Source organism: Mercenaria mercenaria, chromosome 2 (genome assembly GCF_021730395.1).
Source record: "Mercenaria mercenaria strain notata chromosome 2, MADL_Memer_1, whole genome shotgun sequence".
In the NCBI taxonomy this organism is placed as follows: domain Eukaryota; kingdom Metazoa; phylum Mollusca; class Bivalvia; order Venerida; family Veneridae; genus Mercenaria; species Mercenaria mercenaria.
This window is the reverse complement of record NC_069362.1, coordinates 7,626,920-7,699,008: the sequence shown is the minus strand read 5'-3', so window position 1 is coordinate 7,699,008 and position 72,089 is coordinate 7,626,920. Positions and strand designations below refer to the sequence as shown.

At 35.0% G+C, this 72,089-nt stretch overlaps 4 protein-coding genes across 4 annotated transcripts in view; 2 read left to right on the top strand and 2 right to left on the bottom strand.

Annotated features, from left to right (window-relative positions):
* Window positions 1-3,316, bottom strand: part of LOC123562543 (neurotrypsin-like) — a 19,401-nt gene extending 16,085 nt beyond the window's left edge. The window contains exon 1 of the mRNA XM_045355171.2: window positions 2,849-3,316. Within this exon, the coding sequence (XP_045211106.2) occupies window positions 2,849-2,939 (91 nt within the window). The 5' untranslated portion in view covers window positions 2,940-3,316. The remainder of the gene's footprint in view (window positions 1-2,848) is intronic.
* Window positions 3,317-24,393: 21,077 nt separating this feature from the next.
* LOC123562542 (rhodopsin, GQ-coupled-like) lies at window positions 24,394-28,693 on the top strand. Its single transcript, XM_045355170.2, has 5 exons — window positions 24,394-24,439; window positions 24,789-24,848; window positions 25,140-25,441; window positions 26,149-26,285; window positions 26,574-28,693. The coding sequence occupies exons 2-5, from the start codon at window positions 24,825-24,827 to the stop codon at window positions 27,887-27,889; spliced, it is 1,779 nt and encodes a 592-aa protein (XP_045211105.2). The 5' UTR covers window positions 24,394-24,439; window positions 24,789-24,824; the 3' UTR covers window positions 27,890-28,693.
* A 7,557-nt stretch (window positions 28,694-36,250) lies between these two features.
* Window positions 36,251-41,150, bottom strand: LOC123562541 (uncharacterized). Its single transcript, XM_045355169.2, has 4 exons — window positions 40,242-41,150; window positions 39,699-39,834; window positions 39,199-39,328; window positions 36,251-38,626 (listed from the first exon to the last, which is right to left on the bottom strand). Exons 1-4 carry the CDS (start codon window positions 40,949-40,951, stop codon window positions 38,541-38,543), a joined length of 1,062 nt encoding a protein of 353 aa, XP_045211104.2. The 5' UTR covers window positions 40,952-41,150; the 3' UTR covers window positions 36,251-38,540.
* A 9,822-nt stretch (window positions 41,151-50,972) lies between these two features.
* LOC123558184 (DNA ligase 1-like) lies at window positions 50,973-53,150 on the top strand. Its single transcript, XM_053524313.1, has 2 exons — window positions 50,973-52,247; window positions 52,287-53,150. Exons 1-2 carry the CDS (start codon window positions 50,973-50,975, stop codon window positions 53,148-53,150), a joined length of 2,139 nt encoding a protein of 712 aa, XP_053380288.1.
* Window positions 53,151-72,089: the final 18,939 nt, after the last annotated feature.

Sequence of the window (72,089 nt, the reverse complement as noted above, 5' to 3'; positions counted from 1 at the left end):
AGGAAGTAGACTGTTAGTGCATAAAATCACTGCATTAATTAGGATGTTAAACAGAAAAGAAATAAAGCGAATATATGTCCATGAGGTAAAACGGTCTTGTCCTTGCGTCCAATCCTGGTGTTCCACACACTGATAACCAATAATTAAAACAGACACATTGCAACTAAAAGTTTACAAAATGATCATTATATTTATATAGATGTGCCCTAGAAGGAACTTTTCCTATGCTTTAACTTGTAATTCCCGTATTTGGCCATGGCATTGTGTTCTTGCATATTGTACAATTTATACTTTTTGTGCAAAAATATCCCGTTAATGCAATATTGCCAGTCTGGACATTGTAGATTCGGACAATGGGAGAGGGACATGTTCTCTGGAACAACTATCTGGAGAAAGGTCATTAGTCATAGGTCATTAATCCTTTTTCTGTTATTTCTTTCAACGGTCGCAATGACTTGTTGAAGACCGATCTTTACTGGTGACAGTTTTAGAAATATTCGTTAGTCTGACTGACCATAGTTGCTTATATTTATATTATTCTTTGATGTTAAAATAACTTTGTGTGTGGAAATCAGGACAGGAATGTCAGATTTGGACAATAGCCTGAATGAAAAAGTGCTCAATGAACAAAGGTTATTGTTAGTTATCATATGTTAAAGATTTGAACAAATATATTACTTGGCCAATCTTTAACACTATACATTTTATAATCGATATTGTTACATGAACATATACATGAAGATATTTGCTTGGTATTAAATCAAATTTCCGTCGTTTATAAGATTTGCAAAAGAACTATTTTCCAAGCGCTTTGCACATGCATATTGGCCTTTATTTTCTGTGTTTCTGATTGCATTGTAGAAAAATAAGTCATTCTAAATTCATATATACAAATTAGCGATAACAGTCCTTAAACTATTATTAAAATAAAACCTCTGAACTTTTGTTATATTTGTAAGTAAGCAAGTAAGTAAATAAGTTTTTATTGTGACATGTGTATATCGTATACCTACAGTAATATACATAAAGATATAATTACACCCGGCCCGACGGGCATATAAGTCATAAAGATTTCACAGTTTTCATTAACATGTAAACCAAGAATATTCACAAAAATGGAATTATTGACACAGGAAAAAGTAATTCTATTAGCAAAAGATATAAACATGTGTCAAATGATGATGTGATTTTAATTTAGTAACCCTGTAGGAGACTAATGTATACTGAAAATTAATATCAAAACACAGATATTAGGGAAAAAGTATAAGCTGTATACAATTTTACAGTTCAGACTATAATATTTTTTGCTTTATGTATACATTTTTGCAGTGCATAATTTATACCACAATTTTATGCTAATGTTTTACAAAAATTAGTAAAATATAGCAGAATGACGTTTCTTCAAGCTTTTACAATGTATTTTGCTACCTTTTTTGGATAGTCTTTGATAAGATTATAAATTTATTATTATCTGAAAGCTGCTTTACATCGGTATCAGGACATTCTAGTAAAAATGGTTTTCGTTTTTTAAATGAAATTTACAAACATTTGAGGTCTTTTTAAAACACATACAGATGCATGTATAAGTAGCCGTCGACAGTAGGCATTTTCACAAAGAATGTAAATTTTTGAGCGATAAAATAAAACAAATATTAAATTTGGTTTAGAAGTGGATGTTAATATATGTACACTGCATATAGAATAACCCATGATACGCCACGTTGTCTGTTGTTTTTTTTTTACTTTAAATTATGTAACAGGCTGGAAATATCAGCCATTTGAACATCTTTGACTATGGACATAAAAGTTCTGTCATGTTGGGGCAGTCTGATTTTTTAAATGCATTTTCCCTGAATTTAATCAATAATATATATGTTTTGATATTTATTTGTTCCGGACATTGCAGCTTTGCATTACAATGTAAGGAACTGATGTTGCTTACAAAGTTCTTTTTTTGTAATGTGAATTGTATGCTTCTCATCTTATGGTGGAATGAAAGATATAAATTATATCTCTCTCTATCGTTTGTTTATGTAAGACCGTACTAGTTATATCTATATTTATATTGTACCGTATCACTGAACATAATTGCAATTTGAATGCAAGAGATGGCCCATGATTGGTTTAATAATTCAAAATTGTTTGCCATTATAATTCTTTAATAATAATGTTATAGAAACTACATTCCGTAGAAGCACAGAAATATTCTAGCATACAGTGCTCAATAGAGTGACAGCGTTCAGAAAATCTTAAAATGTGATGACAATAAATGAACAAAAATAAATTAATAACAAACATGTTGAATGGCGAGTAAATAAAAAAATGAATGAATAAACAAATGACAGAGGTATTTAAAGTTTGCAGCCACCCTCTTTTTAACTGTAGAACTGTCGTTTGATTTCATGAGATTTGTGTTCTGCATGAAAATTTATATAGTTATATTTTTCACTTATATATTTTATCTGTATTATTGATAAATCATTATACTAAGGATGAAAAATCCCGGTCATATTTGTCTTTAGTTTTGTAACCGACAAACATATGCTTACTAAATGCCTTGCCGGTCAATAGTCAAAACTATTGGTTCTAGGTTTGAATTTCGGACATAGGGCAATAGTTTTGAATATTGGCAGACAATTCCAAAGTGTTTTATTACATGACATAAGAAATTAATTTTCATAATTATTTTCTTCAAGTTTTGACATAAGCCTAACACAAGTTAGTGTAGAACTATAAACAGGTCAATAGAATAAACTATGGACCGGTGATTTATATAAGGAGTCGTGTAATAATAGAGATTATTGTATTTTGCCAAGATACAACCAAAGGAACAAAAATTGTGACCTACCTTCATGTGACATAACAAATCCAAATATTTGGCAGATTTCAAACAATGTCAATACTGTTAAATGTAAAAATATCCCATATTTTTGTGTCATCTTTTCAAAATGTGTAGATATGCTTTGAGTTATATAGTTAAGCACCTAAGATGTTGTCCGTGCTGTTTGGTTAGTGCCAGATTCGCAGCTTTTGCATTTTATATACCAGTAAGTGACATACCACAAAAAAAACACAATTGCACTTAATTACTTGCCTGTATCGTATGTTAACATATTTTTGTCAAGCCCAAATCATTACTCAACCGAAGGGTCAGTTAAGTTCGTAAATCAGGCATCGCTTATCAGTCAGTTTTACTATTTACGTGAACACAAACAAAATTCAAGATAAATAAGGCATTAATCCTGCTGATATTTGAGAAATCGTGTCAACATGAATAAATAAGCAAAGAAAAAAATATCAAAAATTATCTTTGATTCATACCGACTCGCTTGCTAATTAATTGATACGATTTGACAATTTGGGTTTCATTGCGTCAAACCCCGTATCATAAATCCATAACTGACTGTTTGATACTAGTGTGTATAAGTTACATATTTATATCAACTTTTCAGATGCCCGCTGTGACATTGAAAGAGAGCTAGATGAACTTGAACTGCACAAAGGAAAGTAGATATTTCAGTTATTAGCATGGGCAATGAGTATGCTTTAAATGCTAATGGATAACTAAAAACAGAGGAAGCCTTTGGGCGTATTTTACAAAAATTAAGAAACCCTTTTTTATAGGATGTAAGAAAAAATCGTTCTGGTTAATCAAACAGCTATATTATTTGACTGGGAAGTATTAGACAATAAGGTGTATACTAAGCGCTGAAAGAGTGCCTATGGTCATATTATGGGTGTTATTGCATGACATACAGTGTAAGTTTGTCTTTTTTTCGGTCAAAGTTGTAAAAAAGTGTTGTTTCTTTTTTCAATAAATTTCATGGTTTCTCGGCCACTCACAAAATGTGTCGCAATCCATAATGCTATTTTTCCTGTATAATTTGCCTTGGACAAACAAAAACAAAAACAATACCCTGACATAAAATGTTGGTGTTATAATCAATTAAACAAATAATGCTTGCTTCTTTTAAAGTTTATATTTTCTATAGTTAAGGTACAGTATAAACTGAATTTTCTTCGAAAAGAAAATCTAAAAGTTAAACAAATTTCTGTAACACAATGTGTCAACGTATCAGTATTTGATGCATCCATGACTATTCGTGATATGACTAAAAATGTATACAATGTCTTTCTTTCCATGTTTTTTGTTTTGCTGGTTTAATTCTCCAGCTGCACCCTTTTCTATGTTTGAAAACGAATGGATAGATGTAAAGGCTAAAAATGTCAAAGAATAAATTGCCTAATCTGTGTGCAAAAAGATATCGCCCTAGCAAAGGGTATATCAACTAAACAAACCATTTAACATCTTATGCTCACAGTATCAATAAAGATATGTTAGTGAGGACCTTGTTGCTTTTTAACCACATTCCTGGACAGTAAACAGCTCATTTTTATTTTTCCTAGCCCAATGATGATGTAATAGATCGTTGTTCCCCGTAATTAAGTTTTCCTTTTCCGCCAACAACAAACAAGACTTCACAACGTGCGTGACATCAGGTGAAGTGTTTCGGAAGTGTTATCTCCCTTTCCCTTCCGCCCCCACCCATCTAATTGCCAATCAACACAAACAAATCTGTACAATGTGATAAAGTAGTGTCAACGCTCCCATTCTACGGCTAGTAAAGTTGACATTTGAATTTATTTGTATACTGGACAAAGCCGTAACATACAACTACCCAGGTCACAATTCTTTAGATATTTTGTAGTGAAATGACGATATAGATTTAAACAAATTTACTTGTGACTTACAGACATAGTGCGCAACTGAATTTTTTCTTTAAATGTTGACATTTATCTTGACGTATTGACTACTTAATTAAGATATCCAGCTCACTCTTTTTATTGTAGGGATAACGCATGTTTTTTGTATTATAACATCTGCAGAATCCCGAGCGATTGGTTGGTGCCCGAACCCGGTAGGGCGAGGGTACCAGCGTATCCAGAAGGATACTGAACATGTTATAACACGAAATGAACATGCGCTAACGCTATTCTAGCATAAAACGCGTAAAATCTGATAAATGATTACATTGTCACTCAACATCATTAAATTCGAGCTAATTCTTACAGGAAAACACAATTAGCTCACTCTATCGACAACTGCATGTTCTTTGTTCATTTTGTCACATTCACTCTGTGCAGTATTTTACTGTATTTTCTTTACGTTCCCTTACTGATTGCTGGCGACATCCATCCGAATCCAGGTCCTTCTGGCTTAGATACAACTTCCTCCTCAGAGATGTCTACCTCCTTTTCAAATGTAATAAATTCTGGTCTTAGTATCATGCACCTTAATGTGCAAAGTATTATTCCTAAAATAGACCTTCTCCAGACAGAATCTCAGCCTTATGAAATCTTGGTGTTTACTGAGACATGGCTTTCTCATACAACTTCAAACGAAGATATCCTCATTCAGAAATGATCGCGTCGGTAGTCTTGGAGGAGGCGTCGCGATTTAAGTAAGATCTGGTCTCTGTGCTACTCGACGGCTGGACTTGGAAATTCCTGGTCTAGAAGCTTTATGGATAGAACTTACATTACGTAACAAAAAACTCTTGGTTGGGGGCTTCTATCGACCTCCCGATTCTAACAACGAATATTGGACTCTCCTAGAAGAGAGCATAGATAGAGCCCATTTTCATTCTAATAATGTCGCTATCACAGGTAACTTTAATATTAATGTACTAAACGACCAGTCAAACAAAATATCAAGACTTATGAGTTCATATAGTTCTGTGCAACTAATTTCTGAGCCAACCCAACTTACTGGAAACTCCCAATCTCTTATCGATCTTGTATTTGTAAACAATCCGCAGCATGTCATATCAAGTTTCACCGCAGATCCCTTTATACCTGATCTCACAAGATTCCATTGTCCAACCGTTGTAGTTTTTAAATTTCAGAAACCAAAAATCACCGCTTTTAAAAGAAAAATATGGAAATACGACCAGGCCGACTTCGATAGTTATCGAGAAGAACTTGACCAAGTCGACTGGGATACCCTTTTAAATATCGATGACTTAGATTCCGTAGCCGAAGACTTGAGCAATACTATACTTGATGTTGCCTCTAAAACAACCCCTTCTAAAATTGTCACTATTCGACCTGCAGATATACCATGGTTTCATTCCGGAATTCGGAAACTAATCAGACAGAGAAACAGACTATTCAGAAAGGCAAAGTTGGTTAAAAGCGAATTAGCCTGGAATAAGTTCAAGCAAAAACGAAATGAAACCATAGAACTAAGAAAAGCCAAAAGCGACTTTAAAAATAAAATCATTGAGAAAATTAATCAAGAAAATTTTGATACTAAAACATGGTTCAAACTTTCTAATAAAATTACCAATAAATCCAAGTCAACTGTTTTACCTGTATTGTCTTACAATGGTAGGATAGCGTCTGAAGACACAGACAATGTCAATATTCTTAATTCGTATTTCTGCAAACAATCAAACATTAACGACAGCAACCACTCACTACCTGCTGGCCCAGAACAACCATCCCATATTCTTTCATCTATTCATATCTCACAACAAGATGTAACAGATGCAATATCGACTATTAATCCATCTAAATCCTGTGGTCCGGACATGGTCAGTCCAAGGCTTCTAAAAGAAGGCTCCTCCGTCCTAGCTGCACCGCTTGCTATATTTTTTAATAAACTAATTACCAAGTCGTACTTTTCCTCAGTCTGGAAGACAGCAAATGTTACTCCAATTTACAAAAAGTCTAATCCATCAGACCCTCAAAACTACCGACCAATATCTCTTCTTAGCTGTGTTGGGAAGCTTATGGAACGATGTATACACAAACATTTTTTCAATTGTCTTACACAAAATAACATACTCAGTAGTTATCAATCAGGATTAATACGTGGTGATTCCACAATTAATCAGCTTGTGTATATCTACAATGACATTTGCAAGGCTATGGATGACGATAAAGAAGTAAGAGTAGTATTTTGCGACATCTCCAAAGCCTTTGACCGAGTATGGCATAAAGGTCTTCTTTTCAAATTGTCCACAATTGGTATCTGTGGTAACCTACTTCAGTGGTTCAAATCGTATCTCACTCTTCGTAAGCAAAGAGTGGTATTTGCCAATACCTCGTCGGATTGGTCATCCATCAATGCTGGTGTCCCTCAAGGCTCAATCCTCGGACCTGCTCTATTTCTTGTCTACATAAACGACATTATTCTCAATTTACGTTCAAATGTGAGGTTGTTCGCTGACGACACTAGTATGTACATTATTGTTGATGATCCTGCTACGTCGGCAGCAACCTTAAACCAAGATCTCGAGACAGTTCGGAAATGGTCTAGGACTTGGCTGGTCACTTTTAATCCTTCCAAAACTGAGACTCTCACCTTCTCTAGAAAAACGACAAAACCTGTACATCCTGACCTATATTTTGATAATGTCTTGTTAAATCCTGTAAGTACACACAAACATCTAGGTCTAACATTGTCGGAAGACTGCAAGTGGAATGCACATATCACAAACACAGTCAGTAAAGCTTGGCAACGGCTTGCACTTCTACGTTCCTTTAAATACCTTTTAACTAGACAGAATCTTGAACGACTATATGTCTCGTTTATTCGTCCTCTACTTGAATACGGCGATGTCGTCTGGGACAACTGTTCCGACTACTTAAAATCAGAATTAGAGTCCGTTCAAATTGAAGCATTAAGAATAATAACGGGAGCAACTAAATATTGTAACTTAGATAAACTTTACAACGAATCCAGTATTGAGCCCTTAGTTAAGAGACGTAGAAAACATAAACTTTCCCTTTTATTTAAAATGAAAAATGAACTAGTGCCGAGCTACTTATGCAATTTGATTCCTCCCAGAGTTGATCATAGGTTTGAACTTAGACACTCTCAAAGGTTACCGTTGATACAATGTAGAACAGAGTTCTATAGAACATCTTTCTTACCCTCTGCTATACGGGAATAGAACAGTTTACCAGCTTCTATTACAGACCAAACGACCATCCATTCTTTCAAAAATGTTTTAAGGAGGTAGGTTACCTTGTTACCAGGGTAAATTCAAATTAGTTGAACCGCAGTGATTTTTTGTATTTCGTGTAATTTAATGTTTTAACTGCTACAATCTCAGTACCGTTTATCTCTGTCCCTTCAAGTACAATTTTTATCCAGGTTTGAAGTACATGACCCTCTTAAGGTATTTTATATAGAAAGAAGAAGGAAAATACGGATATTTAACACTTTTCAGTGTATTTTGGTTTCATTGTTATCCGTAGAAGTCTGCATAATTAATAGTTTTACTAGTATGCGCATTAGCTTTCTAATAAAAGCTTAAAATGTATATGTCGCAGGGCTAGTGTTTCCATGGTAACGCATTTTCTCTCATTTTTCAACAATTATGTATGAAAACGGGTTTTTCGACGGCTTCAGTGCCATTCTGTTATTGACCAACATGGAATATTTGGGTAATATGATTAGCAAAATACCAAGAACTTTACATGGTACTATGTTTTTCTTAAAGTTTAGAGTAACCATGGCAACAGAGATGTTTAAAATAGCTTATATGTTGCTTTTTATCGTAATTTCTTATAAAAAAATATTATATAAAATTATCTTTCTTGTTAATGTAGCTTTAAAACATCTTATTTCTAACGTTAGTAATATTTTCGTATGAATTGCAGTTAATTTAACAAATTTCACAGCTTAAAATACTTACAGCAGTGCCCGTCGTCTGACATTTTTATTGAAAAATCGTTCTGCATGCTGCTATTATTCTCATGGATATTGTTGAAATGAAAATAAAAAGCCGAAGCTGTGTTCCTTAAATAGACCAGTGTCAACGTTTTTGAATTTTACAATTAGACATATAGGTCACGGGCTTCGTTTCCATGGTAACATCAATTTAATTCAAGACACCACAATTTTATACTGAAATTTGAACAATTTTAGAGCTTAGTTTTAGTATTTAAGTAACAAATTATCAACGGAAACTGGGAATTAGGTATAACAAATCAAACTGCCCAATTTTTATTTGTAAATGACCGTAATAAGTTACCTTTCAGCCAACTATATTCCCAATCACATCAGTTACCATCATCCATTTTCTTACATTCCGCATAACATTTCAATATAATTACATAAAAGAAGCAAAATATTGATCATTTTTCAGACAAAAGACTAATAAAAAGTATTTCAGCAAATAATGGCTGTTTAAAAATCGTTCAAATAAAGAAAAAGCACAGAATAACGTACTTTCAAAATAAAAGCTATTAATTTTGCGCGGTAACTGACACGTAACGTCATGACGTCAATGACGTCATTTTAAGGCAACAATGTTTTGAAGCATTTCTGCGGCAATTCATTCATTATTTCTGCATTATTAAACCATTAAACATAAGATCGGAGGCAGGTTCAAGATTTATTTCCAGAAGAATGGATATACAAACACATTTAGTTTGTCGTAAACGTTGTCGTAAATCGTCACGTTAGCTTCCGGTTGGACATGCGCACTTACAAATATCAAGGTAACCTACTTCCTTAAATGATAGACGCAATCTGAAACCCAACGCTCTGTTTATAATTGGTCAGCGCAAGCTCCAGATGCTTCATACTCGCCTAAGACTGGGTTGTAGTTCATTAAACTTTGATCTTCATCGGCGTTCACTAATTGACTCTCCATTGTGTAGTTGTGGCTTAGTCGAAACAGTTAGTCATTTCTATTTATCCTGTCCCAACTACACCCAGCAAAGGCAAAATCTTTTGACTAACCTCCCTTGTCCCGCTGCGATTGACAACCTTCTGTTCGGCAACGAGCATCTGTCTTTTGAACAAAATAAGCATGTCATAATCAAAGCTCAGCAATTCATAGCAGCGACAGGTCGTTTAGATCCGAGTCACAACGGTTGATGAGTGGGGGTCCCCAAGTAGCTGAATATATATATATTTTACATTACTTTCTTCTATTTTCGTATTTTTTTCATCCGTCTACATTAGGTTGAAAAATACACAGTTTTTACCAGTTTCTACTTCAATTTTCTTCTAAGTTCATTTTTCTACGACGTTAATCATTTAACAGTATTAATCTTGTTGCAACCTGTCAGAACAAAAATTTATTTGTATGTATTAGGAAATGGATTCATTTAAGTTACCTTGTAACTTTTTTCCTAATCCTAACTATATTTGTTACAATGATGTTTATGTTATTTGTACCTGATTGATTGAAATAAATACTGTTTAAACTAACATCATTAAATTCCCACGAAATGCGCCGGAGTGTTTTTTTTCTTTTTACGTTGACGTCATTTCCATATCAATTATCCGTTATCGGGTCGAATGACGTGTACGCTTTGCCACGGAACGCGCATATATAAAAAGGCGTTTTAACAGCATTTCTCACACGTTTTCTCTCCTGTTAAATCACCCGCGAAAAGTGACAAGAACAGCAGTTTTATGCTAGATTCTAATATGCCTGTTTCTGTTGAAACACGCTTACGCTAAAATGACGTCACGTTAACGTGCGATGACGTCAATCAAGAAAGAGCGCTACTATATTTTATGTACTGTTTTAGATGAACGAAATAATGTAAAGCAAAATCGTGTTTTACCTAAATCAATACATTCAAAATCGGTTATACGTCGCCAGAATAATTCACTTGGGATATGCCCTCATGAAATTATTCCGCTGACGTATAACCTCTTTCCGTGTATTAATAACGTTAAAACACGTTTTTTATACATTATTTCTTAAATGAAATATAGTACCCATTTGTGAGACAAAAATGTTAAAAATAAACTTATTAGGACATATGTAAAAGAATAACATATATGATATTTTGAAATACAATTGAAATCCAATACAGTAGATTTGTTTGAATAACATTGAAAATGTGTTTTCAGATATTAATATTTATACTTTTGTATTGATGTAGTTTCATCTGTCATCATAATATACGTATAACCGGATGCGGCTGCTATAGGTATTATGCTACGCAACCCTTATCATCCATATAACTGTGTGTACTAAGTAGCACAAACGGGGACGATGAACATGTCTGTTTGAACAGACAATATGTTAGAGGTTTGTAGCGGAATGATTCGTAATTAAGCAGTATAGGTACCGACCAACAAGTATGCTCCTTTTCCAAGGTTCGGCGGATCACTGATCAATTGGCTGAATAGTTGATAAACCCTGTCCAAAATTCGAGAATTTCTGTTGCACGCTCGTCCTTACCACAATGATAGGTAAAAATTGAAGGCCAGTTGACCGCTAAGATTAGAATGCCGATCTGTTAACAACTTGGACTTTAGTAATACACCGCTGTATAAAACGCCATATAAAGGTATGCCTGTTTTGTGGACAATATTTAATAAAAACATCCGCTGTTACGCCCACAAAACGTTTACAGTTTAAGTTTAAACAGAATTACCAAAATAAAAAAATATTCTTGCACTTGTTAGACTGGAAGATCACGACACAGTAACGCTTTCTTTAGCCACAAAGGCTCTAGATATCAGCTCGGCAGTATGTGGCATGACCAGGTGTATGGTAATTCATAAAATTCCCAGAAGAGATGTGATGGGATATATCCGTCTTTTTTATCATTCTAAAAATTAGCTTAATTAAATAAAACGGATTTATAAGTTTCACTCGTCTGATTAAAACGTACAAAGTTTTGTCATCACTTGATCGCCGGCGTTGGCGTTGGTTCAGAATTTTGTTTAAATCCACTTTTGAGCCTTTTACACTATAGGACGATGAATTATGCCCAAGAATCAGGTCTGAGCTTTTATTGTTTAGGTCCACTTTCCTGAATACTGCATCAACAATTATATGTTCGACACTCTGAGCATGTATTGAGTAAAGGAGCCTTTGTTTTATTTATTAGCAAATATCCAGCGCAAATGGAAAGAGCGTTAGCACCGGGTAGAGATACTCTTTTCGATAATTGAGCCGTGCCATGAGAAAACCAACGTAGTGGGTTTGCGACCAGCAAGGATCCAGACCAGCCTGCGCATCCGCGCAGTCTGGTCAGGATCCATGCTGTTCGCTTACAGTTTCTCCAATTCCAGTAGGCTTTAAAAGCGAACAGCATGGAGCCTGACCAGACTGCGCGGATGCGCAGGCTGGTCTGGATCCATGCTGGTCGCATACCCACTATGTTGATTTTCTCATGGCACGGCTCAATTAAGGCATACACTTTGCTATTTTATTTTATGCAGTTTTGATGTTCTCATGTTATTGTGCCGTTTTATTAATCCCTGCCAAGAATTGAACATTTTTAATCGAAACTTCAAGAGGATAGTAATGCGATTTAGTTTTTTTTTCATTACTCGCCAAAGATACTTATAAAGGCGTAACAATGGTTTTATACTTATGTTTTAGCTTGTTAAAATCCTCAAAGCACTGACATTGACATTGAAAATAATAGTGCATTTAGAGAGAAAATTAGGTTCAAAACAGCTTCTAGATAATTAGGTTCAAATTACACGTGACTTGTATTCGAGTGAAATAATATTCTGTGATGATTTTTTATCTGTTATGTTTAGGTTGGTATTATTTGCGAAAATATACCGAAAGTTATTCTGCAGTGTTGTGGGAATGAATAGCTCTAACAACATGCACACACGTCTTCCTTATCGACAGCACTTAGTTCCGGACAACCCATTGGGTAAATTCCTAAATTCCTGTACAAGGTCTGCTCCAGATCACGGAGATTGCGTGGGGCTGCGGGCCGACTCCGTACTCGCCTTTTCAACTCGTCCCACAGGTGTTAAACAACATTGAGATCCGGTGACTTAGGCGGGAGAGGTAGCTGTCGCACGTTCTTTTGTTGCAGCAATATCAGTGTCGTACGAGCGGTATGGACCGGTGCTCCTTCTCGCAGCAATTGCATGCCACGTCCGCCGGCTCACAGGTGCGGAATTGCGACAGGGACCAAGATGGCCTGCTTGTACATAGCTGCATTAAGTTTCCCGCGAACAATTATCAAGTCTGTCTTTGTGTGTAGCCCTTCTGCTTGTTCATCATCAACTCCGCCTGTGCGCTGAAACTTCTGCCGAAGGCTAGCCGCGGTGGACACATGTCCGCCAAAGATTCGGGAAACCTGTAAAGAAAATATCATAATACATTGTATTAAAATTTTACTGATAAATGTACATTTGAGTATAAAATGCATTGGGATGTTTACAGTGAGCAGAGTCCCAATATTAACAACATTGTAATAGTATTTTAGTCCCTATAATTACAGTGCTCTTTTCTCTTTCCTTAACATTGATTAAAATCTTTTGTAATGAGAGTTTTTTCCATGTCCTAAACGATAACAATTCTTTAACACTGGGTATATCTGCCTCGAGGTTAAACAGGGTTATGTCGAGTTACAACATACTCGAGGGACGGATATACCCATCTGAACATAAACAGGTGATATATCTTTTTCTTACTAGCCATATCCAACAAATAATAGTAAAAATAAAATCAACGTGTGACTTTCTTTGAGCCTTTTTTTTCTTACAGTAACGTATTTTAACACATCTCGGAAGATTTACTTCCGAAAGCAACGTTGCAAAGGCAAACAACAACGTAAGAGTTAAGTTACGTTTTAAGTTTGGAAAATATCATTTTTGGAACCAAGAAATAAACTATAAGGAACAAAGAGGACATTTTTTTTATCTTTTTTATTAAAAATACTGCACGGATCTATAATATGGATTACGTTTCTTTTATTTTTTGTATGTTAGTCATCTTACACCCAGGAAAGCCCCATCCGGTATGCATGAATGATTTTTCTTTTATGCCGGACAGGATTTTTCCGTGATTTCGCTGGTTGTCAGATGACACACGTACTGTGATTTATGAAATGGATGTGTAAATTCATACGGTACTATTATGAAATATTGCTTAAAAGAAAAACATTACAAAATGTATTTAGTGAATAGGATAGGGAAGAAAACAATCTAACACTAGTTTTAGGTTTAGAAAGAAATATCCGACTCTAGGGTAACTGATTTTGCGGTAACCCCGCAAAATTTCGTTACTGCCTAAACAGTTACCCCCAAGTCGCACCTTCAACCAATGATCTCAGCCAGATAGTATTTATAGTCTAAATGCTTCTTCTGAGGTGAAGCTGTCTTCCATGCCGGATATGATCTTCCAGTGTTTGCCGGTGCTTGAAAAACTCGTCTTACTCACGGGGTGTAATATGACTTGCGTGCTGTAATTTATGAATGAATGCGTAAATTCATGAGCTACTGTAATAAAAAGGTGCTTAAAGAACTTAAAGAAAAGCATTCGTTTTGCTTTATTTCTTCTATTAATTTAAAAATTCTGGATGCAAGAAAAAGAATTTATCACCAGTTGAAGGCGTGGATGGAAACATCTGGCTCTCGGGTAACTGTTTTGCAGAAACAGGTCAGAGCCTCGTTACCGCCATAACAGTTACCATCGAGCCAGATTATAAGTATCTTTCACTTGTTGAAGGTGAAAATGGAAATATCTGGCTCGAGGGTAACTGTTTAGGCGGTAAGGAGGCTTAGCCGAATTACCGGAAAACAGTTACCCGAGAGCCAGATATTTCCATCCGCACCTTCGACTAGAGAAAGTTTCCTTTTCTTGCATACCGTATTTTTCTATTAATAAAAGTAATAAATAAAACATTTTTAAAACTATTTTAATATAGTAGCGTATGAGTTTACGCATTAATTCATTAATTTCAGCACTGGTATTTCCAATCTTTACAGCCTATATATGACCCCAAAAGGCGGATGATCTCAGAAGTTTACTCTCGTTACGAGAAATTCGTGCATTTTACTGGAAATGACCATATAGAAGACGTCCGTTGCACATATACATGTGATGATAGTTTGATATTCCAGCAGTCACCTTTAGCTGACGATTTCTTTGTTCAATCATAAAATGAGCCGCGCAATGAGAAAACCAACATAGTGCGTTTGCGACCAGCATGGATCCAGACCAGCCTGGGCATCCGCGCAGTCTTGTCAGGATCCATGCTGTTCGCTATCAATACCTATTGCAATTAGAGAAACTATTAGCGAACAGCATGGATCCTGACCAGACTGCGTGGATGCGCAGGCTGGTCTGGATCCATGCTGGTCGCAAACCCACTATGTTGGTTTTCTCGTGGCGCGGCTCATTTAATGTCTAATACCTTGTTTTGTAGTAAAAGGAAATGAAAAATATTTTATAAAAAAATGTTCCCAATAATAGAATTTCTTCAAACTTTGGATATTGAAGGACACTCGTCTAAGAAACAAAGATATTCAATAAAAGTCATAGGTCACCAGTATTGAAAGTATTGAGTTATCTGCCCTAGAAAACGGCATTTTCCCCAAAAATGTTTATGAAATAGTAAGATTAAACAGTTTTTTCCCACACACTTTGCTTAGGTTGATTTGAATTCATAAATGGTTATAACAAATTTGTTTATGAGAATAATATATAAAAGGAAATGATTAATATAAAATACTAAAAATATATGGCTTTAGGGGTGTTCGTATTTCATAATCTGTCATGAACAGACTCAATCAAACCGAGTCTGCTATTGCGTGCTTGCTTGCGTTCTAAGCTCCTAAATGACCTTCTTACAGATTCTTTTATTTATCAAAAAAAAAAAGTCTTTAACAATGACAGAATTCCGGATAAGCCGGTGCTGCGGAAATGGCGTGAGGAGTGTTACATATTTCATTTCCTCTCATTGAAACCGAATTTGCTATTATGTTGCTTGATTGCGTTCATTGCTCCCAAATGGATCTTTCACAGATGCTATTTATACTCAAACAAGGTTTTTATTTGGCAACGTCGTGTTTCATTGATAAAAGAAGTTTGAAAATACTCAAAATATATGCACAGCATCCGTTGAATGGCTTCTCGATAAAAGAAATCTAAACCCCAAACGAGGTCTCGAAATCACAGAGGTTAGGGCAACTGATTCAAAGTCACCGACCTTGACTACTCCAACACCCACTGAGATCCGACAACAATAAAAGATTTTATATCATTTAGGTGGCTTACATTTTCTATTTCTTTCTACTTTCCACATGAGTCATTTTTGCTTTTGATCTTGAATTGTTAACCTAACTATATTTCTTGCTGTCAATTAAAACATTGACTATAAATCAGCAAATTTTACTGTCTGCAAAAATTCCAGAACAATAAAATAAACACAATGATAACTTCCTAGTTAAAAGTGCAGTTGCTGATAATCAAGTTTTTGTACTTTACTACACTCACCACCTTCAAAAAACGCATCACGCAGAGTTTCGCAAACTTTATGGAATTACATCTATAGGGATCCACCACTGAGATCCGACAATAACAAAAGATTTTATATCATTTAGGTGGCTTACATTTTCTATTTCTTTCCATTTCATGAGTCATTTTTGCTGTTGATCTTGAATTGTTAACCTAACTTTATTTCTTGCTATCAGTTAAAACATTGACTTTAAATCAACAGATTTTCCTGTCTGTAATATTCCAGAACAATAAAATAAACACAATGACAATTTCCTAGTTAAAAGTGCAGTTGCTGATGTATGGTAAATAAATGTGATATTTGTTTTAGACCAGGCATTGAATTGTATAGTAAATGGTTAATGGTATTCTGTTAGAGGATATGTTGTTATCGAAGAATCTGAATGATGCCCAGCTGGCATCATTGAGCATTTTGTGAAATTCAAGATGGCGTCCAAGATGGCCGCCAAAATCAGAAAAATATATCAGTGGTGCAAGTAATAAGTTATAAGTTGCTATTTGTGGATTGATTGTGCTTTAAATGCTTCAAACGTATTTATTTATCTTTATTGATTTAGTCAATCTAAGACGGCATCCGGGTCATTCCGGGATGGCTGAAATTCAAAATGGCGATTTTAATCACTTGACTATTTAGCTAATCCAAAATGGCTTCCAAGACGGCCGCCAAACTTGAATGAAGTTGGAAACAATGTTGAATATTAGCCTTATTTCATTGGTCTGATAGTATATATAAACTAAATCAACATGAACATTCTAAAATACATGTTTTTGTTTATATCTGTCTATTTTACAAAATATATGTTGTACAATATGGCTGCTATTATTAAGTAACATTATACAATTATCGACTTTTTCATAGGTTGATATCAGGATTTATCAACCCGAAAAGAGTTATATTCACCGAGCCGAAGGCGAGGTGAATATAACTTTTTGAGGGTTGATAAATCCTGATATCAACCTATGAAAAAGTCAATAATTGTTTTATTACATGAATAAATGTATAGTCAGTCTTGTTAATACAATTGTGTCTTTAATAAAGAAATAAGAAAATAAATATTAATTTAGACCAAATCAGGTTGGTATTGGTTTTCCAAGCACCTACTTCGATCTATTTTTATTTTCGTACTATTTATAACCCAAGATAAGTTGATTTGATATGTACTCATTACTTTTCAAACCGTTTTCAGCCAATCAGAGAAACAATAGAATACAGTCATGTAATAATAAAAGTAAAATCAAATGTGTTTATATTCATAAAGATATGTTAAAATGCGCATTGCAATGAAAACGCCAGAATAATTATGTGAAGTTCTTTTCACCTAACTAACAAACGCAAGTTCGTTGTTTGTTCATTGTGGCATTGGTCATCAGTGTCATGTTGACATGTACTAAACATAGTAAATAGTACATAGAAGTCGAGCCTGATAACAGCTGCACCATTGTGTTGAACATGGGTTGTCACTCGCGCAACCGCATTTTATTATTTTCAGTACTTCTGGCGCTGCCTATGGTAAAGTAGGTGCTATTTATACAGAAACCAGTATCTTTATTACCTCGTTCATACGCCATCCATATTCACAGATTTGGCGGGTCTGCATCAAAGACATGCTTCCATGTACAGGCCTATAAACATGCATATTTTATATTTTCAATAAATGCTTCTTTTGTAGGAGCTAATTAAGCCAGCACTGGCATGGTTTTGCTGTACTTGCCAACTTTGGCTGCCCATAGCCTTTGTCTCGTTACGTACAGACATGTTGATTGAAGTTGGTTGGCCATAATAGGCTGCTCCAAAATTTTTGATTCAATTATTATGTCATTTATGTCAGCTGTTATATCACCCAAGGATTTTAAAAGGATAATCAGCTTGCAACATCTTGATCACATTTGATTTGCCGATGCCATAGTCGCCTGCCACAGTGTCACACCCAGAGACAGCATGGAACGCCAGTAAATCTTGCGTAATTCCATAATGCTTCTGTGCCGTCTGTTGCCTGTCAATAACAAATCTATCTCCTGTAATCGGTGTAGGTACTTAAATGTATATCATTTATTACAGAAAAGGTTGAAAAGATGTTTGAACGAAAAATACAACATCAACCTGAAATATTTCTTAAACTTGGTCTTCAACACATCCCGTATACCAATGGGATGTTGTTGATACAAAACTTAATGTATGTGTTTCTAACAAACATAAAAAATACTGTGTTAGAAAATTTATCAAAGGAGGATAGAATGCAAAAATGTAAAGCGTGGTGTATGTTTTTCCATTGAGCCTTCTAGTTAGTCAGTACCCTTTCCTATCTGACGCCGTGATGACTTTCTTATATGTGACACTCCGTGACGTTTTTCTCCAAAATCCTACTCATAACGGGCAAAGGGGTGGACTTTTGTATTTGAACTTGTCTAGTCGTACCCTTTAAAGCTGTGACCTCTGAATACTTATTACGTGCATTAGATGTACTGATACCTTGATCTGACCTTTTTCGGCGTGCCGTATTAAGCACGATTTTATGACCTCGTATGACCTTATGCCGCCTGAATAATGTACCAATCGGATTGCTTGGTAAGGTATTCTCGGTATTTTCAGCCATAATGAGAGATTTTGTAAGAGTGGCGCTGATTGGAGGAAAGGCTGAAAATGCTTCACCCTGAGTCATGTGTGACACTGAGTGAAATGACAACGCGTTCGTCATCTATAACCTCTATAAGTACAGCACCATCGGGTTATATGCGTACCACTAGAACAGGTGTGCGTAACCAAATATTCATCTGCTCCTGTTTTGTTAAGTTTTCTTGCTAAGTTATTTCTGTTTTGTTCAGTTTCCTTTCCTTAAGTTTTGTTTTTACAAAAAGGTTATTTGTTTTATACAGTCATTAACTCTTACCCTGCATTACAGCACCAATTTCTAACCAGCGCAAATCATTACTAACCTGCAACAACATGTCCGATACTGTTAAATTTTAGACTCTAAATTTTAAATTAATCTTTCCGGTGAAAACAGTACTGTACATATTTTGAATGATAGACAAATTTGATAAGCTGAAGTAGGGTAAGGGTTCATGTTGCTTCCAACAATTCAAGAAATAAAGTATAGAACGTATTTCAATATTGTTTGCTTACTGTTACCATCTTTTAAGCACCAAAGGCTCAAAATGAGGTTTTGTGATTGTTTGGTGTCCGTCGTGTGTCCCTCCACAATTTCTAAACACAGTCTTCTTCAGAACTACATTCCTCATTTATACAAAATTTTACAGAGACCCCTTTCAACATTGCCAAAAGATTCAAAATACAGGTTTCTGCCCATATATAACTTGTACTTCAGTTACATCACGCCGACCATCTTTTTTAAAGATATTTCTTGTTTTACTTTACACACACGAGCACTTTTTCACCTATTTTAGAGCTCATCTAGTGGGAAACTTTTAAATTTAAACTAAGTTTATGTTTTATAACAGGCTGAAAAAGGGGTAATTGCGAGGTTGGCACGCTTTAAACGCGTTTAAACCCTCTATTCCCTTTATATAGGTTACTGACCTGTTCCAAAATAATTCCCTTACTTTCATCTTGTTTTTACCCTTGCCGCAGCGCTTTTCAATGAAATGCTGAGATATATCTGTGAAACGGTATTTTTGCTGTTTCAAAGAAGTGAAGATAGCATGTTTTATATTTCACTGGTTCGAACGTATACTTGAATGCAAAAAAGGTATGAATGACGAATAATCAGAAATTCTCTGTAAAAAACACTTCAATAAAGATAAAGATGTGTATTGATACCTAACCGCCACAGTGGCATAGTGCTAGAGCTCCCGCTTCGAGTGCTGGAGGAAATGGGTCCGCTGCCTGGTCGCGTCATACCAAAGACACGATAAATGGTAGTAGTAGCTTCTACCCTTGGCGCGATAGTTCTAGCACTAGTCAGTCCGGTGCCATGGGTGTGAGTATAATGTGAATGGACGGAATATCATATCATAATTCATTGACGTGATATTCCAGTGAGCAGTACTATACAACTGGGCATTCTGCTCACTGCTACAAGTGGACGCCATCGTTTATATGACTGAAAACTTGTTGAAACTGAAACTGAAAAATACACGTTTCACTATTTTAAAACGTAAAACAAGATGCAGAAATATCAAAGAACTATTCAATATGAGCAGCCAAAGTTGGCAAGTCGAGCAAAACCATACCAGTGCTGGCTTAATTATCACCAACAAAAGAAGCATTTGTTGAAAATATAAAACTTGCACATTTATAGGCCTGTCCATGGAAGCATGTCCTTCATGCAGACCCACCAAAAATGTGAATATGGTTGACGTAGGAACGAGGTAATAAAGAAACTGGATCTTGTATCGGTTGACACCGCCAGAAGTTCTGTAGCTAATAAAGTGCGGCTGCGCGAGTGACAACCCATGTTCAACAAAGGTGCAGCTGTAATCAGGCTCGACTTCCATGTACGATTTTTTGTACATGTCAACAGGACAATGCTGATCAGTGCAACAATGAACAAACAAAAAACGTGCGTTAGGTAGTTGAAAAGAACATGTAATTATTCCGGCGTTTTCATTGCAATGCGTATTTTAACAAACCTTTATCATTATGAATACAAGCATACTCTTTCCAACTTCTTTCAAGTTTGATGGCCATCTTGGAAGTCATTTTGGATCAGCTAATTAGTCAAGTGATTAAAATAGTGGTTTTATTTGAATAATTTTTACATATTGCAACACTAATATCAACAAATTTTATTACCATAGTTGATTTGTTAATACAATACGCCAATTAGGCAATCGGGGCGGCCATTTTAGCCGCCATTTTGAATTCCAGCCGTCCTTGTTGTCATCTTAGATTGTCAAAATTAATAGAATAAAGACATATAAATATGTCTGAAGCAATTAAACTACAATTAATTCGCAAATAACAATTTGTAACTTAATATGAATTAAGACACTGCCTAGCATGGGGATTTATCTTTTATATATATCTACTTACGAAGAAATGTTCAACACTCAAAAGAAATAAAACTTCGCGCTAATCAGTTTACATTTAGTGTCATCATACCTCTTATAGCGAATATCATACTTTGCACAATCTACGGAAAGCAGCGACGGTGACGTCATGCACCGCGTTCTGGCACTGGCTTTAGGATTTTATTGTTTGTTTGCACTCCACGCAGAAACTTGACAGCCTTTACACTTCCTTACTGTTTTAAAAGTGTTTTTCAATTACATGTACAGTTTTCATTACATAAAAGAAGTAAAAAGAATCATGTTGGCGTGGTTTACGAATTTCTGTGACTGATTCGGGGCGCTCGGATGTTCTTGCAGACCAGTCTGCGTTTTGTACATAAACCGGAACTGGAAAACATCGAAAAAATTGCCTCAATATATGCAGACAACAAAAACGAATAACTATATACGGACGTTACCGTCTCGGGGATTTTCATCCCCTATTACTTGCACCACTGATATATTTTTCTGATTTTGGCGGCCATCTTGGACGCCATCTTGAATTTTTCAAAATGCTCAATGATGCCAACTGGGCAGATTCATTAATAACAACATATCCCCTAACAGAATACCATTAAACATTTACTATACAATCCAATGCCAGGTCATTTTTAGGATTGACAGGACTATAATCATTTTTTTTTTGTATTTCACTTATCTCTCCACCTTCAAAAACGCATTACGCAGAGTTTCACAAACTTTACGGAATTACAAATATAGAGGATATAAGAAAACATCTTTACACGATGTGTATTTCATATTTAAGCAATATGTAGTCGATAAAAAGAACCATGTGTACTAACCCAAAATTACAAATTTGCTGTGCAACAGAATCACGCTTAACAAAAATATCACATTTCAAAATATACATCTACAAATGTGCCGTTTTAAAAACGGTGCACGTCAAAATCACGGTTTATTCCTACCAAGATTGTATCAGATCGACAAAGAAACCTTGAATAGGATACAAGAGCGAAAATGGTAATGCGCTTAAGTTGTTCTTCAATTACTAGTTAAAAATACTTATTAAGGCGGTACAAAGGTTTAGGTCTTAAGTGAGCTTTCTGAAATCCTGAAAAATTGCTTTTGCCTGTCAGAACTGATTTGTTCTAGACCTTGAGATGTAAGTTTCAATAGGTTTACGCGTACTTTTAAAACACACGTGATGCTGCGTCTTCGTAAGATCTCGGAAAATACATGACACACTATTATTTAAATTTTACTATATTCTGATTATTTGATTACACGTATAAGAAATGATTTATTTTTCGAACATAGTCTAATTTCATTTTTCAGGGATGTGTACTTACTAGTTTGAACACAAGTTTATATATATGTGTACATGCGTCTAGGTTAGTCAAACAAGATGACACCGTCACGATCTGTCTATACTGCTGAAAAGTCGGTGCAAAAAAAGAATATCAACCGGTTTGATCATACCCCATACACAGTGTTTTCTCATTAGTTTACACAGAACTCCTTTCATCGGAGTACTCAGCAGAGAAATAAGGCTGCTGTAGCGCTAGTGAAGGTTGTCGCTATAGGAAATTTAACGACATATTTTACTAGTGAGGACATTTAGTGACAGGTTCTACTACTACAGGAACAAATCGATAAAAGAAGTTTAGCGACATGTTTTACTACAAAAAGTAATCGCTAAAGGAAGTAAGCGGCATGTTCTACTATGGGAACTAATCGCTTCAGGAAGTATAGTGGCATGTTCTACTACTGTACTACGGGAGGTAATCGCTACAGGAAGTTTAGCGACAAGTTCTACTACGGGAAGTAATCGCTACAAAAAGTTTTAACGACATGTTCTACTACGGGAACTGATCGCTAAAGGAAGTTTAGCGACATGTTTTAGTACGGGAACTAATCGCTACAGGAAGTTTAGCGACATGTTCTAACACAGGAAGAAATCGCAAAAGGAAGTTTAGCGACATATTCTGTTTTAGGAGGTAATCCCTGGTGCTGCATACGTATTTTGTATTGCTTAGGGAGGTCATTAATCCAGGGATATTGACATATAGCGACATGTATCTCCAGGGGTGGGAATAATTGCATGCATGCTTACTTTCACAATACGCATTTTAGCGAAATGCACTATTTTCAAGTACATGTTTGTATTTTTTTTTTAATTTCACTATTCATTTATAGGACTCATATTGGGCACTGCAATGAATTGTGGCAGATATTTAAAGAAATAATTAATCCTTTCTAAAACTACCCCAGTCACACATACGGCGCGGATAGCTACGTCTAGCCACGGATAGAAACGTAGTAATCCGTATCGATTCGTACCTGAGCCGTACGGATTGGTACGGATTGGTATGGATTACTACTTTAAGGTACGGTTCAGGTATGGATCGATACGGATTACTATGTTTCTTTCCGTAGCTAGACATAGCTATCCGCGCCGTATGTGTGACTGTGGTACGCAATTTCGCAACTGATAAAAAAAACACAAATTACTGTACAACTCATGTTAATGTTACTTTACTTTTTATAACTACAGTTAGAATTGAAAAACACAATATTTTATCTTGACATTTTTCGAAGTTCAGCCACAACGACGCACGATCACATTGACTACGCTATCTGTATTACATAGAAAATTCTATCAGAAGGTTACCGATTGCCAATGAAACAAAATGATTGATGAGAAATCAATATGCACATTAGTATAAGAACCACCATTATCCTGAAATGTCAGAAATCATTAAATAGTTCTAATTAAAACTTGTTGGTCTTTTCACTGATACTTTGATAACTGCACCTAAACCCCTTACGGAAAGTGCTTCTAAAATCAACAAAAAAAAAATCTTGCATATGAGCTGGAAAATGCATACACATGTAAGTCGGCAGTAAGTCAGAAGTAAGCCAAATGTAATTATTTCAGGACAACAAAAAAAAGAATCGATCTTCTCATGTGCTCCAAATTCCTGATCATACGCATGCCGTGGCCAGAAGAATAATTCTAATTAACTTATTTCATGTAATGCCAACACAAAGACGCTCATGGTACACGGAAAATTTAATTAATTTAAGGTGGAGTCCACAAAGCTTACTTTGCGAATCGCAATAAAAGATCTTTCCTCAGACATGGTTCTCTATATTCGCCGTTGGTTTTCACACTTTGAACGGGACTCTTTATGGAATAAAAATAAATTGTAAGTTGCATTTATTAAAAATATTATATTGATAATTTACGACTTTGAGTGTTTTCATATTAATAAAAGGGCTTTATAGCATGCATAAATTGCATTTTTTGAATTCATGCATAAAGAAGGTTTTATGGCTTTTATTTGCAAAATGCAGATCTTTGTATTTTCATTATAAATATTGCTTAGAAATGAAGCAGAATGGTGACAGGTAACAATGAAAAAGGAAGTGGCTTTAAAATGACTTCTGCGAAACTCTCCTGTAATATTTAATGTATATAAAACACTTATAAATATGTATATGAAATATAAATGTTGTTTTAAACAAAAGATAAAAGTGATTTTCGGTTTCTTGCAGGATGCTGTTGTTGGATACCGTTTGAAATAAAACAATATGAACGATTCATTTGAAACAACAGTATGTATGTAAAATACTTCTAAATTGAACACAAGTATTTGGAACATTCTGGCTCAATTCAGTTATTAACAAGAAGTGTGTCTATTTTTTTAAAACTTTTTCTAAAGCATGACGTGCCCTAAGTCTTGAAATATAGGAAAAGTATAATACTCTAAACAAAATGTACATGAAAATTAAACTAATACAATTTGTCAACATATTTATCTTTTAGCACATTCGTTTAACATCACTTTTCTACTGTTCAGTTCTGGGTATCTATTTGTCTTAAATTCATTTCTATACAACTTTCAGGCTTTTGATGTAATCTCTACATTGAGTGCGGCCACGAGTGATGCTGACACTACGTGGTCTACAAGCGCCGCATCGTCTGGAAGTGTTACAAGTGCTGTGACGGCCACTGCGACGGCGTTGACCACAAATATTGTAGAGACGACAACTCACTTATTCGACACCTATACGGTTTTTAGGCATCCACACTGGCGAAATTTCCCTCTTGTTTCAGACGAATGGCACTACCTGATAGGTGTTTGCATCACAATCGTTGGATTTACTGGAATCTTTGGAAACTCACTCGTTATTTGGATGTTTACAAGGTATATTTGTTTTAGTCACTCATGTTCTCTTTAAAATCCTTATTACTCTGTATTACATTCTATTTCATTGTATACAGCTGATTCTTTACAATACTTTCATAGCAAATTCAAATGTCAATTGCAAAACTCCGTCTATAGACGTCATGCAGTTTTTGAACAATTTTAAAAGTCACTGTACATCTAGGAGAAGGGTATCATATTGATTATATAATAAAGAACAGTGTGAATGGTCAACAGTATATTTTCAGTATTGAATTCAAATTTATTGTACGTACCAGTGTGTTATATTTTATAACAATCTTTCACTAGTTGTGGGTAAAGATGGGAATATCCGGCACGAGGGTAACTGTTTAGGCCGTAACGAGGCTCCTGCCGAGTTACCGCCTAAACAGTTACCCTCGTGCCGGATAATACCATCTTTAACCGCTGCCAGTGATTTATTCTTTTTCTTGCATGCCTTATTTTTCAACTTGTAGAAGATATAGAGAAAAACGAAGGTTTTTCTTTAAGGCGCTATTTTGTTATAGTAGCGTTCAATTACGCATTCATTCATAAATTACAGCACGTGAGTCATCTTACATCCTTTGGTGTAAGATGAGTTTTTCTAGCACCGGAAAAGCACGGGAAAATCCTGTCCGGCATGCAAGAATATTCATTCATGTTCCCCTCTCTTTGCTTTATTTTAAAAACTGTTTTGCTGAATGCAGGGAGAAGTCGTTACGGACATCATCAAACATGTTCATAGTCAACCTCGCTATCAGTGATCTTACATTCTCTATTGTGAATGGCTTTCCACTGTTCAGCATTTCTGCCTTCAACAAGAAGTGGATTTTTGGAAACGCTGGTTAGAAGTTAATTTATAAGTATCATCGCATATATATGAACATCCGCTTACTGTACAATTTATTAATTTTATCAACGCTGAATTAATATTACTTTCCTTTCCATCGGAAAACGAAGCTGAAACAAATGATAAGAGTTTACAAAATTTGTTCATGTACTTTACAAATTTAGAATTTTGACAGGTATTTTATAAATTTAGCTCATTTAGATAAAATTAACATTAACGCAGTCTGATTTTGCCGACCTTATACCGTCATACCCTAATATTATATCATTGATTTACTTTCAGCATGCGAATTCTACGGATTGATTGGTGGAATATTTGGCCTGATGTCTATCAATACAATGGTAGCAATTGCATTTGATCGGTACCAGGCCATAGCCCGACCCCTTCATGTGGCTAAATTCATGACACGGAAACGAGCATTTCTAATGATTGTGGTTGTATGGATATGGTCATTTGTTAGTGCAACTCCACCGATCTTTGGCTGGGGTCGATATATAACGGAAGGTTTTGGAACGTCATGCACGTTCGATTACCTAACAAGGACCGACAACAACCGATCATTCATATTTTTCCTGTACATTTTCGGCTTCGCAGTGCCGCTTGGAATTATTTTTGTCTGTTATGCAATGATAATCCGGGCAGTAAAACTGCATGAAATCGAAATGAAGAAAACTGCAAAGAAGCTAAATGCAGAAATGCGTACAAATCAAGATAAGAAAAATATGGAAATCAAAGTAGCGAAGATTGCCATGTCAATTTTAATTTTGTACCTTCTCTCCTGGTTGCCATATGCAACAGTGGCGCTGATAGGCATGTTCGGAGATGCATCATTTGTGACTCCATTTTGGGCAGAAATACCAGTATTGTTCGCAAAAGCATCTGCTATGCACAATCCTCTTGTGTATGCATTGAGCCACCCTAAATTTCGAACAGCTATACAGAATCGTCTGCCGTGGCTGGCGTGTTGTTGCAAACCAGAAACACAGACTCCAACGCCATCTGGAACATATAGAGATCGGAATGCAAGTAAACGGAGCGTCAGCAGCGTTACAGGTGCCGCTAGTGTCAGTAGCGAAATGAGTGAAATTGGCGAATCGATGTATACCGACATGGAATTTCGACTTCGAAAACTTGAAGAGGAACAGTCGGCTAAAAGAGATCCCAGAGTTATGTCGAAAAGAAAAGGAAACAAGGATAAAGTGGCTGACCAGGTAGTTGAACATGCCGACGATATTCCTGCCGGGAGAATAATACAAGACCTTGCACATGCCTTAGTTGAAGTTACGGCACGTGAAAGACCAACAAATCAAGCCGTACGACCTGTATACCTCCCTAGTAATATTCTTCAAGGTAAAACAGCAGATTCCAAAGAAGCCGCAGATGGAGTTTTCGTTCTTGATAGTAATACTTTACCTGAACTTGCAAAATACTTGGCAAAATTCTCAAATCTAAACAGTGGAAATCCTGCAGGTGTCGTTAATCAAGGGATGGAGATGTCACCAGAGACACCGACATACGAAATTGCGGGAGCTAGGCCAAAGACTTCAAATACGGAGGAAAATAATGAAGGCTTAAAAACTGATGAGGCTCAACTATGATACAACAGTAGTGTAAAAATCGACTTTTTATTCCTAAGTGCTCTTGTAGCTCTTGTAGCATTTTTTTTTCATCCGTATTGTATATTTTCATTATTCATGTGAATGTTGGATGGCACAAATTTGTTAGATTAACTGATCTTTTGATTCGATAGATTTGTTTAAATTTGTTTGATCAGTTTATTCAGTTAACATACACATCACCACAGTACTTTTAGTCTTCTGTAAGATCTTATCAAATATGCCTCCTCATTTTTTCATAGTATATTTTCATTCGCAGATAAAGAAAATCTTGTAAACAAATACTTTTCATAACACGGTAAGAAAATAGAGCACAATGATATGCTTACTTGACATCCTCTCCGTGTGATTGCGTGTGTCAGTGAAAAAGAAATATATCATAAACCTACTGAAGGGGCATAATCAATAATAATAATAATACTGTTGTTATTAAAAAAACAAATGAAAACAACAGAATAACACTATATGTGTAGTGCATGCATTATATGTGTAGTGCATGTGTTAAAGAATAATTAAAACATCAGACAATAGATGTGCTGACAAATAACAGCATAATAAACGTTGAAACCTTTTTAAGATGATAATAAGGTTGATCCTTCGAGACAAAAGGCGATTTGTTATTGCATAAGCTTTTCATTTTGATCTCAGTCTATAATGTTATAACGTTTATCCAACAAACGAGTGATTTGCATGACAAAAGTTGCTTTCTTCTGTATGTTATATCTTGCTAATAGATTAGTATATTTTGGGTCTGACTGCATTGTTCTATAGCAGTATGATATATGTTTTCTCATTAGACGATACTTCATTGTTCTTGTTAATCATCTTCTTTAATTGTTGTTAAAAGATGTTAAGAATAAATCGTTCATAAAGACAATCATATTTTTGTTGTAGTTATGTCCCTTAGTAATTAACGTATGCTTTTCTAATTTCCGTATTCACCTAATTCCTCAGAACAAGTCATGGAATTTTTTTTCTTCCGTGATTTTAAAACAGTTTCTTATTGCAATATCAATGTTTAAGTCGATTAAGACTTTTTTCCTTAATGAAATATTCTTGTCAGCCTATGTAAAACTAATTCATGCACAGAAGGAGGTTTTTAAACGTTGAATCCGTCAATCAATTCAACCAGTTGTGACAAATAGAAACTTCATTTATTGTGTCCTGTATGTTCGTTCTTATTTTAAAACTGTACTAGATGAGAACACAGGTCTCCTATCAACGACTCGTTGGTGCAAGAATACGAAAATTGTAACTCTTATTATCATATATTTTATAACAAGATTTTAGGGACTATACTGGAATAACTTTGTCTGTTAATCCGTCATTGTACATTTGATACTGGTGAAGGTATTTCAACATACTGATTATAAAGCAGTTTGTTTCTGTAAAATCGTAGAATAGGGTATAAATCATCCCCGGAACAGATAGACGAGAACAACAAAATGTGAAATCTTCGTTGTTGAATTCGTTCAACCAAGTCGGCATGTTGTAGTGCGACCTGAAATCTAACTAGCAGTGTGTAAACTAACATGTAATCAAGGCCGTTTCCGCTGCTCCGGTAGGTCCAGCCATGGCCGGACCACTTTTTGGCCAAGCATGATATCGGAGTCCTGAAGGCACGAAAGGGGAAGAGCACAAGTGGGAAGGCGTCCCCTCCCCCTAAATTAAGTAGGGTTTGGGGGACCTCTCACAAGAAAATGTTCCAAAATAATTACGATGCCCAGAGATGAGTTTTTATTCATCTAAAATCGATCGAAGTCAGAGTTTTTGAGTCTATGGAGTCTACTTTATATAATTCAATATACTTTTCATGTGCTATAAGGCCGTCATTTACATGCCTGATATCTACCACGCACATATGGCAACACACGAGGTCCTTACATTCGTCGGTATGTAGTTATGCCCTATTCTCGAACCACCAGGACTGAAAGCTTAACTGTTTTTTTCCTGACCAAAGGGACGAAACTAAACAGACTTTAGGTTGATTTGGAACCAATGGTACATCAATTTTGACACAGAAACTGGCGGAGTTCAGTAGATTAAAGGACAATCGGTCTTTGATACCTCATCCATTTGAAATAATCTTATAATAAAATAGGTAAATGTTTCATAATCAACTTATTTGACAAGAACAAGTGTAACAGCAGTTGTATTGACACCCCATGGCAGATATATAGATGACAGTGACTACTCAATTAAGCACGCATATGTTATTAATTATTGTCATAATTGCGTTAACAAATCGAGATGTCAGCGCTTTTTGATCGCAGAAACAGCGTTTTTGGCGAGAAGGAGCGAGAGAAAAGGTTATGGTCGGTAATACTTACATACAGTGAAAGAAATTATCAAAAATGTTAAAAATAATAATATAAACTCTTTAATGTCCTTTTGAGGCAAAGAATGCAACCAAGCACAATAATAGCAGACTGGGTTTGATTGAGTCTGTTCATTAGAGGTAATGGAAAGTACAATACCCCTCCGCCCTCTAGTACCGGCTTAAGTGGAATTCTATTACATAGATTTTGAATGGACTCCATGATTCCAAAGGACCAGAAAACAAATCACAGTTGTTTTGATAAAAATGGTCGACTTTCTGTATAAACTGAGCAAGGCAAAAAAAATTTGTCAGTATATTGATACTGAATGCTTTCAATATCTGGAGACAGTTGGGTAATTGATAAGAATTAGACTTGTGTGTTTTCTGTTACATTTTTTTTCTTGAAAGGTTGGAAATTTTATTTTCTAATGTTCTAATAATAAGCTTATTTGTGAGCACATGCATATTTTGTTTTGTAATTGATAAATGGTGCTTGACTGGATAATTGACATTTCTGAAAATGATAATAGGTAAACGTAGATTTCTCGGAAGCACAGAGCACCACAAACACAGCCTCAGAGCCACGCATCTGCAAAGTAGGCCCACAACAAAAAGAAGCTGCATCGGAAAAATATTACAGACGGGTTGCTTCAAAAATCTAACAAGTACATTTTAATTGTTTACAAAATATAAATAGAAGTGGGGGGGGGGGGGGGGGAGGGGTAGGGGTAGAAAGGGGATGGGGGAGGGGGTTGAAGGGGAAAGTAGAACAAGGATGAATATACAAACGGAATGCTACGTTCCTTAATCACAGTTACACTACAACGTAAACCACAGTAGCGCAGACACTCATGTACAAAAAAAAAACAAACACTCAACTAACTAACATAGATCAACATACAAGTAAGATATAACAACACTGTTAGGCACCGCCCAAGCCACACAGACGCACAAGCAAAAAACAACAATCGGGCACCGCCTTAGGATTCCGGCAGCCAAAATTAAGGTGGGCACGATAACTTACTCATAGTAAGGGTGGGGGGTGCCAAAGCAAGGGTGTGCAATTGCAAGGGGAAAGGATGGGGGCGATAGGGGGAGTGAGGAGAAAAAGGAAAGAAAGGCTAACAACAAACAAGACAACAGACGCAACACAAAATACAAGACAGAAAGAAAACAAGTTGAAAATAGGGGCATCGCCTTGGAACGGTCAGTAATCTGTATAAAGGAAACTGGGGGGTTAAACGCGTTAGGGCATGCCAACCTCGCACTTACCCTATTTTCAACAAGTTAGACAACACAATGTAAATAAAATCATTCCCGCTGAGAAACACTTCATAGCCAAAAACCTATCTGCTCATTTTTCAATTTTCTGTTCAGTGATTATTATTTCTTAAAAATGTCTCTAAAATGTATATGACTTAAATTAGCCTTTCCTTTTTCCTGGATAGTATTGAATAAAAATCGAAAGAACAATATTTGAGTTATGTTTAAGGGTTATGTCTGGTGTAAGAAAAATATTTTCAGTACCAGCATACAGCTCGAATATGCGATACCAGAATATGGGAGGTGTCTGACCTAAGTTTTCACGACAAATCTTTATCTTCTACACTTTGAAAATACTATCTAATTGTCAAACATAGATAATGTGATTTCAGCAATTAATTGCAATGAAAGTAAAAAGCAACAAGTAAAACGCAACAAGGGTGCCACATTTCACAAAACTGCCCGTTGAGAGCTTGTTAGAAGAAAAGTTTTTGTTACAAAACTGCACATATGATTCAAATATCATGACATTAGCTTCAAAAATACGAAAACAAGGGTTATCATTAAATACGATGGATGGTGCCCGAATTACATATTTGTCAGTGGATGTATAACACTTTAGTCTTAGTAGGTCTTTAGTCCAGGTACCCACACAACAAGTCTTGAGATCGTAGGTCAAAGCATAGGCGAGTTTTGAAAAAAAGTTGAAAAATCTTTTTTAATCCCTCCATGCATAAAGAAGAAATGCTCCGGACAAAGTTGTCATTCTTGTATCTGACCTTTGACTTCTAAGTTTGACATTGACCTTAGACATAGGGACCTGGTTCTTGTGCGTGACACTCTGTCTCATGATGGTGAACAATTTTGCCAGGTTACATCAAAATCCCTCCATGATCGAAAACGAAATGCTCCGCAAAATGTCATTCTTGTATATGAACTTTGGCCTCTAAGTGTGACCTTGACCTTAGACCTAGGGACCTGATTCTTGCGCATGACACTTCGTTTCATACTGGTAAACATTTAAATCCCTACATACATGAAGAAGAAATGCTTCCGACAAGGTTTGTGGACGCCAAATCGCCCGCTCGTACCCCCACCCCCAAACCCCACACTCCTGCAAAGGGTGTTCCCATAATACATCCCGTCAGACAGGCATATAAAAAAAAAACCAGGACTCTTATCTTTGAATCTGTCATTATGCGACAAGGTCATACATCTTTTGTATAGTATATCACCAACACTCTTGAATCTCTTTGTTTTAGCGTACTGTACTCGTGAAGTACTTGTTACATACATACTTTCCTCTAGCGTATTCACTAGCAAGTCGCACGAGATCCGAGATTACTTATAAGCTCATATCAGGTTTTTACACTTCTAGAATTGTGACTAATTTAATATATGGCATGGTAAGAAATACAAACAGTGTTTTGATCAGGACACGTGAATAATATGTCAATAAAAATCATGACATTTTGCCTTTAAATATTACTATGGTTATTGTGTGTTAAATTGGTATCATTTTTGTCATATATGCCTGATCATCGAATACAAATTTATGGTTAGCTTAAATCATATGCAGTCGACGTTGAACTTTTTATGTTTATGTTACCCTGTAAAGTTAAAAACTGGTACTTGTGTTATGAACTAGTTACAAGATTGAAGATAAAATAGTAGCTTACGGAAGAGAAACTGTTGTAGCTACATAGGAAACCCAATTACACAACTCGGATTCGGTTGGCAATGTGACCACAAATAGCAAGTCGAGGATCAATACAAAGTACATGAGACTGTGACGAGGCTATTCTGAAGAAGAAGATGGAAGAGCGTCCAACACTGATGTTTAGTAAACGACTTACTGAAATGGAAATAGCAAAGGATAAACCTATTCGGATAGTTGTTAGGGATGAAGGCCGCAGGCAAATCAAAACTTACGTACAAGATATAATTTAGGACTCGGCAAGAAAACAGTATATCCATGCTGTATGCTTGTAGAAATAAGAATTCGATGAACAACTTCAGAAACTTTACCACCTAATTATAAGTACCGATTCTCTTACACAAACGGTGTTATTCAAGAATTTTTTCTTTTTCTTTTTAATTTGATAATATTGTTAAATGTTAGCTTTTGCCACACATAAACAGAATAACACTCAACTTTGAATATAGAAAATCTTTAACATTAAACAAAATTTTATTTCAATCATGCAAAAAGAAAACAGATAATTGCTTAAGTGTTACATCATCGTTGTTTAGATCTATATCAAGCGGTTTGCTTATTAGAAGACACATTTGTCAAAGCATGTTTGTTTCATAGCTTTTGTTAAATATTGAACATGATAATACATATTTCTTTGCTCAAGTATATATTTTGCTAGAAAATTGGGACAATGTAAAGTTTTATGAACCTGTCTGTCTGTTTGGCGTGTTTAACGCTGTATGTATGTATATAATCAGATCAGATTACTTATTTTATTTTGCATTCATTACACATTTAATTTTTTTTACTTTTTTCTGGTTAAGACTAAGTCAGCGTATTCCCTTACAAGACACATGCGACACGTTTACGATAACTCTATTACATTTCTTGTGTTAATCTGTTCGAGTGTAGCAACATTTTCAACAATTTTAAAGTCATAAAAACGACAGTGCCTACTTGTAGCATTGAGCACAGTGCCCAGTTTCATAGTTCTACACCACTGAAATATCACGCCAAAGACACGTCACATGATCCCTACCTAGTCACATTATACTGACACCTTGAAAAGCTACTATTAATACCATTTTCACGTCTTTTGTATGACACGGCCAATAGCAAACTTACAACCCCCGCACTCGAATAGGGCCCACTACCACTAGGCTGTCGAGATTACAAAAAGGTAACGCTGTAAAGTTAGAAAATGATATTTTGTATTGTGATTAAAACGCACGATAATTTAAACGACAGCATGTTTATATTTATTGTTTGATTTTTATGGTAGTCATGCATCGTAGAACTCAAAAAGGTTGTCAGTGATAGATGATAAGTGCATGCTGTAATGCTATACAAAAATGTTTTCTGTATTGAAATGTTTTAATGAAGAAAAATCATAATTATCCAACATGTTATCGTTTGTGTTATCGTGCGGGATTTATTGTAGCTTACTGATTTGTCTGTTTTGCGTTTAACGCCGTTTTTCAACTGTAATTCAGTTATGTTACGGCGGAAGTAACTTACTGAAGAGAAATAGATGTTGTTGCTGTAGTTATGGAATAAGACATCTTATATCACATCTTTGAATACAAAAACTTCTGTTGTGATGCTGATACTCGTTGAATAAATTACATAAAATGAAAATAAACATAGATGTCGAGGTACGTATGAATCAATGTTTCAGAGCTAGTGTTCTTGTAGTATTCAAATAAAATTTTAACCAAGAAATTCAGGTTTTCTAAGTACGAAAAGGATCGCAGTTCTTAAAAAGATGCATGTTAGAGTTATGGCTCTTGGTCTACTTACTCATCTTATGATGATAAGCAAGTGTGAAAAGTTCCAAAGCTGTAGCTCGTTTTTGTTTCATAAATATTCAGGTGAAGTGGACCTAGAAAAAAATTAAATTTTCTAAGTACAAAAAGGGCATAATTCCGACAAAATGTTTATCAGAGTTATGGTACACTCATCTAATGATGATAAAGAAGTGTGCAAAGTTTCAAAGATATAGTTAATATAGTTTTTGAGAAAAAGTAGACCTAAACAAAAACTTAAACCGACGTCGACGCCTACGATCAAGTGACGACAATACCTCGTAGATGTTTTCATAAATCAAACGAGCTAAAAGGTTTTCAACCTTTAACATGAACAATTCGTGTTAGCGGAATATTAATTGAACATTGACATTGAACACTTACTGCAAAGAGATACGATCGCGGATGTAGACATTACAGTTCATGGTTTTATTTACCCGATGGGAAAGTATTTTGTATATATGTTAACATACAAGTGAAACATAATTTTGAACGATGATTTTATTTCGATCCAAAAGATATATTGAAAATAATGCCCTTTAAAGAAAAGAAACAGTATGTTGAGCTCTACTGTTATTAAAGATTTCAACTGAGACAACAATCGTACTACTTGTAAAGTAATATTTATTCCAATTATAATAAAACTATAAACATGCATGTCTGTAACATGATTCATATTTTAGTTTTGATATAAAAATATCAGTTTAATATCACATTGAAAAAATCATAACGTTTAACTCTCTTTAAAATGTTTTATTTTCAAATTAATTCCCTTTGAAATAAAACAAACTTGATGTACAGCAAAAACTGCAGCCTAAAATGGATGTTCTCTATCAAAACGTTCTTTTGTGGAAGTTTGATAATTATGAAGAAATGAGAACATCATTTTCAAATGCCTTATACATTTCATTAACTATGTTGATATTTTCAACATTAGACCATTTACCCCGACTGCAACTGCCGCTTCGTAATCAACCCGTGTAAAAGATACAACTTGATCTGGGAATGTCTAACAAAGTCCCCAATTTTCAGTAACCAACCATGGATTCATACGAATGTCGGAATATTTTTTCATAAAATATGCTGAATTTAGTTGTGTTGTGTTGACAGTGACTCATTTCTAAACGTATGATATTAATTATTCTATGCTATGAGATATTACACAGATGTGTAATACATCTGTGTATTGAAATGCACAATAACGTGTCTTTGGTTGGTGTCCTCTGTCAGAGTGTTTTAAGAAACCCGGCTCTGTGTTATTTGTAGCAAATAGAATTGAACACGATGTTTTCTTTATCAAGTCATTTTATTTGATTTAATCGTGAAGTTGTCAAGAAAGTTTCATTTAGATGAAATATAATAGCATCTACTACATTTAGCTATAACGCACTAGCTAGTATTTCTATTCCCATGAGAAGTATTGCAATAAAATGTCGTTTCCTGTCAGAGATGATTTTCAGGTAATTATTTAGCAACTCCATACATAAGAAACAATCCAAACACATCGCATGGTAAGTTTGAATGTGCAATGGGATTTGTTCTGCAATAAGACACATCTATAAATTATATACTATTTGACAAAAATTTAGACAATCATAATATTTCTACCTGGAAATACGAGGGACTTCTGGTTTGCTGGGGATAAGATTCAACAAGGAAAGCCAATTTCTAAACACTAACTTACACAAACCGCAAACCAAATTATGGCCGCGTACAAGACCATCATACGCACGCACACACACACACACGCACGTACGCAAAGCAAAAACACTAGGGCAACACAAATAAATAAAGGAACACATTGGGGCACCGCCTTGGAACGGTCAATGGCCAAAACGCCACTGAGGGGCCATCTTAGACCAGGTGAATCCCTAATACACGTAATGGCAACAAAAGGCATGGAATATAAATCACAGAAATGCACTTGTCAATTAAGAACTGAATCCGGTTCTGATTACGCTTGATGGTAGCTTTCATAGATAAGCTGTGAACCCTTCACTGATTTGATAATACTATGTGTATGATAAATAAAATAACTTGAAGAACCTTACCTCTACTTTCTTACTTCTTGAATCACCTCCATTTTGTAAAGTTACTTGAATTCTTTGCAAAGGAATTTATTTAAACTTTACGGGCATCTTAAAGAGAGTTAAGGAACTGCAGTCTGCATAATCCGTAACTTTTACATACATAATGATACAGTAGGTCTAGGTGGGGGTGAGAATGAAATTATATGCATTATAAAGCGGTTTAAACTCCTCTGGTTAGTTTGCAACTGACCATTCCATGTGTGTCCCACCATGTTCCTTTTTTCATTTTGTCCTCGTGTTTGCTTTGAAAGTGTTTTGGTCGTGTGTGTTTGTCGTATGCACGTAAGCATGCTGTGAATGGTCGTGTGTGTTTGTCGTATGCACGTAAGTATGCTGTGAATAGCGGATTGGGAAGGCTGTGTTTTTGGACCGTGGCTTTCCCTGTTGAATATTCATCACACAATATTCTTCTCTTATTGATGTGTATACAATTCATTATTTCAAAATATGTCATTTTCTAGGCCAATTTTTACACGAAATATTCGTTATGTCCAACATGACCCTTGTTACTGTTTTCGATGAAATTACTTACAATGTTATGTATTATATTTTCTCCTTTCAAAACACTTCTTGAACAACGTAAATTTGTTTTGAACAAATCTTTATTGAATTATATAAGTAGCCATTTGCTACTTGTAACTGTACCAAAGATGAATGAAACATATGGTCTAAGTTCATATACTGCTGACAAAAGTTTTGAAAATGAGACAAATTATTTGCAAATGAGTATACAGTAAAACGAAATGTGTTTCTCTTAATTCTCGGACGAAATTTAACATTCAGTAAAATAAAATAATTAAAGTAGCAATTGGATTTTGCCCCAAGGAAAACAACCTACCTAACTTGTAAGCTAACAAATGATTCGGAATAATGGTTCAGGTTATAATATATGATAAAAACGAAATTTCACAATCATTATAACGAACTTAAATCATCATCTTTTATGGTACGGGTCCAAACTTCTCGCGACAACACTAGTTATGATGTGTTCGATTCCTTAAAAGATGTTTCCATCATATTTTTGTTGCCTTTTGCAGTTACGGGTATACATGAGTGAGAGTTGTCATTATATATTCGAAAGCATAATGGCTTTGTATGTCTGATACACCTTGCAACAATGCAGCTCCGTATCTTGTCCGTGAAGATTTTACCAGTGACATTTATCTATTAACTGAAAATAGTTTCTTATCTGATGTTAATTTAAGTCATACAATGAGAGCTCAAAACTGCAGAGACAAGTCGTTAGGGCTATATCTTTCGCTTTTCTTCAGACACAAAACCGTTATTGAATATTTTTATAATGTCACAGAGATACCATACAAAGTAGAAAATTAAGACATGGTATAAAAAGGATTTTATTTCATTCTTCTAAGGACTGAAAACTTAAATTTTGACGTTCGAATAAACACAGTCAAAAATCAACCCGAGCTCATACTGACTCAAATTAATGTTTGTAGAATTAGTCATATTCTGAACCAATGGTGATACTAATGTCCCCAGGATGGATAAAAGTAGAGTGGTACCATACATTTGTGTCCACAACAACTGAAATGGATAAACAATACTTAACAGTCTGATTGCAAAGAAAAATACAAAATTCACAAAGTTTCTCTAGGTTTATTTCCGGCAAATATTGTTATGTCTACTATGAATATATGCCAACTGTTACATATTAGTTAAATATGTACATGTTTGTTACGTGCCATAGAGCTGCTCCTATGTATGGTATCTACGGATCGCGTGGTCGCGAGTTTGATCCCCGGGCGGGGTTTATGTTCTCCATGACGATTTGATAAAGGACATTGTGTCTGAAATCATTCGTCCTCGACCTCTGATTCATGTGGGGAAGTTGGCAGTTACTTGCGGAGGTTTGTACTATTACAGAATCCAGGAACACTGGTTAGGTTAACTGCCTTCCGTTACATAACTGAAGTACTGTTGAAAAAGCGTTAAACCCAAAACAAACCAATAAAAAATGTTGATGAAACAGATCATCCTAGTGCACTTACAACACAGAATAATACATGCAATCATTCAATATATTATTTTTATTTTTTCAAGAACTTGAAAGAAGAAAAATAGCAGAAAACAAACAGAATAAATACTGCATATCTTACATATATCTCCTTTGTGAACGGTAACATTGAAGGATTTGCATTCGGCCTCACATTCCGGAGAGGGAACGAGGGTCCACGTCTTCATACCAGATATTTGTGCTTGCCAAGACGGTCTAACAACATAGTCTAACTGAAATTGATGAAATAAATCAGGGACATAAAATTTTCCCTGTAAGATATTTCAGCACGAATGTTTTGAACTATGTTCATATTGAACATTTTCAAACATAAGTAAAAAGTCAGATCGAGTTATGCTATGTACTGTCGTCTGCGCAAACCAGTGATTTATATTTGTTTATGCCTCACTCCGTGGTCATATGGTCTTTCAAAAGCGTCGAAAGAGATTCAAATAAATACAATTTTCTTCCAACTCAAGTTATAATAAATTAGTATAAACTAAAAGCAATTATCAGCCGTAAACAAGTTAAAAAGGAAACTGTGGTTGAATTGGTTTCAATTTACATATAAAAATATACTTAAAACAGTTTATATGTACATACGTGTACAAGTGCCCCAGGTCCTGAACCACCCATGAAGATCCAATCAAGCGTGCTTGACTCTGAGTTGTTGGGTAGAAAGTAAGGTCGTTGGTAATGTTTTCGTAGTTTATTTCTCACTTCCTTGTGACAGTTGCTCCTGAAAAAATTAAAACTTCAATTGTAAATCGATTAAATAGGCGATTTCCGTTCAAGTAATGTTAGTTAGTAATGCACTTTTTGTATTACAGACTTTTTGCATTGCATTTATGCAGAAATCAATTTAAAATATCTAGGTACAATACGTTTGTAATTCAAAGATTTAGTTCAATTGATACACGTTCATCTGCAAGTTGACGGTCGATGTTTTCCATATTACATTTATATACTCCAAGCATGGCAAATTTGCCTCAGGTCAACTTGTCTAGGTATTATATTAAATGTTTCAACGATTTAGGCGGATTGCAGGGCTCTATTTTACTACATCAAAGGATCATGCGGCCAACAGTATCAGTTTGACCAAGGTTTAAAAATGTTTTAACTTAACCAATTGACATTTATACTTACCATCCTATATACCAAGGCATTTCCCCATCCACAAAGTTTGCACGAGCGTCAGACATATTGAAAACATCACTTAATGTCAAAAAGTCGGTATTATATGGGAAGAACTGACATTCTTCGTCCACAGTCCTCAATGCATCTTCTGTTCTGAAATATAGATCTTTGAAGAACTGAAAATTGAATTGTGTCATTGCGGACCACGTGTTTGTTGCATCTTTGATTAACACAGGAACAGATGTATATGCATATTTCCGTTTGAACTCTTCAGCAGAAATGCCGGACTCCACAGGAATGCTGTCTAGATTCCTACACATATTGCATTGGACCAGTGGTCTTGAAATTTCAGCTGCATAAACATTTTGGTCCATAAAACATTTCTCAGCTAACGCGTCAACAATGAAACCGTGAATGAAAATAGTTATTAATGTACTGATTATTCCAAAAACGTACATAAAAGCATACATAACGTATTTTGATTTTAACGGAGACAATTTTCTCTCATCTCTTTTCTCCTTTTCCTCATGTTCTTTGGTATACTCTGTATTCTCTATTCCTGTATTCTCCTTAGTTTTACTGTCAGTTTTCTTCACTTTATCTACAGTTGGATTAATTAAAATATTACGAACATCACTTCGCGAAACTCCATTTTTGTCTGCCTCTTCGATGACCTTGGTCAGTTTCTTTACTAAAAACTTTTTCTTTTCATTTTCCATTTTGTATAGCGATTAATTCAGATCTAGAATCCCTTTGTTTTAATGTACTTAAATCACGAACAAATTGTTTATGACTTTTTTTGTAATAAATCAAGCATGACTCTATCCAAAACAATTTTGACTACTCTTCCGTAAATATAAATTTATAGATTATCATAAAGATTCGGATGGGGAAATAAATCGACGTATTGTCAACCGATCCGGAACTGTAAGGTAAATCTTTTGACTTTGTCGTAAGCTTTAACAGGTTACTAATTTATAGTTTATAGTTTTCGCTGAATATAAAGAAGGCAAATTTCTAATTCGTTACATTTATTTCGTGTGAATTATAACCAGTTCATCAGTTGTCTTCACTATTCAGAACGAGTGAGCCATTGAGACAACATTTTGCTTCTTGTCCTGTTTATCTTTCCAAATGTCTGAGCTGTAGGCTTGTAAATTTCGGCTGTTCTAAGGAAAACTATCTTAATTTTTCAGTGCCTTGTGAATTTATTTTTTATGTAGTTAAGTTGATCCTTTGAGAGAAAATTAGTCAATGAATGTGAAAATAAAGAAAATAAAATGGTAAAGAAAAGGATAAAGTTAAATGTAAGCGTCAGGAGTGTTTGGAATACTTGCTACCGTTTTCGTTTAATGAACTCGTAGAACATATACGTAACTTGTACACATAAATGTTAAAATAGTAAGGTAAACATGTGAAGTGGAAACTGCGGCCTGACATGAATAGAAAAAGTCTTATATCTTTAGTCATAAAAAAAGGTAAGAAATGGCTTTATACTCGACAGCTTTCATTTAAACGAGCTAAATGTCATGACAATATAAGTGGTCATTCTAGTTTTAATTCGTTGAATATTATTTCACTGACCTTTAACGCGACAGACATTTCAATGAATCAATATGTTTTAAACGAAAATTGCGTGTAACCTTTGGCTAATGTCTTGTGTGACTTTAACAAGCGGACCGTAAGATAGAATACCTATTTCAGAGAGATACGATCGCGGATATAGACGTCACAGTAAATGGTTTTGTTTACCCGAGGGAGCAGTTTTTTGTGCATGATAAAATATGGTTATACGTACAAGAGAAACTATAACGTTGAGCGATGATTCACTGAAAACAACACCGTTTAAAGAAATCGTATGCCCACGTTTCATATTTGAAAAAAAAAACACACTCGCACACACACGCACACACACACGCGCACACACGCGACAAAGCAGGACCTACTACACAGCATGTCTGTTAACATGAAATAAACATGCATGAGTGTATAAACAAAATTGTATTAGGTTAGAAATAAATAAGTAACTCAACATGAATATATACAGGGAGGAAGCTGTCTTACACAATTTTAATTAAAATCTAGCCAAATTAAATATATTTTGCGGATTTTCTACATTTAAAGATAATTTCTAATGATAAAATATTTTACAGAAAGATGTACATAATGTATATTTTTAAGGAAAAGATACAGGTTACGATCTTTTAAAAATCAATTTTGAATAAAAAATAATATATTAAATCAGTTATTTATTAACGTAAACTTAATTTAACAATTTGCAGTCCAATTAAATTGAATAAATATCGTTAACATGTTAACATTTTGTCTTACTGTATTTAGTTATTTATATTTTCAATCCATTAAATAGCATATAATTATGTACAAGTATTCGATAACTGGTGATACCTCCTGTAATAGTCGCTGTACCGTATGCAGCAAATACTTAAAATTTAATACATCAATGGACGGTTGATACTATTTATTGTATGCAGTATCCCTAACTACAATTAATGCAAATACACATTCCCTGTTAAAGTCGGGTTTCTCTAGTGCTGCTTTAGGCAAAACAGAAAAAGTGTTATTTTGTAAAAGTTTGGTGTTTGACATTTAAACTGACGACCGTTTTGTTATTTTTGCTGCAAACAGCAAATCCTATATCTTTTGGAATGTTTCAATCTTTATTTTTTTTATATTTCAATAAATGGAATGATAAGGCTGACTATAGCTAAACAGTTTTAGTTAGCTTGCTTATTTCTTTACCATAATATCGTCACAGAGATTATATGAGTGTCAGGTAACATTTATGTGAAATAGAAAGTAAAGATAGTGCCGATCTTTCTGTAAATGTTATAAAATTTTAAACAGCGATGAATTTTTATAACAATTTTTCGTGAAGTTTTTGATATATCCTTAGTTAAATAGTTAAAGACGTTAACCAAGTATCTGTTAGTACATCTCTGATATCGGTTAACATTGAGGCGCATAATGCATATTTCGGTTAATATGTTAACGCCATTTTTAACATTTATTTAAGTTCATTATCATCAACGTCAGGAATTCCATACCAGCTCTAAACAAGTAACCGAAACATTCCAAGAAACAGTAAGGGCTTTTAACGCAAGACACCATGTCAGTTTTGTCTTGAGGAACCCGGTTAAATTCAGAATTTTTACAGACCTTTTTCTTGATCAAGTCAATTTATATGTTATGCCATCGCTTAGGTGTCATATAGAGACAGATAGGTTAAATTAGTTCAAACACGCTAACTAGCATTTCACGTCGCGTGTATGGCATTGTAATGAAATGTCATTTCCTGTCGAAGATGATTACCAGGTAATTATTTCGAATTTTGATGCATTGGAAACAATCCTAACAAATTACACGGATTATGGGTGACTTTAAAACCTATCCAACAATTGGTATATTCGCGTGTGCCGGGGGATTTGTACCTACTATGAAACCAATCTATAAATTAGTTTATAAATTGCCTTTTGACAGAAATCTGGAGGCGTGCTCCGTAATAAGCAGTTTTAATATTTTGTCTGGGAATAAAGGGATTCTAGTAAGAACTGAATGGGAATTTCGATTACGCCCTAGATCTACAGCAAACATAATAGTATGCGAACACGGCTCAATTGACCTTAAATAAATATTCTTTTTTAAAGCGACTAACCCACACTTTGTGATTTGTAATTTCTAAAATAATTTATCACCGAAAGGCAAAATGCCGCCACTGTTTCATATATTTACATGATGATGAAACATAATTGTTGACCAGTTTATAGTTTCCGGAATTACGGGAAGATTCGATTTTTTGCAGTTTTTCTCATGAATCTTTATAAATCGTTGCAACGCTTTTTGTAAACGTTGATAAATATAGAACGAGACGCGACAGTATTTTTAGACGCTATCAAACCAAAAAAAAATCGCATGTAGTTTGATGGTTCAGTTTATATACTCGCGATTAACGCAATGAATATTTTTAAAGAAATATGTGGTTATAAACATTCGAGGTTTGAACAAACTTGTCAAATATGAGAAGCACATTCTGTCTTGGAAAACCTTTCCTTTATGGTTAAATTAGGCCGTTTCCTATGTTACAACCATTGCTTACGGTCACAGAGTTACTTTGCACATGACAACATATCCAACATAAAGTAAAAAAAGTAGACAGAAAACCCTGATGATTTTCTCAATGAATGTGTGTTGAAAAAGAAACGTTGATACATCATAGTGGCATATTTTCCAGAATGTTTCCTTTCCCCTAAGTGTTGAATTTGATGTGATCTAATTTACAATCCCAGTACGTTTAACTTCCACATTACTTAACTCTGAGAAGAGAAATACCGAAAACTAATTTCATGTGAGGGGTTTACATCATCTGCCTTTGAATTCTAAATGTTAATAAATGGTCGAAATTCATTGCTCAGATATCGATATTTCCAAAATGCATTCAGTCAATTTATGCTAAACAACTGGAAAAGTTTTTGACTATCAATTTCCTTTTGTGATAAAAATGATAATTTTGTTTTTTGGCACTGTTTTCGAGTTTTGATGCCTAATGCAAGTTTTAAATTTACGCGTAATTTACATGGCGCTTATTCAGTGACCTCGTGACATTTATTTTTCCTGGAAATACCTTAAGATTTAATGATACAATGTATATTGTAAAAAAAGACTATGAAAGTAATTTTTGGGTTTTATATCGTTTGAATCACAAGGAAACTAGATTGCTGTTTTTATGTATGCTTAATTTATTATTATCTTAAGTAATTATTGGCATTTTATGTTTTTGTCGTCTCAAAAGAATATCGCAAATCCATCTTGAAATGTAGAAAAATAACACAGCGTGGTTTCAAACACATTACTGAAAAATTAAATGTCAAGCGCTTTTATAGCTTTGCTAACATTTTAATTGTGAGATTTAGATTATGCAAAACTGTAATTATTATTTCGTACGTCATAACATGAGAAACAATCCTAACAAATTACGATGATAATGAATGGAATTTGAATCCTTTCAGCAATAACATTAATGGTACATTCGCGTGTGCAAGGGGTTTGTTACCGCAGCTAATCTATCATTATTGCTAAATGTTTATTGCTAAATTATGTAAATGTCAAACAATTTACAACAAAAGTCGTGTGACTGATATTTTTCTTTTATATGGAACATGTTTTACTGACCTACTAAGTTCTATATTTTTCATTTAACTTATGTTCTATGGTTCTGTTTACTTCGGTACATAAATGCTACATAAGAAAGACATTGCCGATATACTAGTATGTGGTGATATGCCTAGTAATTATAAACGTCAGTGAGAAGTTAATTTGTTAATCTAACAGGGTTTTCTGCCTCAAGTTGTGAACATGTTTGAATTAACTTCTGTATTCAATATTGATTGTCGATCCGCCTATTTTTTAATCTGAAAAACAAAGACAAATATCAAACAGGGAATGCCACGTACCAACAACGCAGCCTCCCCAAAACGAAACCCACAGCACGCAGACCACAAACACAAACACACACACATACACGCACGCACACACAAAGCCAACACTCTAGGACAAAACGAACAAACAGAGGAACACAGTGGGGCACCGCCTTGGAACGGTCAGTGGCAAAAACACCACTGGGGAGCTTAAACCGGTTTATGGTGCGCACCCAACCTCACTCTTACCCCCATCATGTTCCAAAGACACGGGAGAGTGTAAATAAAAGTAATCCCCTCCAGGCGAATCTCTAACATACGTAATGGAAACAAAAAAGCATGGCATGTAAAACACAAAAATGCTCGTGTAAAAATATATAAAAAACAAACCCTTAGAACCAAAAACGTATGTACTCAATGCCTTTTCAGAAGACAGAGCAACAAGAGAAACACCCTTAAGGGCCCGACGAAACAGGCCAGAAGACAGATATCAAAACAGTTCAGTCCTGGTAGGATTTAAAAACTGCTTATCATAGAGTCCTCCCCCTCTTCCGTCAGACACAGTCAAAGAGGGAAGCGTAGTGTCCAACTGTAAACGGGTTGAACACTAAACATGCGGTATGTCTCAAAACAGCTGGGTCGTAACCTCTTTTAATAAAACGTTTTATAATTAGCCATGCTTTTTCTGACCGGGTCAGAAGAAATGTCATTCGTCAATTCGCCACTGCTTGTCAACAATGAGCAGGTTACTTTGGGATAGAATATCTCAGCTTTGTAAGATGCTTTACTGTGTGATTTTAAAGGTCAGAAGTAGGTACTATTACGAACCAGCGACTATTAACATTAACAAATGTTGTTATGAAAAGTAACAGTTCAAATACCTTAAAATGTTAACTAACCGAGAACAGTTTAAATTATGTCCTGGTCAAATCTAAATCCAACCAGTAATAATTCCAAGTTATTCACAAAATCAAAATTGAATTAAGTATATTCAAAGAATATAAATCATCTCTTCAAAGATATATTTTATATCCACAATGTTAAATGTCACAGCAGGTAATATTTTGATATTACGAAATACAGAAAGGTTTTAAAATATGACTTTATTGTAGGTTCTGTTCTGTCATCGGAATAAAAAGAAGATTCTAGAAAAATACAGATTAATCCAGAATAACCAACAGTTTTAAATAATGTCAACACCCAGTTGATAGAACCTTATACAAAAAGCCATAGACAATAAATAACTTATTGACATACATGATGTCTCAAAACTAGGTCAGACTGTACAGTTGACAATGAGCCAATAATATCAAATGATAAAAAGTAAAGCATATGGGGAAATGATATGTACATAACAGAACGAGTTATATAAGTTTCTTTGGCGATGCTAGAGAAACTATTTTAACTGTTACGTCACACCGTGATCAACAAGGCGGGTTCCCACCCGCTGCCACCAAAAAGGGTAGTTTTTACAGCCCGCCCAATGTGAACATCACTTCACCTCTTGAGCACGCGTGGGCAATTTGATATGTCACGGTATAGAACTTGAATAATTAAACGGGGAGAAAATGTGCAGCCAGACCGGGACTCGAACCCGGGGCCTCGGAATACCGTTCCGATGCTCTACCGACTGAGCTGTCCGGCCGCCTACACATTTTCTCCCCGTTTAATTATTCAAGTTCTATACCGTGACATATTTCCCCACCATTTTGAAATTCGTCCTCGAATTTCAGCGGGTACTTTATATATAAGCAATTACAGGTGTCGGAGACTAACCAGTGTAATGCCGTCGGGTCCCACGTTGGGCGCCAAATGTCACAGGGTGAGAAAAATGTGCAGCCAGACCGGGACTCGAACCCGGGGCCTCGGAATACCGTTCCGATGCTCTACCGACTGAGCTGTCCGGCCGCCTACACATTTTCTCCCCGTTTAATTATTCAAGTTCTATACCGTGACATAAAATGTCATAGGTCATAAAATAAGAATTGTCAAAGGTCTATAGTATCAATACAATTTATATATTATATTCCAATATTTTATGATGCATTCTCCTCTACGACCTATACATCCCAATACAATAATCTACTGACGGATGCCGTACCATACTAATCCTATAACGTCACATAACCCTTCCCGTGAACCCCTTTGTTATTGTTGTCCGCCATTATCTAATAGATAGATTGATAGGCATTGTACTGTAATAAATATATTATATATATATTCCAGGTACGTTCCATATTATATTTAATACACACTATATATGTAATGTCTTAGTTAAGTCATACATTGTTTTATACTGCGATTGTAATATGCTTTTAATGAGAAATCGTATGTAATGTTTTATGTGGACCCTTTTGTTATTGTTGTCCGCCATTATCTAATAGATAGATTGATAGGCATTGTACTGTAATAAATATATTATATATATATTCCAGACTTACTCATAAAGAACCCATCGCACATAAAAGTCCCCCGTGACATTTGGCGCCCAAGAAAGGAGTATGAGCAAAGGCTACGATACTATGACTTATCAAGATTATGGACTATTCAAGACTTGGAAAAGGACCGGTTAGTTTTGGGTTTTCCCCTACACCTGTGTTTACCTGGATTTCCCCGGATAATATATAGACTAGTGACGTCACAACCATATACCGACCAGACCATTGGATAGTTCTATACAGATAATAGGAATTCCCTATATTTGTAAACATTGACTCGTGCGCACGGATTGGAATCGTTGGGTACCCGAACTAAGAAGTAAGCAGCTGCAGCATTTGTCGTTCCGTCGTCGTACTTGAAGGCCTTAATCGTCGTTGGAGCCATCACAGTCGTCGTCAACGGATATAGAATAGATTCGTGCCATGGAGACATTGTGATTTTCAAAGTTTGATACTTTGACAGGTGTGACATAAACAATCACATTGAAACTTTTGAATTTGGTGTGTAGTGTATAAATCTGGATTAGAAATATTTTTATGGATTATATATTGATGGAAATACATGTAACTGGTAAGAAGTTTTAGTTGAGATTTTATCATTTTACAAACGTACTTGATTTTGACACTAGGCTGTCAAATTTGACAGGTGGTTCTACCCTCATGCGACTGTGTGAATAAACACTATAGTATAGCATTTGATGCTTATAGTTGAAAATTTAGTTAGAATATCTGCTAAGTGTTATAGTTTTGTTGGCGGCTGATAAATTTTTGCAAAGGTACACTTGCACAATAAAACGTCTAACACCTTCCTTTCAAAACACTACCTTTCCAATATCATTGATAAATCCTATAGTTATTGGTGTATAATCCATTAGCCCCCATAGCGCAGTCGGTTAGAGCGTTGTCCAGAAAAGTTGAGAAAAGATTTGAGATACAGTAGGTGTTGGTTCGATTCCAGCTCGGGCCTTGAAATTTTTTTTTTTGTGTCAATATTTTTTAATATTTATTTTTGTGTGTGTGTCAAGGTATTATCTCAAGCAATACAGTAGTATCATACGATATAATTTAATTATATTGTATGATAATAAATTCATTACCGGCGCGTACAAATATGTGATCACAGCGGTATTTTGAACACGGAGTTTTCGTACAAGACAGGTTTATTATTTTCTGAAGATATTATTTTTTGATTGAATTCCGAGAAAAATATCTTATAAGAAGAGAAGTAATTTAGAACAATTCTTTCGATATCAGTCGGGACATTGTTCTTTAATATAATCACATTATTGGAAATTTGTGATAGTTATTTGATTGCACTCGATAAATCTGGGCGCGTTAATACGGTCGATATTTATCGAGTGTATATAAGACAGCCTGCGTAGCTCAGTGGATAGCGCGTCGGACTACGAAGCGAGAGATCGCGCGTTCGAATCTCAGTCGGAGAAGTTTTTATTTTTTGCTTTTTTTTGTGTGTACTAAATATATACAGAAGTATATATTCTGTATTAATTATTTTAATAACTTTTATATTTCTCTATGAAGAATATCTTTTGATATTTTCATAGGGTTATATAGGACATATTGTAAGGATCCTAGGAGTTGTTTTCTCTCTAATTCACAAACATATCTGTACACTTCAAGAAAACACATAAAACATACAAAATTTCAAAGTTCAAAAATAAACAATAATCAAAGTTCTGATATTTACATTTGATACATACATACATACAAGGTTTTCACATATATATTTCTTACTCAAACCACAACATTGAAACTGAAAATCCTGAAAGTGAATGAAATGTTGAAAGGGTTTTGAAATGAAATAGACTTCAGTTGAATACTTGAAAACTGCTATTTTGAAGAAAATAAATCTCATTGAATGAAAGGAATTGTAAACTTGAGAAGTTGAAAAGAAATATTTGAAATGTGAAATATTAGTGCAGTGCTGAGTGTACATGCAATAAGTAAAAAGTATTTATGAGTGAAACTTGAGAAGTTGAAAAGGGATATTTGAAACTTGGAGACTAACTTGGAGAAATATTAGTGCAGTGCTGAAAGTACATACAATGAATAAATCGCGTTTATAAGTGAAACTTGGAAACTGATAGGTCAATATTAGTACAGTGCTGAAAGCGTTTATAGGTGAAATTTGAAAGGTTGAAAAGAAACAGCTGAAACTTAGAAACTAATATGTGAAATATTAGTGCAGTGCTGAAAGTGCATACAGTGAATAAAATGTGTATGGAAGTAGAATAAATTGAAGACTGAATGAAAGTGAAAGCTCAATATACAATAAATAGGCTTTGCAAAGTGAAAGGAAATATTATTGATCATTGATCACTTAGTACTGAATGAAATTGAATTTAGGTGAAATTGAAAGGTGAACATAAAGCAATTAGTACAAGCTGAAAATAAAAACAAGTGGATAGAAAGTGAATTGATCAAAGTGAGCATATAAGTGTTGCTATATGAAGTTCTGAGAAAACTTTGATATGTCACTTTGAAAAAGGAACATAGGTGAAATATCAAATGTTGGAGATACCGGAATCTATATAGATATATGTTGAAAACATAATATTAAGAATAGGCTGAAAATTGATAATTCAGTAAAGGAGTTAGACACTTAGTGGTACAATAAAACATTTGCATATAATTCCGGGTATTATATGAACAAGTTTTGAACAGAATATTGTGTGAAGTGATAAAAATAAAGTGAATGTGATGTGATATTTTGCATAATCAGTCGCAACTAAAGTGAACACAAACAAGCGTAATAAAGAAAACGTGTATAACAGTATAGTGATCGGTTGGTTTGGTGAAATTGATAGTGACATTGTGAAAGGTTGTTGTGAACTTAGAATATATAAGAGATGGCTGAATATATTTCACCGTATGATTTACGCAGGCTTACGTTAGAAAGGAGAAGGAAACAAGCACTTCTAGAAGAAGCCATTAGAAAGGAGGAAGAAGTAAAGGAAAGGGAGAAAATGCTTAAACAAGAGAGGCTGAAAAACCTTCAAATGCAAAGAGAATTGCTAATACAACAAAGGAGAGACTTGCGAGTCGACAGAGAAGATAAAGAGGATATAAACTCAAATGAAGAAGAAAGTATATATGAGTATTTGAGCGAACACGGTTTACCCCTGGATGATTTAGCAATTGTAGATGAGTTAGATTTTGAAGAGGGAGAAGCACTTTGTAATTCAACACACGAAGAAGCAAGTATTGCAAAGAGTCTTTCAGGTGTAGAAAATCCAGAGAAAGAAATCAATTTATCAGGCGAAATTGAAAGACTTGATATAATGTTGCAGTCATTCAGACATGAGGATGGTTTTGTAAATGATAAAGATGAACATACTGATTCAAGAGACTTTACTGTACACAAAGAAATATCTACCAATGAAATTGGAGATACTTTCAAAGTATACCCTGAACAAATCCATTATCAGAATACTGAAGCTGAAACAAATAAATATATTGAAAAAGATCAAGTGCCAAATGAAACTGTATCAAACAGCATAAGTCATAGAATGACACAAAAACCAGAAAATCCTGTAATAGATAGAGATATGGTTAACGACAATGTAGAGACAGGATACAGTAGAAACCAACAGAGGAGTAGAATAGAAGAAGATATTGCGAATCTAGAAGAAGAAATAGCGACAGAAATGTCTGCAAAGAAACAAGATGTTGAAATAGATCAATACTCGAAAGCAACAAAAGTGAATTACACACAGGCTGAATTGTTAGAGAGATGGAAAGAGTTAGGAAAAGAATTAGAGGAAGTAAATAATAGACAGTTAACAAGAGAAGAAAATAAAGGTAGAGGACATGTTGAAAGGTTTCAGACAGAAAAAAAGATTGGTATAAGTACTAAAGGACCTTCACAGCCATCAAGTCATAAAGCATATAAACAAAGAACAGATGAAAGTGTTCTTAGAAATGTTAACGATATAGATAGAGGCATGTTAAAGAAACAGAACAGTCGGACAAGACAAAATGCTAAAGTAAAAACAGAACCTGATAGATTAGAGGAGTTACAGAGACAAAAAGATGAAATAGATAGACAGTTAAGGGAAGAAACATTAGAAAGAGATAGAAAGTTATTGAAGGAAAAGACGGAAAGGGAAGAGAAAATACGACAAGTATTACAGAACTATAAAGAAAAGAAAGAAAGAGAAAAGAAAGAACAAGAAAAGAAAAGAGAGAAACAGAGACAAGAAGAAAGAGAAATTATGGCTCGTATTGAAAGACTCAAAATAAGAGAGAAAGATATAGATAGAAAGAAAATGCAAAAAGAAGAATTACAGAAAAAGAGTTGTGAAGAATTAGAAGATCAGCGGATGAAGGAAAGATTGAGAGAACTGAACAAAGAAGAAGAGGAGATACAAAAGAGAATACATGAAAAAGAAGAGAAAGATAAAACCTCCAGTGTTGAGAAAGAAAACAAGATTCCAAGTGAAACAGATGTGTTCGCAAAGCTTGAGAAGACTATCCTCGGAAAGCCATACTTACCATCATTTGAAGGCAATCAGTTCGAGGAATGGAAGTTAGAAGTATCTTGTTTATTGAAATCAGGATTATACCCAGATTACCTGATAGCCCAGTTAGTTCGGAATTCTCTCAAAGGAAAGACTAGAAGAGTTTTACTTACCTTACAGCCTGGTGCTTCTGCAAGAGAAATTCTAAGAAAAATAGAATCCGTATATGGAAATGTAAAAAGTGGAGATTCTCTTATTCATGATTTCTATTCAGCAAAACAGTCATCAAATGAATCTTGTACAGATTGGGGAATCAGAATTGAAACACTTTTCTATCAAGCCCTTGATAAAGGAGAAGTTGATGAATCTAGAAAAGATGGCAAACTAAAAGAGAGATTTTGGAGAGGATTATTTTCAGAAAGATTGAAGAATGCGACAAGAGTGACTTATGAGTCTAGCGATTCTTTCGAGAAGTTAAGGAAAAAGGCAAGATTGGAGGAAGTTGAAATAGATACAGGAAAAGAAAATAGGAAAGAAGCAAGTCCAGGTGAAAAAAACAGAAGATAAAACAACACAGCCGAAAATACACCAACCGATAAGGACTTCAGAAACAGACTCGAAATTAGACATGATGCTGGAGAAAATGAAAGCATTGGAAGAGGAGGTAAAGGAGTTGAAAAGACGCCAGAATTCAGAGGAGAAAAGATACAATAGTGGTTTCTCGCAGTCAAGAGGTAGAGCCAGATTCAGAGGAAATGCTGGTTATAGTGCACGGTACAGAGGTAGAGGATATCGAAGTCCATCGCATCAAAATAGAAATAGAAACAAACTTCAATCAGAAAATGAAAGAACCGCGAAAGAGAAGTCTGAACAGAAATCTGAAAAGTCTGATAAGAAAGACAAAGAGACTGACAAGAAGGACAAACCTTTAAACGGGTAGATGTCTCTGTCGCAGGGCAGACCAGAGACTCCCATGAACAAAGCCCTAGGAATGAATTGTATGAAAGAATAGTAGGATCTTGTAATGAAAACGAAATTGAAGTTGAAGGAAATAGAACAGTTGGACTTATAGATACCGGCTCAATGGTAACTACAATAGCAGTAGATTTTTACAAGTCCTTAGACCCTGTACCTCAACTACGTCCATTACAAGACTTTGATTTAGAAATAACCAGTGCTAGCGGAGAGAAACTTCCATACAGAGGATATGTTGAGATAGATGTTAAAATACCATGCCTAACAGACACTGCATTTTCTGTTCCCGCTTTAGTAGTGGCTATGACTGATTACAACAGAAAAGTTCCATTAGTAATTGGCACAAATGTTATTAGACAAGCAAGATTAGAGCTAAAAGATGAAAGTGATATACCAGAAGCATGGAGCAATGCATTTACTTCAATTTGTACAACTAGAGCAGGTATTGCGAAAACTACAAAATCAGTCACTTTACAACCATATGAATCGACTGTAGTGTCAGGTTTTGTGAGAAATATGAGATCATGTGATGCAGTTGTTACAGAACCATCAGACAATGGATATTCTAGTAAAGTCAATGTATGTCCCAGAGTCGTCAAGCTGAACGAACAAGGAAAAACATCAAGGGTTCCTGTTAAAATATTTAATATGTCAGCTAAAGTTATAACCATTCCAGAGAAAGCTAATATCTGTGAACTACACGAAGTTGATGTCCTCAGGTCAGCTCCCATCAGTCCTCCGTCAAAGGCACAAGTCCAGCAGCAAGCAGCATCTGAAAAAGAAAATAAGAAATATGTTAAACAAATAGATGGAATAAAGTTAGAAGGATCAAAATTATCAGAAGATCAGATTAAAGAAGTCAACACCTTTTTAAGTAAATGGGATCATATTTTCTCGAAAAGCGTCACTGATTTAGGCTCTTGTAATCTGTCAAAACATGAAATCAAACTTGAAACAGAAAAACCATTTAAAGAACCCCATCGTCGCATATCACCGTCATTGTTTCAAGAAATCCGAGAGCATTTGAAAGAAATGCTCGAAGCTGGAGCCATCCGAAATAGTGAAAGTCCATATTCATCAAATATAGTTGTAGTCCGCAAGAAAGACGGCACAATTCGCTTCTGCCTAGATTACCGGAAGCTCAATAGTTTGACAATAAAAGATGCTTATGGCATTCCTCGCGTTGAAGACACACTCCATCTATTGTCTGGCGCAAAATATTTCACAAAATTGGATCTTAGAAGCGGATACTGGCAGATAGAAATAAGTGAAAAGGACAAACATAAAACTGCATTTCAAGTTGGTACACTTGGCTTTTACGAATTCAACCGGATGCCGTTTGGACTCTGCAACGCACCAGCGACTTTCCAGCGTGTGATGGAACGTTGCATGGGTGAAATGAATCTTCGAGACTGCTTAATTTATCTGGATGACGTCATAATATTTTCAAAAACTTTCGAAGAACATCTTAGACGCCTTGATGCTGTTTTCACACGTCTAGAAGAACACAGCCTAAAGTTAAAGGCATCAAAATGTGAATTCTTTCAATCAAAAGTCACATATTTAGGTCATGTTGTGTCTGAAAACGGAATTGAGACTGATCCTGAAAAGATAACTGCTGTCAAGTCGTGGCCAATACCATCATCAGTCAAAGAGGTTAGAGCCTTCCTTGGTTTCACTGGCTATTATCGACGCTTCATCAAGAACTATGCTAGCAAAGCAAGACCTCTTAACGATCTTCTAGTCGGATCTTCTACCACCAAAAAGAGCAAGAAGCAGACAAAGAGCCATAAAGTGAAGAAAATACCGTTTGTTTGGGGACCAACACAACAACAAGCATTCGACAACCTTATTGACGCATTAACACATCCACCTATACTAGCATATGCTGACTACAGTAAGCCGTTTAAGCTTCACACGGACGCTTCTGGAACTGGTCTTGGAGCAGTCCTTTACCAAGAGCAAGATGGATACGATCGCGTTATAGCATATGCAAGTAGAAGCCTAAAACCATCGGAACGTAACTATCCGGCACATAAACTGGAATATTTAGCACTTAAATGGGCAGTTGTGGACAAATTCCATGATTATTTATATGGCTCTACATTCGACGTGTTAACCGACAATAACCCGTTGGTGTATGTCTTCTCCAGTGCTAAACTTGATGCCACCGGACATAGATGGATGGCAGAATTAGCAAACTATAAATGCCAAATTCGTTATAGAAGCGGAAAACTAAATGCTGATGCCGATGGCCTATCACGGAAATACATGTACAACGAAGGAGATGAACAGGTTCTTGTATTTCCTGACATCCTCAAAGCAGTTTCATCAGCTATCGAAACATCTACTGACGAATCCCCAGTCGTTTACAGTTTAGTGGTCGCAGATCCATCTGCATCAAATAGAATTGAAGTATCCCAATGTGAAAATATTTCTCCTGCATTTTTGGGAAGTACTGCTTTGACACAACAAGATTGGATCAAAGCTCAATCAAAAGAGGATGATTTGTTATCGGCCATTAAATTCTGTCAAAGCGACAAGTCTCAAAGTGCAGACAAAATAAAGCTGAGAAGATATTATCCCATGCGTCACAAACTTCTCGTGAAAGATGGTATTTTGTTCCACAAAGGGACTGTAAATGGTTGTGAATACGATCAACTTGTTGTACCTGAACTAATACGCCATATCATCTTCCAGGCTTACCATGACGATCTAGGCCATCAAGGTCGTGACCGCACTTTATCCTTGATAAAACAGCGATTCTTTTGGCCAGGCATGGATAAATACATAAGGAACAGTATACAGCATTGTGGGCGATGTATAAGGAGAAAGACTTTACCTACCAAAGCCGCAGAAATGGTTCCAATCACATCTTCAAGTCCTATGGAACTAGTGTGCATAGATTACCTCTCCCTAGAAAAATCAAAAGGTGGCTATGAGAATATTTTGGTGATAACAGATCACTTTACTAGATACGCTCAGGCAGTTCCAACAAGAAACCAAAAGGCAACGACAACAGCCAAAGCACTCTATGAAAATTTCTTCATTCACTATGGATTTCCAGCCCGCCTCCATAGTGACAGAGGTCAAAACTTCGAGTCAAAGATCATCTCTAAATTATGTAAACTAACAGGAATAAAGAAAAGCAGAACGACTCCATACCACCCGATGAGTAACGGAACTACCGAAAGATACAATAAAACACTACTAAACATGTTAGGAACATTGCCTGAGCATAAGAAACAGAACTGGAAGGATCAAGTCTCCACAATGACGCATGCCTACAATGCTGCAGTCCACAATACCACAAACTGTTCACCATACTATTTGATGTTCGGCAGGCATCCTCGTCTAGCCATCGATGCCTTCCTTGGTCTTCCTATGGACGACGGATCGAAAAGTCATGCAGATTATATAGATGCATTACGAGCACGACTCACGTTTGCTTATCAAAAAGCCGAACAAGAAACAAAGAAAAATAGCCGCCGTTACAAACAACATTACGACAAAAATGTTCGTCATAACAGAATTCTTCCTGGTGACAGAGTGTTAGTTAAGAAAGTTGGTTTTCAAGAGAAACATAAGCTTTCAGACATATGGGAAGAAAATACTTACCTGGTTAAGTCCCAACCAAATCCTGACGTCCCTGTTTTTGAAGTGGAAGCAGAAGGTATACCTAGAGCAAAGGTTAAGCTTCTTCATAGAAACATGTTGCTTCCCTTCATGTCTTTACCAGTTCCGTTTGAACCTTCAGAATACTTACCTGATTCCTCAGTGCTTGAGCCATCATCAGATGAGGATCCGGAACATTTAGAAGGATCGACGTTCCATGATGTTGATCTTTCTCACGACTCAGATTATGGAGAAGAAAGCCGTGGATCTTCAACCGTTCAGCGGGACCTTGACAGCAGTCGTGATGAAAATTCTATTCGTAGGCCGAAACGTACTCGTCGAAAACCGGAACGATATTCAGGAGACGACTGGAGGAAACCAAACAGGTAGAACGGCAAGGCTTGTAACATTTAAATGGAGAGACAGTTGTAAATGTACAATAATCTATTGTGTTTTTAAGAAAAAGACATTTTGTTCAGTGTTTTACCGATCTGATATTATTCAATCTACCTACAACAATATTATGTATGTTTATCGTTTGGATGCGACGCGACATTGAATTAGCTGTGCTTGAACTTGACTGTTATGAATGTTATTGGAAATAACATGCTAATATACCAGTATACGAGTAACTTTATATAAGATACTTCTGTCGCAGTAATGGAAATATCTTTTAGTTCATGCTACATACGCAGTCAAATACATTAGTTCATTTACATATACTCATTCATTCATTCCATTCCATTCCATTTCATTCCATTTCATACCATTTGTACAATTTAATCAATTCATACTTAATCAAGTATGAATTCTGTTGTTATAAATAAATGTTTAATCTTCATATCATTGTTTGGATTTTACTGTAAACAATGTCCTAATGTTTATGTTTAGGACTTATATGATATGCAGATCAGATTTCATTAAACGTGAAATTGTATTATAATTAATTATGTTCTTTTGCAGGACGTGCCGTATTGATTTTGAAATACAATGTCGAGGACGACATTTTCACAAAGGAGGGAATAATGTCATAGGTCATAAAATAAGAATTGTCAAAGGTCTATAGTATCAATACAATTTATATATTATATTCCAATATTTTATGATGCATTCTCCTCTACGACCTATACATCCCAATACAATAATCTACTGACGGATGCCGTACCATACTAATCCTATAACGTCACATAACCCTTCCCGTGAACCCCTTTGTTATTGTTGTCCGCCATTATCTAATAGATAGATTGATAGGCATTGTACTGTAATAAATATATTATATATATATTCCAGGTACGTTCCATATTATATTTAATACACACTATATATGTAATGTCTTAGTTAAGTCATACATTGTTTTATACTGCGATTGTAATATGCTTTTAATGAGAAATCGTATGTAATGTTTTATGTGGACCCTTTTGTTATTGTTGTCCGCCATTATCTAATAGATAGATTGATAGGCATTGTACTGTAATAAATATATTATATATATATTCCAGACTTACTCATAAAGAACCCATCGCACATAAAAGTCCCCCGTGACATAACTTATTAAACTCGAGAAAGAAAATACATTTTAAGTTGTCACTTACTTTAAATACATCTTTATTTTGTATGAAGAAAAGATAATTCCGGGAATGCCTGAGGCGGCAGTCAAAACTGGAAGCGGGATTGCACTTTCGCTGGACGCAAATTTCCAAAGATTTTCAGGAGCCTATACCGCTCCAGAATCTGGCTCCATGTGCTTTTCGCGGAGGATCAGACCTTGTTTTGTAAATGTCAAATCTAAGGTGTCAAAGTTTTAAGATAATTGTATGATAGAAAGAAAATAGGATACGGTGTAACTAAAACTATCCCAAAACAAAATCTTGGCCTTCAAACTGCTTTGCAATTTAAAACAAAAATATTTTAGAAATTCAGCTTATGGTGGTGTGAGACAATGGGCTATTGCTGTCATTTTCGCAAATAAATACGAGACATGAGAAGTAGATTATACCCGTATATGTTTGCATGCACTACAAGTGGTGCCGGAATCGGACACCTGATCCGAAGGTAACAAGCTCAAATCCCGACGAAAACAGTCTTTGCGTAAAAGTCAACAGAATATCTCACCAAGATTCAGGATGTTATCACAAGTCTCTATCTAAAGTTTCTATCTTATATACAAAAGTCCAAAGCTCACTGTACGTTTAGTACATTTTTTTTAACTTTAATATTAAAAACATGCATAGAGAAAAATAATTACTTTGATGAAAACTTGCTTTATACTCAATAGCACAAACACAACTCTACTAGAGAGAGAAAGGGAGTAAAGTGATTTAACACACTTTTCCTCTTACACTATTATTGAGGCAACAACTTATTAAACTAAGAGAAATCATGAAGATTTCAATTAATCTTTGAGTATTAATCAAAGTAGGTGGGGACTGCACATTAAACAGTTTGTATGAATTTAAACAGGCGCCTCGGTCGATATTCATATATCTCGTGGTGAACATTTTTCATATCACCCTCTCAGGAATGCAATATTTATTTTATTATACCGAAATGATATTAAAGGTCAAAACATTTACTGTAAAATCAACATAATGATTTAAACGATTTATCTAACGTTAAAAATGAATTACCAAATAATGGAGACTGAATTAAGGAGTGCTTACTTGTTAGCACTCGGGTGGCAACTTTTCTGTGTAATAAGACATTTTTGATAGATTTAGTCGAGACGTTTGCATATCGCTGAATCCTACGTTTATGCGCATAATTATTTCAACAGTGTGACACTGCTGAAATCGCTAGCAGTAACATTCGGAAAATGGCGTTAACTATATTATTTCTAAACGAAACATATATGTGCGAGCACTTTTTCTTAGTTAGATCATTTCCAATCTCATGGAAATAGTTTCGATTCAATATTTGGTAAAAAGTTGTTTTCGAAATTTTTGACATGTAGAACAAATCATTAATAAAAGAAAAATCGACCGGGTTCACAAATGAAAGAAATTTAATCCTAAATTATAAAAGCACATCTTCTGAAAAGTTAACGTCTCAGTCTTTTACTCAGTGCAAAAGTATCAATCACTCAACGGGAGGTATGAAAAAATAATATCACATGCGCAGAAAAACAAAATAGCGCTTTTGCGCAGGTGATATGAAATTATGTATCATATCACATGCGCAGAAACTGAAAATAACGATTTTGCGCGTGAGATATAAAATTACTGTGGAATATGATATATTATTCAAGTTAAACTAATGGGAAATTTGCATTTGATATTTATGTGAGGTATAATAATATAAATTCTGAATGCGGGTAAGCTATAAAGGTGAATAATTGTTGCAGGGAGATACGATCAATGATTCATATACTAAATGGATTTATTTGCCAGAGGGAAAGAACTTACGATCAGACAGGGCTAAGATGTTGGTGAATAAGTGCAATATTTTCAGTGTAAAGGGGGTGTACATTTTATGTAGCTCTTATCAGACCAAAGCAAGTATTGCCTTTACTTGATTTTACATGTAAACACTGAAAAATTATAGCATGTGTACTTTTCGTATGACGTAGACAATAATATATAAATAAGAATACAAAGTGATGTTTTATTTGAAATACCAATTTGAAATAATTTCTAAATTTTTGCTCCTATGTTCAACGTTTTCAATGTTTTAAAACCTCACTCATCAATTCAACATCGGAATCGCTGTTTCTGATGATAAAAGCGGCCAATGGTAATGTTGCATTCTGCATTATCTTTTATTGCCGCCAATGTTATAATTTGCCAAGATTATAATTCTGTCTTTAGCTCAGTCTCATGATTTTTATTATAAAATGGGAAGGATTTGAAAAAAATGTAGTCACTGGGTACACTCAAACAGTTGCACCAGTTCGAAAGTTGCCCTTTGAAGGTGACTTTTGACCATTTGTATATGTCAGAAAACAATGAGTACAAAATATGCTTTTGCAATTTATTTGTTTTCAGTACAGCAGTAACAATACAATGCAGCTTTGCTCATTTTTCACCTCATTGTGGCAGTTACTGCTGTGATATAAGAAATAAAAACTAATACACATGTATTGATAAATATAAACACACTATACGTTTGCATTTAACCTTTAGCCTGCTGGCGGCAAGTGATGCTGCTTTTGCGACCAGTGCAGACTAAAATCAGCCTGCACGTCCTTAGTCTACACTGTTCGCTATTCAGTCAGTAAATTTTCAGTGAACACCCCTTCGAATGATAAATAGAATGCCTAAACTGGATGAAGGTCCAGTCCATTTTAGAAATTTAGCAGGGTAAAGGTTAAGAATATATCGAGGGCGAGACCGTGTGGTTAGTTCAACAGCATTTTCAGATTTTGCTCTTTCAGTAAAAAGATTTTAATTTCCGACTAGTCAAACAACACTTCTGCCAAACCCCATTCGTGTTTCCTGTCATGCTCTAAAACAAATGGAAATGTTTCATTAAATTACTTCCTGTTAATGTAATAAAATAATGGATATGTTTTGTCTTTGGTTTTGCTCATATCTTTCAGCACCCTCTGACATGCAAATTCAATTCCGCGAAGAAGGCAGGCGCTAAATCAATTTGTCTCCAATATAATATTTGACTCGTTGATGATGTCTTTTTCATATCATTTCATCACGCTGCCGTCATGGACTTTCGTGTTTTTTTGTTTTCAAAAGTCGTTACGTAATTAGTTCAATTCAATTTTATTTATGTGTAAGATTTTGAAAATTAGATCAAAACAAAAATATATAAATATGTTGAATACAACACAACATACTAATTGTGCTAGCATAAACAATTCAATGTACTAGTATCACAGATTGAGGATACAATATTCAATAACTATATGTTAAGCTCAAAATTCTTATTACCTAAATAGTGATGATGTGAACATCAAACAAGTGAATAAAGTATTGCCATGCAATACAAAGTCCCCTACTGGAAGGTTCCTAATTTTCTCTACTGCAGTATAACATAATGAATTGATATCTGTCAATGATGTATAAACAATATTGTACTATATATACAGTATGCTATAAACAAAAGACTTGGATTAAAATTTGTATATATAAAACCCTATAGTTGTTTTCATATAGCATATTTGGCCGATTATCAAAAAGGTAACGTTATTGATAGTAAAAAAAATCCATACAAGTCCACACAAAACTCTTTACCAGGTAGAGATAGTTCAAAATACACCTAATAATTGGATGTAACATGCATGTTGTACCACAGAAAACTGGTCTCGATTTTTCCCTACGGCCTTTAATAAGTAAGTTACAATATAAGCTATTTATAGTAAAACAAAGGAAAATAACTCTAAAAAACAAGAGTGCCTCATGGTGGTGAACATTTGTGCCAAATTACATCAAAATCCCTCCATGCATAAAGAAGAAATGCTCCGGACAAAGTCATTCTTGAATTTGGCATTTGACCTCTAAGCGTGACCTTGACCTTAGACCTAGGGACCTGGTTCTTGCGCACAACAATCTGTCTCATGATAGTGAACATTTATGCCAAGTTACATCAAAATCCCTCCATGCATGAAGAAGAAGTTTTCCAGACAAAGTCATTCTTGTATCTGACCTTTGGCATCTGAGTGTGACCTTGACCTTCGACCTAGGAACCAGGTTCTTGTGCATGACACTCCCTCTCATAGTGGTGAACATTTGTGCCAAGTAATATTCAAATCCTGTTTTGCATGACAAAGTTATACAGCGGACAGGAAAAATGTCCCATTAACCTTTGATCTGCAAGTGTGACCTTGACCTTTAAGCTAGGGTTCTGGGTGTTGCACATGACACGTCGTTTCATCATGGGGAACATTTGTGCCAAGTAATATTAAAATCCCTTGATGGATGTCAGAGTTCTGGACCGGACAGGAAAAAAAACTTATTGACCTTTGACCTCCAATTGTGACCTTGACCTTTGAGCTAGGGGTCAGGGTTTTGCGCATGACACATCATCTCATCATGGGGAACATTTGTGCCAAGTAATATTAAAATACCTTCATGGATGACAGAGTTATGGACCGGACAGGAAACAGACCCTGTTCCTGCCATGTTAACATTTGACTGCAAAGTGTGACCTTGACCTATGAGGTAGGGGTCTAAAAGTTGTGCATGACACATCGTCTTATTATGAGGTATATTTGTGCCAAGTCATATTAAAATCCCTTCATGGATGGCAGAGTTATGGACCGGACAGGAAAAAATCTCTGTTGACCTTTGACCTCAAATTGTGACCTTGACCTTTAAGCTAGTGGTCGAGTTTTGCGCTTGACAGGTCGTCTCATCATAGGGAACATTTATGCTAAGTAATATTAAAATCCCTTCATGGATGACAGAGTTATGGACCGGACACGAAATTACGGACGGACGGACGGACAGAATGACGGACGGACGAAAAAGCGCATTCCTATAGTACCCGAAACTGGTTTTCAACTAGTAGGGGGACTAATAATGTACAGATTGGTGAGATTGTCCATCAGCTCTGAACAATTTTTTTCTGGGATGTATCTTGACGCCATGTTGAAAGCTATGCTTTCCATTACCAACCTGCACCAGACTCTGTCAAATCGAGTCAGTAATATTTTGCTTGGTGGCGTTCTACGCTTTAAAGTGTCTTCTAAAAGATTTTATTAACTACCACCATATCAGTCTTTAAGTCGTAAAATGTCTCCCCGTACTTTGACTCAAAGCTCAATATTTCTGTTTTTTTTTTTTTTTTTTTTTTTTTTTTTTTTTTTTTGATAATGGAGATTGTTCAATATTTTTGTAATAGAAGTCTGCATAAAGGCGTCAAGATTGTTACATTTTTCAATACCTTTAATGAACAGCCAGTTTTTTTTTTCTTTTTGGCTTGATTGCCTTTTCTTATAGATTTTATCATATATTTTGTTTTACTTGTATTTTTCTGTATTCTCGGGTAGCACATTACAGTATTTCATTACATTATCACAAAATGTTCAATTTTAGCGCTTTTCAGTTTTGGTACTGTGAAATTGCAAGCACTAAATCTAGTTCTATTAAGAATATTGGAAATGCTGACAATAGCTTGGCGTGGTACCAGTGATGATATTTATCATATCAATCACATGATTACGTCGTACTTGAGTCGTCCGTTGTTCTGTGCATGTTTAGGTCAAGTATTTCTTCTTAGTTATACTCGCTCTCGGAGCGAGTTCATATTCAACTAACTCCAGGGAGTTCCGTGTTTATTTCATGTTGAATCTGCAGCATTGTTACAAAGCATCGTTTTCTTTTGAAGTTGATTTCCAGATAAATATTTCGCATGTCAATAAAACTGAAACAATCCTAACAAATGACATGGATTATGGGAAGCATTTAAAACCGTTCAGCAATAACAATAATGGTATGTTGGCGTGTGAAATGTGATTAGTTCCACAATTAGACCTATCTGTGAATATTTCTTTAATGTTGAATCCATAAAAGCACCACAAGCTAAGCCATATTTGCTGTTCAAATGATTAATGACAAAATCGTGTAACTGATATCGCTACATCGGCAGAAACAATTTTATTTTGCCAGAACATGATCTGAATATCGCATTAGCTTGTTAATCTGATGGATTTTTGTAGCATAACAGAAGTCATTGTTCAAAATTAAAAGAAAAAAGAAGTATGAAAAGTTATGGCGGTATTATTTAGGTAAAGAAATTGTAATAAAAAGTACGGCCGAAGAAGAACCCGAATGATGTCTTTAATAGTTACCCAACTATAACAATGTAGTCACACTCTCCAGTACACATTTTATTCTACCGAGTTGTTCTTCTTGTTTTTATTAACGTGAACTCACTCTTTTGCTCTTTAACACATTTTGGCTGCCGAAAAATATTTATTTAAAGTTATTAATTCTGATTAACTCACCTAGATATAGCTAGATTTTCTCAGTGGGTTTCAAGTTTGAGTAGAATGTGTTATCATGAAATAATGCGAATAAAATGTTATACAAATGTGGCATCAATACTTCCTCAATATTTACAACTAGGCTAACCCCTATACCTTTATGTTTTACTGCATTCCATACAATGTTCCCTATTTTAATTAAGGTACCGTGTCACAGATGTTTCGAGGGAATTTTTTTCTCGATTTGATTTGGTTTTTTTTTTACAGTTAGTTAAGAGGATATAACCCTCTGTCAACTTTCACAGCGAAGCTAACCATGAATAAGTATTAAATTCTTCGTCTGTTGTGTGCAGTTGACGTTGAGAAACTGTCATTCCCAAAAAAAAATTCTAAATATACTCGTAACAGATTTCTTTATCATTTTTCAAATCATGTTTACTATCCCATATACCAAGCTTTTTTCTCCATCTGTAAATTTTGCACGTGCGTCAGACATATTGAACACTTCAGCCTGATTGTAAAAGTCAGTATTGTAATGAAAACAATGACATTCCTTGTCTACTGAAGCCAAAGCACAAAGCACGGTTTCAGTGTACAAATCCTTTAAATAAACTCGTGGCGGAACACTTGTATACTCATACTTCCGGTGGAAGTCTTGTGAGGAAATGGAATACTCAGTAGGAACACTGTTCAGACTATGTAACCACATTGTTTTCAAACATAAAATGGAACCATTCCAGTCCTTTCTTGATAGTAACACACTACGGAAGCACAAAATCTTCTGACAAGAAAAATCACAGCCATGGCCTCGAAGCCAGTCTTTTGCAGGAAAATTACCGTTATTTGCTTAATTCATATTCAATCTTATTTGACTTATTTTAAAAATTCACATTTTTCTGTTTCTCTGTTCTAGGAAGTTTTGTGAAGAATACTTTTAATAGCTTCAATACTTTTAAATCGATTTTATACCGAAATAATAGTATATCTGAGCACGTTTCTTGTTAACTTTTTATGTATACTTGTATTTTTTAAAATTTTGTATAAAAGGCATCAATTTAATTTCAAAATTGTCTTTATTTGTGAGCTAGTTTTGATTCTGTGCTCTAAAAACTGTGACATTACCCATTCGTAGGAAGATAATGCACTTGAAGCATGTATAGTAAAAGTGATAGCTATCTTGATATTTATCCATTTATTGTTCATATCAATGATGAAGCATATAAAAGAATGTTTAATGATGTTCATTTAGAAAGATAACTACCCCTCTTAATGGTTGATTTGTTTGTTTGTTTGTTTTGGGTTTAACGCCGTTTTTCAACAGTATTTCAGTCATGTAACGGCAGGCAGTTAACCTAACCAGTGTTCCTGGATTCTGTACCAGTACAAACCTGTTCTCCGCAAGTAACTGCCAACTTCCCCACATGAATCAAAGGTGGAGGACAAATGATTTCAGACACAATGTCGTTTACTTAATGGTTGATAAAATGTTTATATATGACCAATTCTATATAATGATAAGATCCCGACTGTACTGACTTGTACAATATATAGAACACTGTACTAGTATACTTACTCTAAGTACAATATTATGTCGTGTGCTCCAAATTGAAAGTGATAAAGGGGTGCAATTTATTTCGCAATATTTCGAGGGCACATCATATTTGGAACAAAGTTGTATTTAATGTCCTATATACTAAGGTTCAACATTCACTGCACAAGACTACAAAACGTAAACGCATTTATGCACAGTCATATATACCGTACAATTAACTGTTTTCGCGGGGCTATATTTTCACTATTTGAAATTGACACTGGTTCGCTTCGATCAATGACTTACTAACAATAATAGCACTTTCGCCAGTATTAATTTTCGAATAGACGGACAGTCATCAGATATAGTGAACACTAATTCCTCCCAATAATGTCTGATTTTACAGCATTAAGGAAGGGCCAAGAGGTCAGGAAACTTTCTTATAACATAAAATCTGATAACTTGAGACAATGTTTGCTAATTTTCAGCCTCAGTTTTTTTCCGTTTTCATATGTTATAAGACTTCCTATCAGAGATATTGTGGCATTATACTCAAATGTCTTTAACGCTACGCATATTTTCCAGGCAACCATAGGGAAGAAAAAATATTTATATTAAGATCAAGGTAGTGAAACCCACGCGTGAAAATTTTATATGAAAAAATGAATCTCGGAATAATAAATTCTGAATGTATTCGAGTTATCATGGTGATATGAGCCGCGCCATGAGAAAACCAACATAGTGGGTTTGCGACCAGCATAGATCCAGACCAGCCTGCGCATCCGCGCAGTCTGGTCAGGATCCATGCTCTTCGCTAACGGTTTCTCTAATTACAGTAGGCTTTGAAAGCGAACAGCATGGATCCATGCTGGTCGCAAACTCACTATGTTGGTTTTCTCATGGCGCGGCTCATATATACTTGCTGCAGAAAGATGCTTGTTGGAAATGGAAATTATTCTCCGCGTATGTGATCTGACAGTGCCTGGTAGTGAAAGACTACAATGGACAAACAATTTAAGTGCGATGAATTTATATAAAAAAAAAAAAAAAAAAAAAAAAAAAAATACAACGCAGGTTTAAGCAATAATATGTTTTATTAGTACGTTTCTGACGCATTCTCTCAAACAAAGCTGCATTGGGACTATGACATATGGAATTACATTATAGCTGAAGAAATTGATAATAGAAAGGTTGTGGTTTCATTCTTGTACGTGCACTAAATTTCTATACATAATAATAAGCACTGCTAAACTTGGTTGAGTTGCTCCTACGTGTGCCTACACGTCTAACACTTCAGATACAGGATTTATAATTGTATGGGCGAAATTATGTAAAAGCACAATTTTAGCCTACTCTTACAACTACCCGTACAAGTACGAAATCTCAACGTCTATATTTATTATCTTCAAAATTCTACACTGTTAATAGGTTTTACAAAGCTTTTTACAATGCTAGATTCCATGTTACAATGTTCTGAAACCAGACTCAACTATTTTGTCGACTGTTTCTGATTCCATAAATGAGGAATGGTCACGTTGAGACGTGTCTCCAAAGCAACATTTTTTTACAGTAATAAGGGTTATAATTTTCCAAGATTATCATTTTCTTGAGCTCAGCCTTGCAAGAAAACCTCAGATGTAAATTTTTATTGCTTCATGTGTAACTTAATCTACTGCGACAGACTTGCAAGCACTGATGACGTCATAGTGACGAGCCTATTTTCAAATATAATTTGAAATCAGACTGCCGTTTCACTTTGCATTTCATGTCGTCACAGAGCTGACATGGAGTAACTATTTGTCAGAAAAAGTAAATTTATTCATCCAGAATGAATATATGAAGAGTCTTCAGCGTAGCATGATCCATTTAGATGTTACTCAAGGGGAGAGTGTGGGAGGAGGAATTCTCCCCTCCGGCGGGGTCCGGGGAGCCTCCCCGTGGAAATTTTAGAGCAAATTTTTGGTGCCTTTTCTAACCAAAACTATGCTCCTTTGGTTTAGAACAAAATATTCACGAACGGCTCGGAATGTAAAGGTCTATATAAGTTGATAAACGTTACAAATCGGGGTCGGGGAGAGGAGTGGGGCTGACTGTGATTTTGGAAGGACTTGGACTAGGCATGACGAAATTTGTTATTCACAAATTAACAACACGAGTTCTTTTTCCAAACTTATTTGTTGTATATAAAATTTGCATTCACTACACATTTTATATGGAAAGACAAATGCGTTAATTGTCATAAAAAACAACATTAGAGTTCAAGTTCAAGTTCAAATTTTATTGCAATTTTCGGCAAATCCTTGCCTTTGGCAATACATACAAAACATAATATATACAACACTTGAAATTTGACATTCATACAAATCACATATATATAATGCAAAATAACAACAGTGTAAATGTAATATTACGATTCTAAAATTGTTCCTATAACACCAGATCTTAATGCAAATGCTTTATCTATAAATTTACATAATTTCAATATTTTACCTTTATTTTTCGTTGACATTATATGGCTGAACTTATTCAGTGTTGGAAAAGATGCAGGTTTTATAAATGATTTTCTTAGCTCAGAATATAAAGGACAACATAATAAAAAGTGGTATTCCGATTCAACGTTCTTTTGCGTACACATTTTACAAAGTCTTTCATTTCTGCTCGTCCCTGTGTATCTTCCTGTTTCGATTTCTAAAGTATGAGAACACAATCTAAAGCAAGACATCTGTTTACGTAAGTTGTCATTCTTAACAATATTGAGATATTCCTCAAAACAAAATTGTGTTTTAAATTTCTTGTAATAATCAAGTTTTGGCATATTTTCAATACAGTCGTGCCACTCTTGTAAAAATTGGTCTCTTAGTCGTTGTTTAAATAACTTTTCATAATTGATATTGACAACAAAACTATCTAAAATATATGGAAACCCCATATTCCTTATAACTGTATGAATACATTTGGCCCAACATTTATCATTACCATTGATGCATTGGTCTAAATATATATCATAAACTGGTGACTGCAGATTCATAACAATTTTATTCCAAAACTTTAATGCTCTTTCCTTGCACAAAACCGACAACGGAAATCTCCCTACTTCTCCATAAACTGCAAAATTTGGGGTTTGTTTTTTAACACCTAATACATATTTATAGAATCTAATCTGAAGTTTATCAATGTCTTTAAGTTTATATATACCCCAAACCTCAGATCCATACAGCAGGATTGGAGCAATCATCGTATCAAAAAGGTATAACTTTGTTTTAACATCAAGTTTAACTCTATCAAATAATGCTAAAAGATTGTGATAGGCCCTGAGACCTTGATCTGAGAGAGATTTAGCTGCTTCAACGAAGCTACCTGTATAAGAAAATTTCACACCTAGATAAGTAAAATCATCAACATTTTCTATTACTTGTCCATTTATAGTTATGTTAAAATTATGGGCTGATTTACGTTTCTCAAAAACACACACTTTAGTCTTGTCAACATTTATCTTGAGACCATATTTTGATGAATATTCATAAATATTATCTACTTGAGCCTGCAAACTTACAGGGTCAGTCGTAAACAGCACGATATCGTCAGCAAAAAGTAACAAATATTTGGATAATAACTCCAGGTCAGTATTTGACATTTTGTTAAGATCTATACATTGTTCAATATCATTTAAAAATAGGATAAAAAGCAAGGGAGATAATGGCTCTCCCTGTTTCAAACCAAGAGTTACCTCAAAAAAGTCTGATAAATTCATATTTGCATTTAGTTTAACACAAGACAATACAGATGAATAAATAGATTTTATCATAGTAATTATTTTACAGCTGACACCATTTTCAATCAGTTTAATCCATAAAGCATCTCTTATGACTGTATCAAATGCCTTTTCATAGTCAATGAAAATGCAGTAAAGTTTAGATTTGTTAGCTAAAACCTTTTGAATAAGAGAATGAAGAATGTAAATAGCGTCAGCTGTAGATCTTGAGTCTCTAAATCCAAACTGTACATCATTAAAAACTCTCTCTGACTCACACCATTTATTAATTCTATTACGAAGTATTAAGGAAAATATTTTGGCCATATTATTTACCAGCGTAATGCCCCTGTAATTAGAAGGATTTCCGGTGTCGCCTTTCTTATGTATAGGTACAATAATCCCTTTACGCCATGCCTCGGGGTAATTGCCTGTCTCATAAATTTTATTGAAAATAGTACACAAATAAGGACTTATAAACTTATTAGCGTCAATAAAAAAGTCAGCAACAATGTTTTGAAAATCTGCGCTTTTATTTCTATTCATTGAGGAAATAGTTTTGGAAATCTCTTCTATAGTGATTGGACAGTCTAACTGTTCAATATGTAACGGTACATCACGTGACTGAGTAAAATCATCTGCATTAAAGTTACTGTGTTGCATGTTTGAGATATTTGAAAAATGATTAACAAAACTTCCTAAGTCTAAATTATTATTAACAGACGTGCTCTTTTTAAACTTGTTAATATACTTCCAGAACTTACGAGGAGCATTTTTACACATTTGCGAGAGATTAGATTTTTCCCTGTAATAAAATAAGGTTTTCGCCCGTCTTTTAACCTTTACATATTCCGTTCTACTTAACAAAAAAGATAGCTTATTAACATCACTCTTATCATTAAGAAATAATCTTTTTTTAGTAAAAAACTCTGCTTTGGCATTTCTACAATCATCATTAAACCATGGCGCTTTCCTTACATTTTTGTAGGGTTTCGGCGAAAACGTTCTCCCAAAACACTTAAAGGAGATATCAAAAATTTCGTTCGTAAGAGAATTTATACAACTATCCACATCCGTTTCGCCTGACACAAGTTTTCTAGACAGATCCTCAAATAAGTGCTTTTTCGCCTCCAAGAGGTTTGAAAATGAATCCGTATCTTCGGAATTCCATATTATTTTTTGTTTTGAAGTTCTATCACAGTTAATATTAGTATTGCATTTATAACACACTGAGAATGATAAAGGACAGTGATCCGAAAACTCGGTCATGTCCATAACACAAAAATCGTTTAAACGAGGAGAAGTTACCGGAATGCGTAATAAGATAATCTACAGTACTTTGTATGGATCTGTTTCTATATTTGGAATGAAAAGTGCAATCTCCCGGTTCTAAACGTCCATTTACAATATGTATGCTATTCTCTTTACAAATCGCCAACAATTTGTTTCCAAAAGAGTTCACGTGTTTGTCAGTATTATTTCGGAATGTCAAGATTTGTTCTTCTTCCGGAGGAAGCGCTACAAACCGGTCCAAGTTTACATTTTCCACATGATCAGGCCGCTCTCCCGTCCTTGAATTAAAGTCTCCCGTGCAATACACATATCCAAGGTCACTATATTTACGGATATCATCGTTTAGCTGATTAAAGAAGTCGAATTCAAATAGGTTAGAATTAACGTTTTTATACAGATACGAATCTTCCGGCGGAATGTAACATGTACTGATATATATATCCTTATCACTACCAAAATGGTCCT

Bases quoted from the DNA above. Each gene is read 5' to 3' on its own strand.
- LOC123562542 (XM_045355170.2), top strand. From the start codon at position 24,825: ATGAACGATTCATTTGAAACAACA. The intron at 24,849-25,139 runs GTATGTATGTAA...TACAACTTTCAG, and splicing joins ACGATTCATTTGAAACAACA to GCTTTTGATGTAATCTCTAC. The intron at 26,286-26,573 runs GTTAGAAGTTAA...ATTTACTTTCAG, and splicing joins GTGGATTTTTGGAAACGCTG to CATGCGAATTCTACGGATTG.
- LOC123558184 (XM_053524313.1), top strand. From the start codon at position 50,973: ATGGCTGAATATATTTCACCGTATGATTTACGCAGGCTTACGTTAGAA. The intron at 52,248-52,286 runs GTATTACAGAAC...GAAAGAGAAAAG, and splicing joins GGGAAGAGAAAATACGACAA to AAAGAACAAGAAAAGAAAAG.
- LOC123562541 (XM_045355169.2), bottom strand. From the start codon at position 40,951: ATGGAAAATGAAAAGAAAAAGTTTTTAGTAAAGAAACTGACCAAGGTC. The intron at 39,835-40,241 runs GTAAGTATAAAT...TAATTTTTTCAG, and splicing joins ATGCCTTGGTATATAGGATG to GAGCAACTGTCACAAGGAAG. The intron at 38,627-39,198 runs GTAAGATATGCA...TATCCATTTCAG, and splicing joins CGTTCACAAAGGAGATATAT to TTGTTGTGGACACAAATGTA.